Genomic DNA, 72,089 nt, shown 5'->3' with positions numbered 1-72,089 from the left:
GTATCTCGTTTTGCACATAATTCATATGTCTCCGACAAATTGAGAAGATAGGCCTATCCTGATAGTACAGCATTATGTTAAAAACATTCCAAAGTCAAGATCACATAAATATTTCATTATACAGGGTGGTCCATTGATCGTGACCGGGCCAAATATCTTACGAAATAAGCGTCAAACGAAAAAACTACAAAGGACGAAACTTGTCTAGCTTGAAGGGGGAAACCAGATGGCGCTATGGTTGGCCCGTTAGATGGCACTGCCATAGGTCAAACGGATATCAACTATGCTTTTTTTTAAATAGGAACCCCCATTTTTATTGCATATTCGTGTAGTACGTAAAGAAATATGAATGTTTTGTTTTAGTTGGACCACTTTTTTCGCTTTGTGATAGATGGCGCTGTAATAGTCACAAACATATGGCTCACAATTTTAGACGATCAGTTGGTAACAGGTACGTTTTTTAAATTAAAATACACAACGTAGGTACGTTAGAACATTTTTTCAATATGACACATGTACCTTTGTGAACTTATCATTTCTGAGAACGCATGCTGTTTCAGTGTGATTACCTGTAAATACCACATTAATGCAATAACTGGTCAAAATGATGTCCGTCAACCTCAATGCATTTGGCAATACGTGTAACGACATTCCTCTCAACAACGAGTAGTTCGCCTTCCGTAATGTTCGCACATGCATTGACAATACGCTGACGCATGTTGTCAGTGGATCACGATAGCGAATATCCTTCAACTTTCCCCACAGAAAGAAATCCGGGGACGTCAGATCCGGTGAACGTGGGGGCCATGGTATGGTGCTTCGACGACCAATCCACCTGTCATGAAATATGCTATTCAATACCGCTTCAACCGCACGCGAGCTATGTGCCGGACATCCATCATGTTGCAAGTACATCGCCATTCTGTCATGCAGTGAAACATCTTGAAGTAACATCGGAAGAACATTACGTAGAAAATCAGCATACATTGCACCATTTAGATTGCCATCGATAAAATGGGGCCGGCCGGAGCGGCCGAGCGGTTCTAGGCGCTACAGTCGCAGGTTAGAATCCTGCCTCGGGCATGGATATATGTGATGTCCTTAGGTTAGTTAGGTTTACGTAGTTCTAAGTTCTAGGAAACTGATGACCTTAGAAGTTAAGTCTCATAGTGCTCATAGCCATTTGAACCATTTTTGATAAAATGGGGGCCAATTATCCTTCCTCCCATAATGCCGCACCATTCAATAACCCGCCGAGGTCGCTGATGTTCAATTTGCCGCAGCCATCGTGGATTTTCCGTTCCCCAATAGTGCATGTTTTGCCGGTTTACGTTACCGCTGTTGGTGAATGACGCTTCGTCGCTAAACAGACTGCGTGCAAAAAATCTGTCATCGTCCCGTAATTTCTCTTGTGGCCAGTGGCAGAACTGTACACGACGTTCAAAGTCGTCGCCATGCAATTCCTGGTGCATAGAAATATGGTACGGGTGCAATCGATGTCGATGTAGCATTCTCAACACCGACGTTTTTGAGATTCCCGATTCTCGCACAATTTGTCTGCTACTGATGTGCAGATTAGCCGAGACAGCAGCTAAAACACCTACTTGGGCATCATCATTTGTTGCGGGTCGTGGTTGAAGTTTCACATGTGGCTGAACACTTCCTGCTTCCTTAAATGACGTAACTATCCGGCGAATGGTCTGGACACTTGGATGATGTCGTCGAGGATATCAGCAGCATACATAGCACACGCCCGTTGGGCATTTTGATCACAATAGCCATAAAACAACACGATATCGACCTTTTCCGCAATTGGTAAACGGTCCATTTTAACACGGGTAATGTAGCACGAAGCAAATACCGTCCGCACTGGCGGAATGTTACTTGATACCACGCACTTATACGTTTGTGACTATTATAGCGCCATCTGTCACAAAGCGAAAAAAGTGGTCCAACCTAAACATTCATATTTCTTTACGTACTACAACAACATGTGATAAAAATGGGGGTTCCTATTTAAAGAAAACGCAGCTGATATCCGTTTGACCTATGGCAGCGCCACTAGCGGGCCAACCATAGCGCCATCTGGTTTACCCCTTAAAGCTAGACGAGCTTCGTTCTTTGTACTTTTTCGTTTGATGCTTATTTCGTGAGATATTTGGCCCGGTCACTATCAATGGACCACCCTGTATAAAACAGACATACATTGCTATCATTTGCAGTTCAGAAAATATCTTCTTGTTATGAAACGTGTTCATTTTAAGTTGGACCTCACGCCAAGATGTCAAGTGGATATGAAACGGGATATTATAAAAGGTTTGTCATAACTGACATATATGAGAACATAAAACACCATATCCACATACACTGACCAGTCAGAATTTTGTGACCACCTGCCTAATATCCGATATGTCCACCATTGGCACGGATAACAGCGGCGACGAGTCGTGGCATGAAAGCAATGAAGCCTCGGTAGGTCACTGGAGGTAGTTTCACCACTTCTGCGCGTACGGCTGACCTAATTCCGTAAATTGTGGGGATGGGACCGATGAGGTCTGACGCCACGTTCAATCACATCTCAGATATGTTCGAACGGGTCCACACTGTGTTCCTCACTCGTGGCCTCGCTTGTGGCCTTGTCACATATAGCACATCATGTTGTTGAAAAATGCCACTGCCGTTCGGAAATATGAAGGAGTGTACATGGTCTGCAACCAGTGCACGTTTCCCACTGGATCCATGGATGCCCATGTGGGTGTTTCCCAGAGAATAATAGAGCGAGCATCGTCTATTGCCGATGGACACGTGTCCATTTCAGTCGTAGTTGCCGATGTCGTGGCGTTAACGTTGACGGCACTCGTCGGCTGCAGAGGCCCATCTTTAGGAGTGTTCGGAGCACCGTGTCTTCAGACAAACTTGTACTCTGCCCAGGATTAAAGTCTGATGTTAGTTCCGTCACAGTACGCCTCCTGTGGAAGGAGAGTCATATGCCTTTCCATTCTCGAGAAAATACGTGAGATTTATTGGAGATCGCCCGGGACGAGGTTGGTATCCACGTGCCACACTCCCAGCTATTGCCACCTGCAATGCGGAGTGCGGAGCTGCCCCGTGTTCCTCTTCTTCATATGCTGGCGATAAAAACTTCAGATGGAAATAAAGAAAAACTTAATGAAATGAAACGACACAGGGAGTTGTCAGTTCATGATGCTGACTGCATGTTTTACCAGTCTATGCTGCCTGGTTTCAAGAAACAATGTTACCTAATTATTTTGTTTACAACTTTACCTATATTGCTCATTTACGTGTAATCTGTTCACTTTATAACTGCAGTTTCAGATGAGCATGTGGCGAACTGTTGACATCTTCTGCTATCGGTTGTTTCGAATGACGCGCGAGAAATATGACTGCGCTGGATCAAAATGTAACATGGTTCATGAACTGTACTTGATATACGTGCAGCAAATAAAACAAACAAACCTTCTATTAACAATTCTTCTACAGAAAAATAGAAATGATCAGTACCAAAATAACACTTCTTTTGTGGTCGGACAATGCTGCTAGGAGCGTAGAAGACAACTGAACTCTCGCTTTTAATACGTTCTTGTACAGAGAAGCGTAAGAAATGAAAAAAAAAACGTTGGCAGTATTTAATAACATAAGTGAATGTGTAATACATTTTGTACTAATACAGTTTCTACAAAGAAGTGTACGAAATTAAAATAAAACTGTCGTTGTACAATTCAGTAACTGGAATTGGGGTTCAAATCACAGTACGTTATAGCTTTCCTCGCACTTTCTCGTTTTCTCTTTGTTCTAAGACAACGGTCCTTCATCTCAACCAGAAATGCTCTATTTTTATGTTTTTAAAACGAAGCAAACCTTTCCGTTTTTCTTCTCCAGCCAACAGGCCTAAGTTATTATCGACACTTTTGCATGTGAGCGTCCTCTTCGAATACTTATATTTGCGCGATGACTGTCCATTTCAGCGGATGCTAAGAACACGCAAAAGTAGTAATGCACTATGACTACAGCGCGACTGTACAATGCCGAGCCACATGCACCATTCTGTACTGTCGAGTATTGCCGGTCCCCTCTGTGCGTAAACGAAGTTTAGTTCCACCTTCTGCCATCGGCAACTCTAAAATGAACAGGCTGGAATGGAAAACTAACAAATTTAAATAAAACCCAACAGAAAGGTGAGAAGAGGTAGTAAGTAAACAAGCAGACACAGGGAAAACAGCAGGGAGACTGATGCTGCGCCAGACGCGGTAGGCTCCCAAGATGTGGGGGCTCAGAGCACACGGCCTCGCCTCTTCGCCACAGGGAAGGCCCCTCTACTTACTTCTGTGGTTTGTGGTTTCGGCCGCGTGAGCGCGCCCAGAGCGGAACATGCGTACGACGCCAAAAGGCAGAGCGGCGGCGAGATGACCACCCCCGCCACCTCTGCAGCCCACGGTGCCGCCTCCGATGACGTCGCCGTTTCCAACGACGGCTGCGCTGCTTGCGACGCTTCTACCCATGGAGGTAAAAATAAGAGGAGTTGTCTTGACGCCACAAACTTGAAGCCGACCCAAGTGAAGATCCGCCATGTTAGCTATCCCAACACATTCGCATCTGGTGGTTTGATTCCGTGTAGTCTACATCTACATTTACATCTAAATTTGTACTCCGCAAGCTACCCAACGGTGTGTGGCGGAGGCCACTCTACGTGCCACTGTCATTACCTTCCTTTCCTGTTCCAGTCGCGTATGGTTCGTGGGAAGAACGACTGCCGGAAAACCTCCGTGCGCGCTCGAATCTCTCTAATTTTACATTCGTCATCTCCTCGGGAGGTATAAGTAGGGGGAAGCAATATATTCGATACCTCATCCAGAAACGCACCCTCTAGAAACCTGGACAGCAAGCTACACCGCGATGCAGAGCGCCTCTCTTGCAGAGTCTGCCACTTGAGTTTGCTAAACATCTCCGTAATGCTATCACGCTTACCAAATAACCCTGTGACTAAACGCGCCGCTCTTCTTTGGATCTTCTCTATCTCCTCTGTCAACCCGACCTGGTACGGATCCCACACTGATGAGCAATACTCAAGTATAGGTCGAACGAGAGTTTTGTAAGCCACCTCCTTTGTTGATGGACTACATTTTCTAAGGACTCTCCCAATGAATCTCAACCTGGAACCCGCCTTACCAACAATTAATTTTATATGATCATTCCATTTCAAATCGTTCTGTACGTATACTCCCAGATATTTTACAAAAGTAACTGCTACCAGTGTTTATTTCGCTATCATATAATCATACAATAAAGGGTCCTTCTTTCTATGTATTCGCAATACATTACATTTGTCTATGTTAAGGGTCAGTCGCCACTCCCTGCACCAAGTGCCTATCCGCTGCAGATCTTCCTGCATTTCGCTACAATTTTCTAATGCTGCAACTTCTCTGTATACTACAGCATCATCCGCGAAAAGCCGCATGGAACTTCCGACACTAACTACTAGGTCATTTATATATATTGTGAAAAGGAATGGTCCCGTAACACTCCCCTGTGGCACGCCAGAGGTTACTTTAACGTCTGTAGACGTCTCTCCATTGAGAACAACATGCAGTGTTCTGTTTGCTAAAAACTCTTCAATCCAACCCACACAGCTGGTCTGATAATCCGTAGGCTCTTACTTTGTTTATCAGGCGACAGTGCGAAACTGTATGGAACGCCTTCCGGAAGTAAAGGAAAAAGGCATCTACCTGGGAGCCTGTATCTAATATTTTCTGGGTCTCATGAGCAAATAAAGCGAGTTGGGTCTCACAGGATCGCTGTTTCCGGAATCCATGTTGATTTCTACAGAGTAGATTCTGGGTTTCCAGAAATGACATAATACGCGAGCAAAAAACATGTTCTAAAATTCTACAACAGATCGATGTCAGAGATATAGGTCTATAGTTTTGCGCATCTGCTCGACGGCCCTTCTTGAAGATTGGGACTACCTGTGCTCTTTTCCAATCATTTGGAACCTTCCGTTACTCTAGAGACTTGCGGTACTCGGCTGTTAGAAGGGGGGCAAGTTCTTTCGCGTACTTTGTGTACAATTGAATTGGTATCAAGTCAGGTTTAGTGGACTTTCCTCTGTTGAGTGATTTCAGTTGCTTTTCCATTCCTTGGACACTTATTTCGATCTCAGCCACAGTCGTGAGGTGTTTTGATAAAAAATGCAGGCTTGTGTCGCTTACGGGTGTACTAATCGTTCCGATTGTGGTCTAAAGTTTAAACAAATCATATTTCATTCGTAAGTGGACCAATTTAAATCGTTCAAATGGCTCTGAGCACTTTGGGACTTAACATCTGAGGTCATCAGTCCCGTAGAAATTAGAACTACTTAAACCTAATTAACCTAAGGACATCACACACATCCATGTCAGAGGCAGGATTCGAACCTGCGACCGTAGCGGTCGCGCGGTTTCAGACTGAAGCGCCTAGAACCGCTATTTTCTTATATATACTTGAAATTCTGATTCACTGTAAAGTTTTACAGTATGGTTTAATTTCTGTGATTTGACTTTAGATTTCCTATCAATCCAACGCGAAGAGCCCTCTGGAGGTGAACAATACACTTGGTTTTCATTGTTTGGTTATTCCCAAGTAACTGAAAAGTCCTGGCAAGAAATATCCTGGAAATGGGGACTAATGTTTTAAAATGCGTTAATTTTATATAAAAGTAACGTAACTACAAGTAGTTAATTAAGTCTTCAGTAAAATGTGTGGAACACCTGTTGTAGTGGTTAAATTATAAGTACTTAAAGGATCACATATTTGTTAAAGCTAAGTTCCCTATCTAAGTCCAGGTTATTTAGATCATTACATTAATCAATGTGTTGTCGCGTTACCCTGTAAATTGCTGTTATTTGCCACACTGAATGTCACTTGGTAGGTACAATTTAAAAACAAAGCAGTTGTGTAAACTACAATTCAGTTCTTTTTCTTGGTAATTTAACGAATGTTTCACTTTGTTGTCATGACAAAAATGGTTCAAATGGCTCTGAGCACTATGGGACTTAACATCTGTGGTCATCAGTCCCCTAGAACCTAGAACTACTTAAACCTAACTAACCTAAGGATATCACACACATCCATGCCCGAGGCAGGATTCGAACCTGCGACCGTAGCGGTCACGCAGTTCCAGACTGAAGCGTCTAGAGCCGCACGGCCACTGCGGCCGGTTTGACATGACAGCTGGGTTGTTTATATCACCCCTGCATACATCTATGGGACACCAAAGGAAATAAGGTAGGTTTCTTGCAAACTTGAACATTTAAAATTTGCATTTGACTTGAAAATGCAACGAATACAAATCGGTGCCTCTAAACTATCAATCATTGCTTTTGGAGTTCTGGCTTTGTCTGTTATCGACACAAACAAAATGTAAGTGAATAGAAATGGATTACGAAAGCACGCTTTTCGTAGCACATACTTCTCGGTTATTCGAAGTGTATAAACAAAAAGGAATTACAGTACTGAGACCAGAAGCGTCATATTTTAGTGTCGTATTACTGTATCGAATACGCATTTAAGACCAGAAAAAAGTTTGAAGTTACGTTCCTTACGCTACGTTGTTCACTAAAACAGTGTAACATTTACTACATAAAACAAATATCGCGCGCACACGACAGAAATAACGAACAAGAAGCAATTGTAAACACTCGTCTGCTAATGTTTTGGGAGATCCAAAATGGCGGTAGGCCCCACCCACTGGCTTCAAAACAACGTACAGCGGAAGTCTGTAGCTCCATCTCCCCTTATCCTTCCTCCATGCTTCTACCGCTGATACACCGAGCGAGGTGGCGCAGTGGGTAGACACTGGACTCGCAGTCGGGAGGACGACGGTTCAATCCCACGTCCGGTCATCCTGATTTAGGTTTTCCGTGATTTCCCTGAATCGCTCCAGGGAAATGCCGGGATGGTTCCTTTCAAAGGGCACGGCCGACTTCCTTCCCCGTCCTTCCCTAATCCGATGAGACCGATGACCTCGCTGTCTGGTCTCCTTTCCCAAAAACAAAATGTAAGTGAATAGAAATGGATTACGAAAGCACGCTTTTCGTAGCACATACTTCTCGGTTATTCGCAGTGTGATGCAGCCGCCACCTCCACCTTCGTCACGGGCGACGGACCGCTGTATGCTGCCGGTCTGCGGTGCGACACTCGGCCTTCGACACATCTCGACACAGATTTGCGAAAGACGTGTACCGCTCCGCAAGCAGCTGTTGTTGGAAGTGATATAATCTACATCTATATGGATGCTCTGCAAATCACATTTAAGTGCCTGGCAGAGGGTTCATCGAACCATCTTCAATGGGTCTTTGTTGGATCAACTAATAAGGGTAGAATTAACTGAGCGATTCGAGGCACAAAATACAGGGGTTAAACAGCTAAATACACAATCAGAAGAACAGCATCTGCATCTAAATGGCTACTCAGCAAATCACCATTAACTGCCTGGCACTGAGTATATCGAACCACCTTCACGCGGATTCTGTATTGTTCCGCTCTCGGACAGCACTCGGAAAAAACGAACATCTATATCTTTCAGTGCGTCCGCCTTCTTAGCTGGGTGGTAACCTGTTTGCCTCCCGTGTAAGCGTGCTCGGGTTCTATTCCCGGCCGGGTGTGGAGATTTTCTCCGCTCGTGGGCTGGGTGTTGTATTGTCCTCATCATTTCATCGTCACCTGCACTTAAGTCGCCCAGTGTGGCGTCGATTGAAATAAGACTTGCAGTAGGCTGCCGAACTTCCCCAGATGGGGCCTCCCAGCCAACAATGCCATACGCTCCTTTCATTTCCGTGCGGGCTCTGATTCCCCTTATTTAATTATGATGATCGTTTCTCCCTCTGCAGGTCGGCGTCAACAAAAAATTGTCGCAACGGAGGAGAAAGATGGTGACTGAAATATCTTGAGAAGATCCCGCCGCAACGAAAAACGGCTTTGCTTTAATGATTTCTACCCTGAATCCTGTGTCATGTCCGTGATGCCCTCTCTCCTATTTCTCTATAGTATAAACGTGCTGCCTGTCTTTGAACTTTCTGGATGTACCCCGTTAGTCCTATCTGGTAAGGATCCAACACCATGCTACAGTACTCCAAAAGAGGACGGACAAGCATAGTGTAGTAGATCTGTTGCATCTTCTAAGCGTTCTGCCAATAAAATACAGCGTTTTGTTCCCCTTCCACACAATATTTTCTATGTGTTTTTTCTAGTTTAAGTTGTTCGTGATTGTAGTTTCTAGGTCTTTAGTCGAATTTACGGCCTTCAGATTTGATTGAGTCATCGTCTAACTGAAGTTTAACGAATTCCTGTTGCACTCATGCGGATGACCTCACACTGCTTATTATTTTGCGTCAGTTGCCGATTTTCACGCAATACTGATATCTTATCTAAATCTTTTTGCAATTGGTTTTGATCTTCTAATGACTTTACTGGAAGATAAATGACAGTCAACTAAATCTTCCGTCGGTTCGTGGTAGAGCAACATTATAATAAATGAAAAGCGCTAGTTTGCTTTTGTTCTACAGTATTACTTTTATGATGTTAACCGGTTTTCGGCTTACAAGGCCATCTTCAGTGATTTTCTGACTATTGTCGTCAAAGAAGTTACAATGTTTGTAAACGACATTGGAAACGAAATTACACATCAAGAGTGAAGCAGAAACGTACAATAAATACCATCTTTGGCAGTGTGGTGGTAATGCAATGTAAAATGTTGAACAGTAAATAAATATAAAGGGCATAAACAGAAAAAACTTTAACACAAAACTGGAACAGCCAGACTACATAACAGATTATATTAATAAACAAAACCAATAAAATAAAATAAAATTAGTACATGGCAAGACTGCTTCAGGAGGTACAAAAATGGAGAGTGATACATAAACCAATTAAAAGAAAGAATTATCAATGTAACTGCTGAACATCTGAGGAACTTAAGCAATATCAATAAGATAAACAGAAACGTATAAATGTAGGAATGTGAGGAATCGTACAGTAAACGCCATCTTTGAAAATGTGGTGGACCTCAGCTTAAAAAGTGGAGAGTTGAACAATATACAAATATAAAAGCATGTAATGGTACTTGAATTACGTAACCATTGCTGCACCTCACCTCAACCTCTCGATACGAGCAATACTCTACTGTGTTTCTGTAAAATAGTTAACATATTTCTGTGACAACATTCAGATTGGATTTCATTACTGTAGAGGTACTTCGATACATCGATATGTATATATTGCAATGATATTTTTCTTATGAATATTCTTTCTTTTGTCACTATGATCTTTGACGTACTTGTAACTCTGATTTTTGGGCGCGTAAGCGGTTATTAGAGAGTCAAGCTTTGTTCTTCGTGTTAAAAAGACGCAAATTGTAGTCAGTTTATGAAATGTGAACTTTAACAGTGGGGAAGATATTTTCAAGTATGTTTTATATTGTGAAGTGATGTTTTGGAACGAGTTACGTGATATTGCAACAAAAGTAACAAGAAAGAAGTGTAACTTAAATTCGGAAGGCTGATTACTTTTTTACATCACCATTGTCCTAACTTGCAAAAGTTTAATCTTCATGAATGGTTTATGAAACACATCTATAAAACTTTTGAATATCGCAGAATAACACCTAGGCCTCTTTGCATCCGAGCTTGGAATCATCACTACCTAGATTTTCGACGATTGAGCCATGAGTTCACAACGAGACCAGCGTGGGAAAGACGAAAAGATGAGTGCCTAGTTTATCCATTATTTCAAGAAATGACTTTATTAACTGTGCTCTAATGACATCTGCCACGTAATATAACTTTGTTGTTGCCCGAAAATGCAATATTTAGCAGCGTGAACAACACTACAATCGTAATTAATTTTTGACCTTTGTTGTGGTAGGGTTGTTAGACGCAGAAAACAGGAAAAACTTTGGCGCTATACTAACAATTGTGCCTATGTAACAGTTTGCATTAAATGAATGAAACAATTTGAGCAGCGCTTTCATGAGGTAGGCGAACTCGCTGGAATTCACAGCCTAGATAAAAGCACGAGACGGGTTGAATAGGTACCCCAGTTTGAAGACATAATAAATAAACTGATACGCAATACTACTGGCTACTCGCCGGCAGAATAGGTGTTGGGTGAGCCAGTATCAATGCTTATTAGGACAGCAGCAGAACCCCCTCCTCCACTGGACGCTGAATTAGAAGAAAAATTAGCTATTGCACTGAGAAGGATTAGGAGAAAGGAAGTTTTGAGAAAGGAACGGCACGATCACACTGCAAAAACGCCTTCAATAAAGGAAGGAGATTTAGTTCGCTATGACCTACAATCAGATGTGGTAGAGAAAAAGATACCTAAGTCTTATGTGCTATATTACAGACTTTTCAAAGCGAAAAAAAGTCCTAGGAAGCCACTCATATGTGGTAGTGGATCCTGAAACGAACATGGAGACGGAATGCAGAACATATCAAACACACTGCCGTAAATATATATATATATATATACCCCAGGAGAGACGACGTAACTTTTGATCAGATGACACCATATGCCACCTGGGGGATAGTAGATGTAGCGATAATGGTTTCAACGTCGTCCGCCATCAAATAGCCTAGTGGCATAGGTACCAGAGCGCTATTTCTGTCTACCCTTTAATACGGAATGCTCAAAACCAGAAGGCTCAGTGTGGTGCAAACGTGTGAAGCAAGCAGGCAACCATACCACAGAGCTGCACTCATCCTTGCTACAGCTAACTGAGCGAGTTTGAAAGGAGGGCAAACTGTGGCCTTCCGAGAGGCGAGATGGTCCTTTAGGACGAATGCCAGACAAATTGGATGTGCTGCGTCAGTTGCGTAACGACGCTGGTATCAGTGGTCAGTGAACATTCTCACGCCCGCAGATGAGGTTCTGGACTTCCACGCAGCACAGACGCCCAGCACGATCGTAAGGATGGCTGTGGAAGCTCAAGCAGCCCCCAGAGCACAGATAAGACAGCTTGTGAGCCCAGGCGTGTCAACACGAACTGTTGCGAACTGATTATTAGCAATGGGGCCATGGGCACGCACACTATAGCCCATCTTCCACTCACGCCACAGTATCGACGCGCACGGCTCGCTGGTGATCAAAGGATCACTTGGTATATGGAATGGCCCGCCGTAGTCTTCAGCGATGAAAGCAGATTCTGCCTCCACGGAATTGATGGTTGTTTGCGCAGAATGACGTAGATCTGATGAGCGCTTTCTCGTAGGCTGCATTCGTCCAAGACACACTGGAACTGCCCCAGATCTTCTAGTCTGGGGAGTGATAAAGCACAACTCTCGTTCGCCTTCGGTGCTTCTGGAGGGGGCACTAACCAGAGCTCAGTACGTGCAGAATGTTGTTATCTCGTTCTTTTGCCATTATTGCGACAGGAAGGTGAGGTCTTGTTCCAACAGGATAATGCTCGCCCACACACTGCCTGTGAAAGTCAACGTGCTCTGCAAGACGTGCAGCAGGATTTCTGGCCAGCACAATCTCCGTACTTGTCTCCAATCGAGCATGTGTGGGATATGATGGGACGAGAAGTGACTCGTGCGTCTCTTTAACCAACAGCTCTAACAGAAATGCGTGAACATATCGAGCAGGCGTGTCATAACGTATCCCAACACAGTATTCGCAATCTGATGATCAACTGGATGCCAGAGTCAGTGCCTGCTTTGCCACCTGTGCAGGCTACACCACGTACTAATATGGGCGTTTCAGCATCTGTTAATACCTGGTGCCTCAGAACCGCTAGTGCTATTGATCTGTAAGATCAATATAATCACTCAATGTGATCCGTATACAATGTTGAACAATCCAAGATGATACTGCAGGCGAGTGTAAAATAAATGTGCGCAACGGAAAATAATAAACGCTAAAATGAAGATTTGGCCCTGTCTGACTACCCCCTGAAGCAGATCTTAGAATCTCTTAATTCTATAAATTAGAATCTAAACATAAATGAATGATGAAGGCAACTAATCCTACTAAATGATAAACGTTGTTCCTGCTTATATATTTATTGTAGATTTTAAAAAAAACTTTATATTACAAAGTTTACATTTCTGAAGTAAAACTACTGATCAGTTGCCCAACTCTGCCCCTTATTACGACTGCGCAATCTAATATCAATAACGCGAAATGACTGACATCATCTACGTACCAGACACTACTTTCAAAGATGATCTACGGTGGTGTGGAACCTCGGCGGCCGTCCTCCTATTGTGCTCCAGAGCTCAGGTGCCATGACGTCCGTCTAGCTATTTCCTATGTTGAAGCAGGACCAACACCTGTGCGGGCCTTCCACCCAGAGCTTGAGTTATGCCTGCCGTTTCATCTCCACTGGCATTCCAACCTCTACGAGTATAGACAATCATTCATTACGCCGTTTTTATTATAAAGACACTCCGTCACCTTTCACGCAATAAGCGTTTAACAGTTATTTAAAAGACGTACGTGACAATGTCAGCCTCCTTTATATGTTCGTATATACGGTGTATAACCTATCACATGATACCTAATTGTGTTTGTAGCTCACGGCAAAGTATGTGGATGAGTTCTTGTAAGTCGCGAAATTATAGCCACCCTACATTGGATATGAAGAGAAACAGAATGTCTTGTGTGGAAGTAAACGTCCATTTTATACTCATAACCCTTTATTACCACATGGCGCATTCTAAATACTTTACTTCTCGTAACTCCTCCTGCTGATCCTCTGACAAACAAGCAGATTCACTTACCCTCGTTTGGACAGTCTGGATTCAAGTCTCCTTCAGACAGCTGCTCCCCCATTTGCATGTCAAGAATAAGCAGTTTTGGATATGACAATTGCTCTCTGATATCAGTCCTCGCTTTGGATGTATTTTCAGCTGTGCTGATATTAATTAAATTTAGTGATAACCGCTGTTCGTTGATTGTAAAGAAATCCCTATGTCGATCTGTACTTCGTATTGTCTACAGTTTACTACAAAATTGTTGATGGTAATGGGTATTAATTGTAGATTTTAAAAAACTTTATATTACAAAGTTTACATTTCTGAAGTAAAATTACTAATCAATTGCTCAGCTCTGCCCCTTACTATGACTCCGCGATCTAATATCAATAACGCGAAATGACTGACATCAGCTACATACCAAACACTAGAAGATACTACTTTCAAAGATGATCTACGGTGGTGTGGAACCTCAGTGGAAATAAACTAACGTGATCACAGCTGTTTAGCTTTTATAGCCCTAATAAGCCGAAGCAATCTGCGATATCACCGTATGTATTACGCCGGTGCGCCGAAGTGATGGTTCTCGTACTCGTCTGCGACGATGGAAGAACTCCAGGCACAAACAAACTCTTTCAAACACTAGGACGGAGGAAGGCGGTCCTCTGATTAATATACTCTAATACTGTCTTCTCCTCCCTGTGTTCTACAGACGAGAAACGCAAACTCCCAGCCACAAGAATGGAGTTCAGATAACGTCTCAACTTAGGTATAGGCAGACGAAGTGCTCTCAATTACTGAACGCTGTGTACTCAACGGCGACTTCCAACCCGGAGGTGAAGTCCAGAATCATATAGGTTCGCAACAGTACAGTGCCTAACTGTTCTAACTATAAACTCTTCTGAGAGCAAAGACAACAAGTCCGTCGGTACCAACAAAGCTGATAAAGCTGATATCGAGCGACCGTCACACACGGGCGCTCACAATGGAAGACCTCTTCTCTCCACTGCTGGCCTCCCAGCAGGCTCGGCTCCCCACCATCGTAGTTCAGAAAACGAATCATATTCCCCAAAACCACGAAATATTCTCCCTGTCTACAGATTCTTCCGAACGCCCACCAACCATATTTTAGTCTTTTGTCGTCCAGCGCGGAAAGTTTGCGAGGAAAAACCTATACTCGCACAATGGTACGCTTCTGAGTTAAAATCCTTGGAAATAACACAGCCTGCGTGGTTTCCGAGGTGTCACTTCTTCGCTTATCTCACCTGCGTCCAAGATTTGCAAAGTTCGGAAGTATTATCCGGTTATCCTTCCGGCCCTACTACAATAGCGTCACCCTATTGTGCTCCAGAGCTCAGGTCCTACGACGTCTGTGTAGCTACTTGCCGGCCTGTGTGACCGAGCGGTTCTAGGCGCTTCAGTCTGGAACCGAGCGACCGCTACGGTCGCAGGTTCGAATCCTGCCTCGGGCATGGATGTGTGTGTTGTCCTTGGCTTAGTTAGGTTTAAGTAGTTCTAAGTTCTAGGGGACCGATGACCACTGCAGTTGAGTCCCATAGTGCTCAGAGCCATTTGAACCATTTTTTCTAGCTACTTCCTGTGTTAAAGCTGGACCAACACCTGTGCAGGCCTTCCACCCAGAGCTTGATTTCTGCCTGCCGTTTCATCTCCACTGTCGTTTCAACCTTTACTGGTATGATAATAAAGACACTCCGTCACCTTTCATGCAATAATCGTTGACAATTATTTACAAGGTGTACGTGACAATGTCAGTCTCCGTTATATATTCATATATACGATGTACAATCTATCACATGATACCTAATTGTGTTTGTAGATAACAGCAAAGTATGTGGATGGGATCTTTTAAGGTGCGAAATTATAGCCACCTTACAAATTATGGGTGAATTGGGAATCTCTGAAAGGGTGTACTAATTTTTTTCCAGTAGTGTTTAAAGTCTTTTATCCATTACACCCTCCCCAAATTTCTTCGTTCTTCGTGTTCTAGTGTAGTCATTAAGAGTTTATGTGGTATTGACTGGTACATGGTTCGATGTTTTTTAACCATTGAGAAGGAGAGAATTATTTGTTTAGCTGTATAGTCTAAGAGTAAAAAGGCTTTCTTTGTTATTTTGTCTTGTGTAATTGTGCATCTGTTTACTTTTGTTAAGAGTGGTAGTAATTAACTTAGGTCCCATCTGGGTAGCTAAGTAGAAATGATAGTAAGGAACAAGCCCCAAACAATTGGCAATATGAACGGAAGTTGAAAGGCTGACAATGAGGAAAGATGTGGCCGGCAATATGGGCATCTGGTCCCACGGGGGGAAGGGATACTGACAAGAGCGGAGACAAAGTATGAAATTTCACTGTTCCGTTAGGGGGTACGCTGTGAGTGACAGCCGAGTTACTGGACGCAAACTGCGCATCAGCAAACCCCTCCCCAAAAGTATTTACCGATGAAGGGTTGGATCGATGTATCGAACGATGAGTCTAAATCTCACTCCGCCAGACAGACGAGTTACAAGTCGACTCCCGGGTTGAATTGACGACCCAAACACATACACAGGCCGTCCGCTGTGACCGAGCGGTTCTAGGCGGTTCAGTCCGGGACCGCGCTGCTGCTACGGTCACAGGTTCGAATCCTGCCTCGGGCATGGATGTGTGTGATGTCTTTAGGTTACTTAAGTTTAAGTAGTTCTAAGTCTACGGGACTGATGACCTCAGATGTTAAGTCCCATAGTGCTTAGAGTCATTTGAACCACATACACACACACGCACTTCAACACTGTACTCGCCTCTCTAAGTACAACCACTTGCGTCGTAACTGCAACAAATATCTCGGAACATGGGCTGAAAACGGGTAGAGGAAGGCAATGCAATGAAGGCAAATTGATGTAAAGTCGGTTCAAAATGGTTCAAATGACTCTGAGCACTATGGGACTTAGCATCTGAGATCATCAGTCCCCTAGACTTAGAACTACTTAAACCTAACTAACCTAAGGACATCACACACATCCGTGCCAGAGGCAGGATTCGAACCTGTGACCGTAGCGGTCGCTCGGTTCCAGACTGTAGCGGCCAGAACCGCACGGCCACTCCGGCCGGCGGTACATCTAAAGGAATGTGCAACTGAAATACTGGGTAGTTGAGCCAACATAAATGTTTGTCACCAGCATATCACACCGAGAGGGTGACCGAATTGTATCACCTCGAGGTAGTTAAATAATAGCCTTGCTAATCCAATGTTCGAGCGACAGCAGCCGGCTGCTAAGCAGTAACTCCTCAAGATCCTCTATCAATACGGAACTGTACGTTCAGACTCTTGGGACCTGTTTCAGCGCACACAGCTGAGGTCGGGCCTCCCCCGCAGGTACGCAGATGCCAAGGACGCCGCTGGCACCAAGGCGCTTGACCCACCGCGCTGCTCGAGGGTCAACGGCCTCGGTAGCTGACTCATCTCACGGCCTCTCCGACCGTGCCGCATCCTACGCAAGCGTCAGAAGCGATTGACAGCGAGGAACGCCTGGATACGCGACACTCCACCAGCAAGAGGCAGCATCGGGCGACACGCTCGTGTGTCCTGCGTGCGAGCGACAATCTCCCGCTACTAGATGGCTATTAGATCCGGCCGTTTGTTTCTATAAAATGGCGCCCCTAAACTGTACAATATTGCAGCTCGAGAGTAAGGCAACAAAATTAGCTTTTCCTTAGGAAAAAGAAGGCGACAACGGAGTGCTGTGCATGCAATTTACGAAGGGACGAATCTTAATGGTGAATTTCTTAATTATATCACGAACTACGAAGATCACCAGACAAATTCTTAGAATATACTCGTACATTGATAACCAGAGAGACGTTCGACTATCTCGTCAATGCATTGAAGACGAATGTTTCTTATATGATCAGGTACTTTCAGCAGCCAATAAGCGTGGAAGAGTGACTGACTACCGTAAGTATGAACGAATGAATACCGTCACACAGGAGGCATCCGTGGCGTGATGGTTGCTTCTTAGGCCAAGTAATAGGGGTCCTGACTATTGCTTATATTATAACTTGCTCGGGTACAGTCCCACAACCTGCATCTCAAAGTATATTTTTAAGGCTTTGCAAAATTAGTTGAACTTTAAGTGTGTACACATCTATTCCAGTATATCGCACACACTAAATTCCTAATAAAACACAATGAACAACCATGAAATTTTACTAATATATGATTGTTGGAAACGTGATTCATCAGCAGTTAATATTAAAGCCGAGTGTTTCAATTAATCTAAATAGTCTGCGTAGGTAACGCATACAAAATCTTTGAAAAGAAAATCAAAAATTTTGTGAAATGATTTGTGTAAAAGTAAGAAATAAAACATAGTAGAGAAACATGTGATGCAGCACATTTTCTGAGAGTGATTGAAAGGTGGCTACACTGAGCCACAGCGCCAGAGATTGCGCCAAAGAGTATTATTCAGCCGCCTCCACTGGCAGTTCTTGTCGAGAAGTCGTGATAGAGAGTGCTTGTTGAGATGTAGCAGTGGTGAGTCGTTGTTGAGAAGTTCCCATGGAGAGTGCTTGTTCAGAACTTGTAGTATTGTTTTGATGGGCTAGACACCAGATGTTGTTGGATTAGGGATGCTGTAATGTGCTTTTCGTCAATATATATGAAGGTAAAAAAATTCCTTTTTTTTATTTATTTCAATGTCTTAAACAATAATGCCTCTTGGTCACAGGTTCAGTCAACAAAGCATCTGGCTCGTGTTCTTGTATTAGACTGTATTTCTGGTTTCTATGTGCAATTATAGTATTTCTGTTTTTTTTAATTACTTCAGTATAAATGGTGTTTAAAATATCTGGTCTTATTGAGGAAGAACCGTGCCAGATGTGTACGTTGAATCACACTTCCACACACAGAACAGCTACACTCGTGTTTTGTTGTTTTCTAGGTTTTATAGTTGCTGGGGACTTAATGAATTAATTGTGTTAACGGAAATTTCCTTTCATTCTTTGTTGTTATGCTATGCAGTCAGATTGCGTACTAATACTAATCAGGGCCAACCGTTTATGAGACTTCGTAATCGGACATACAGCTACTAAAAAAAATAAAAAGTATTTGCATTCATATTATTAATTAAGCCCCCATGCACGTGGCGACCGCTGCTTCGGATCGTCCCTTAGATATCTTCCGATTGTAAAAATAGCAGAGAGTAGTATTGTTGAAGTAATTTGTAGTTTAGTAATCGTAGTCTATATTGCATGTGTAGATTTGGTAATTGTCATTCTTCTAATGGTATTTTTTGCAGAATTTAATTTTTGATGTCTTGTATACGCGTTTGACAATTTTGTGCAATTATGAAGATTTCAATTGTTCGTTAGGCGTGTTTGTCGGGAAGCATTTCGTGTGAATGGTATTGTTGGAGATAAAGTGTCATATTGTGTTTATTTTTCATATAGTGACGAGTTTTGTATGTTTTGTAAATGATTACACAATCGATGAAAAAGGCAAAAATGATGGATAGTGAGAATGACGAAATTGTTAACATGGCGAACTCGCCAACAGAGGAAAACAGTATCATGAATAATGAAGTAGAAAACAATTTAATAAGCAGGGAAAATAGTCCAGAACCAGTTCCAAATTTTTCACAATCAAAACATTTTCAGAATACGAGATTAACGACAGAAGACTCTGGAATAGTATCGAACACAGATAGCTTTACAGCTTTGACGGAAGAAGTTGGTTTTGCGGGAAATGTTAGGGGCGAAAAGAATTTCGAACCAGTTAATATGGAGCAGTTGATGAGTGCAATATTTAATTTGGGATCTGAATTAAAAACAGTGGGATCACAGTTACGATCTGAATTTAAAACAGTGATGGGAACTTTGGCAACACGGTTAAAAACTGATATGGGAACAATGGAAACACGGTTAGATTCACAAATAGGAACAATTAAAACCAAGATGAAAGCAATGACAACGCGGTTAGACTCACGAATAGGGACATGTTTCAAAAACATGAAAGATGAATTAAAGAAAGAAATTAGAGAAGAAGTACAACCGATTTTGAATGCTCACAATAATAGATTAATTTCAATAGAAATCAGACAAAAGGAACAGGATAGAGAACAGGAAGAAAGAGATCGCGTGATAGTACAAAAATTTTCAGAGTTAAATTTACAACGTCCACACGATAAGGAAGAAATATTTGAAAGAATTGAGGAATCCGTACCAAATGACAGAATAAATAACTTAACGCAACAGTATGAACAGTTAACTACTAAATGTGACAATACCAAAATCCGAATCGCGACACTTACGGAAGACATAAATAAACAGAAAGAAAAAATAGGTGACTCATCGGAAAGAGTTGAGGAGATCTCAGATAAACTGACAAGTCTTAGTTTAAATGGGGACAGAGATTCGGATGATACAGCTCCATTGCCATTTGCAGAAACCGAAGAGTACCAGAGCATAAATAAACATGTTGAAAATCAGGGAAAATTTAATGAACGCATTAAAAGGGAATTTGAGGCATTAGGAAAGCAAGTCAAACAAATTGAAAGCGAAAGTGTAGGTAAAGACAGCAGAAAAAATTTAGAATCACAGATAGCAGAGGGGTTTGAAGAAAATAATTTGTTTCATTTACGGGATGCAACAAGAGAGCGCCAGGTGCGCGAACTTGATAATAATTGACATTCGGACTGGGACAGACGCGGTAGGTCTTTGTCGCCACCAGGCGAAAACTTTGACTATAAACACTTCTTAACTGTTCGGAAATTTAAGATCTTCCGCAATTCTAAGAATGACATACATCCATGTTCATGGTTGGATCAATTTACGCACGCACTTCCGCCAAGTTTTCCACTAAGTCACAAACTGGAATTTATGTGCGGCTATTAAGTCCTCAGGGGATTCACTACACTAAGTGAATATGTGCCGTAGTGTGCACAGGGCCCCGAGCTGTAGTAGTGCTATTTCCCTTTTAGTTTTCTGCACTGCTGCCTACTCTTTTACTATTCTTTGTATCTATCAAAACAACTCTTCGACTATCAATCTATCTAGAGAATCGGTAAAGAATAACCGGATATGACTATTTTACCCAAAAGTGATTTCGGAAATTACCGTTTGGACTTACTGTATCTTCTGCAGCATTCATTCGTAGTTTAAATGAAATTTTACCTGTTTATCTTCGTGACAATATTACTTCATATGTTGACGATATTCTTATTGCTAAACGTTCTTGGAGTGAGCATAACAAAATTTTGGATTCATTATTACGTATTTTTGCAAGAGTTGGCATTACAGTGAACTTGGAAAAATCTGAATTTGGTCGTTCTCAGGTGAAATTTCTTGGTCACATTATTTCTACAGAAGGTATTCTTCCTGATCCAGAGAAACTAGACGCTATTCGTAATTATACTGTTCCTACCACAAAACGCGATGTTCGTAGTTTCCTTGGTGTCTGTAATTTTCTTAGACACTTTGTTAAATTGGACGATTTGACCACACCTCGTTTATGTGAACTATCTGGGAAGAAATCTAATTGGTGTTGGGATGAGGAAGCTCAATCAGAATTTGAACAACTTCGTGATGCTTTAGTTGCTGCTCCACTTCTTTCACATCCGGATTTATCTAAAGATTTTTGTTTGGCGACGGACTCATCATACAAAGGCCTAGGTGCACACTTATTTCAAGAGATAGAAGAAAACGGCGTTATAGTACAGGAAACTATTGCATTTGGAAGTCGTGTTCTCTCTAAATCAGAAAAGAATTATTCGATTACGGAACTTGAAGCTTTGGCTGTTGTATGGGCTTTCACAAAATTTCGCACATTTTTTGTTTGGTAGACATACTAAGGTTTACACCGATCATCGAGCTCTGGAATTTCTTATGTCAACAAAATTAACTCATGGAAGATTGTCACGATGGGCGCTGTACCTACAGGAATTTGATTTTAGTATTGTTTACATACAGGGTTCTTCAAATATTATTGCTGATGCTTTATCACGTGCACCTATAGGTTTGAAACAAAGTGCTGAGGAGGACTGCAAAGAAAACAATTATTGTTTGATGTATATTCAAGGTGTTGCGTTTGAGAATTTTATTTCGTCTTCGCTCCAGGACATCGCTAAGGAGCAAAATAAGGATCCAATCTGGAAGGACATTAAGGAGAAGTGGAGGAGAAAGGAAAGCGTAGCGATTAGACAGTATTATTTAGTTCGCAATGATATTCTTTTTAAACGAAAATCGGTCAACAACTCTGTTTGATTAGTTTGTATTCCTGATGAGTGGGTAAATAAATTGATTTGGTACACACATTTCAGTTATGCACACTTTGGTCCCAGAAAATGCTTTCATAAATTACGAGAAAATTGCTACTTCAGTAATATGGAAAAACGTATTCGATCTGTTCTTGCCAAATGCAAATTATGTCAAAAGGCTAAGCCGCCAACTATTTCTCACAGAGCACCGTTGTTTCCTATCATTCCAGCGAAATTAAAGGAGATGGCTGCAGTCGATTTGTTCGGTCCAGTGGTTCGTTCTACTAATGGTTTTGCGTACAATTTGGTAGCAGTGGAATTGACATCAAAATATGTGTGTTTTACACCTTTACGCAAAGCAACAGCTCGTTCAGTATCTAATGCTTTCATCAAACATTTTCTTAAAGAAGTGGGTCATGTTGATAAAGTTATATCAGATAATGGATCACAGTTTCGCTCTAAAATTTGGCTTCGTACTCTAAGGCGTCGTAAGATTAAACCAATTTTCATTTCACTTTTTCACCCTCAATCTAACGCTTCAGAGAGATGGATGAAGGAAATCAATAAATTGTGTCGACTTTATTGTCATCAGAATCACAGAACTTGGGATCAGTATCTTCATATTTTTCAAAACATTCTGAATGAACTCCCTAATGATTCAACTTCTTTACCGCCTATATTGATATTAAAAAATAAAGCACCGACAAATCGCATTTCTGAAATCGTTCCTTTTCCGCCCACACGGAAACTGCGGCATTCTGAAGTTGTGAACCTGGCTCTACAAAATATTGCGTCTGCGGCTGCTAGAAGAGAGAAATCAGCTAAACGTCCTGGTCGTTTAAAAACCTTGTCAGTTGGTCAAAAGGTGTTAATTAAGTCCCAAAGTTTGTCTCACAAAGGAAAAGGCTTGTGTCGCAAATTTTTTCTGCTTTATAACGGTCCATATAGAGTTCGCAAAATTATTCATGATAACACTGTCGAAGGAGAAACTCTTAAATCTCGACGCTCTAAGGGAGTACATCATATATCTAATGTTAAAATTTTTGTGGAATGACATACTTTCGAGAAACCAACAGTTATACGTAAACATGCAGAGAGTACAAGGATACCGCGCCGTGTTCTGGCGGCGGCACATACTCAAAGCAACAGTGAAGTCTGCGCGCCGCACAAGGCAGTCGTTGACCGCAAACAATTACTTCCTACGTCACGCGTACCTACAGCTGATCGAGCGCTCAGTGCGAATGCACTGACAGCCGTGAACAAATACACGGTCTAATTTCTTTGATTAAATACAGTATAAAGCTATAGTGACTTGATAAATTATGTTATTAACGTTCAGTATTTTTCAGGATACGGTTGTATAAAATATTTAAGAACTTCAGGTAAATTCTGTGTGTGTCCGACGTTAAGAGGACTTGCTATCGAGAAATTTTCAGGAAGAATGTAATTTCGAAGAATAAACTAAAAAGGTAATATTAATTGAGTTTATTTTTTCAGGTAACATATTTCCACTTAGGTACGTACTTTAGACGTAATTCGCTGCTCGCGATTACGTGATTTATACTTTGTGCTAAATTTCATGTTCTATGAATTTACTTGTGAAGCGACGTGCTTGCGTACATTTGCTGATTTTGACAATGTTTTATTAATGAACAGGGTTGTTACTTGTGTGCATTATGCATCGCTTGGCTGCTATGCTTTTTCACTGACGTCATTTTTTTTTAAATTATGTGCCTGCTGTGCTTATTTATTTAAATTATAATTGTCACCTGATTAATTGTGCTGATGTGGTTAGGTATGTAAGTTATACTTTGTGATTTATCTGCTTGCACTTTCATGTTTACTTATTAAGATTACATATGAACATTTATTTGCTTATGCTGATATGATGCTAATGACCTGTTTATTATGTAAGATACATACTTGCTGCTTTGCGTATGGATTGCATATTTACACATTTCTGTTTTGTTGTCATAACTACTCTTTAATTTCGTATATAGAAATGCTGATATACGGTGTACAAACATGGAGCTTAGGTCACACTATGGTATTAATTATAGATTGTTCGCTTGGCAGAGCCTCGTTGTAGGGATTGTGCTTGACATTCTGTTCTCTACTGGTATATTTACTCGCTGTTGCATGTTTTGCGTACGCTCAGTGCCTTATATTTTAAGATAAGAAAATGAACTGCTATAATTCTACGAACGACATTGGTACAAGAAACTTCATTGAAGTCACATGAGCTGGAGGTTTTATGGAAGCTGTATAAATTTATGCTAATAGGAAGGAAGCTAACGACATGACATACGAACACTAGGTTTAGACCATTGACAGTTATTACACTGCATTCTTCGTGAGCAATTGAAATAGCAAGTGACACTTGACACAAGAAATACTCCACATGTTTGCTTCTGTTTTGCCGTGATTCTTGAAGTGGTGTACACACTGTGAAAAATTATGATCATACACACTCCGTACTCGTACTTACTTACTGAAAGTTATTCGAACTAAAGGCTGTTAGAGGTCATGTATGCATTTCTTTTATTTAATGATGGACAAGGAAACCAAATTGTATTTTATGATTCATAATGAGTAGAAGATATGGGTCAGATGGATTACACAGAGGTTGTGTGTGGACATTGTGTCTTCGGATTGTATGGGATAATGAATTGAAGTTTGCACTAGAATTTCATCTGTACTTGTTCGAGGAGACTGGCTAGAGGAAAAAGTTGTTATGGAAGTGAAATGATATTGACGATAAGGTTTATATGTGTCGACGTATTGAAGAGGTATTATTGAGGTATTGAGATTGTGTGAAGTTGATGATTATTGGAGTTTTGGTGGACAAGAGGTAAGGTAAATGATATTGATGATAAGGTTTATATGTATCGACGTAAGAGGTATTATTGAAGTATTAAGTTTATATGATGCTGATGATAATTGGAGTTTTGGTGGATAAGAGGTAAAGTAAGTGAGGAGCATATATATATATATATATATATATATATATTTTTTTTTGTTTGTTTATATGGAACAAGGAGGATGAAGATGGCAGACTAGAACACTCAACTGGAAGGAAGATTGTCTACACACACACTTTGTTAAATCACTAAGCAGTATATACTTTTTTTTTGAGAAAGGAAGTAATTGCATATCTTGGCACACTGACAGTTGTTCAGCAACCGTACATTTTGATTTGGCTTGGCAAACATTGGTCTTGACATGATGACTATGACGTTGACTAACTATTATTGACTGTTATACACTGTTGCCACTACTACTTGATACACATGTTGAACATCGAATTTTGACAGAATTGCATTTACACAGTTAACACTATTCAATTACACAGTAGTACTTAATGTGGATGAAAGATGAGTGAGTGTGTTTTGTGTGTTTTCCTTTCCTAATCCCAGATAATTGGTACCGACCTATCTCCTAAATATTATTTTACTTGTTTGTTGTAGCTTGCACTGACGCCCATAAATATTATATATTTACTGTTATTTGTGTATTGTAATAGTTAATATGACAATTATCTGATATCATTTGTGTGTTTGTTATAATTTGTATGTTTAGTGTAAGAGCATTGATAATAATTTTGTAAAAGCAATTGTGTGTGCCTTCAAACTGTTGTTCATGCTTGCACCTATTCAACATTGCTGGGCCGGCCGAAGTGGCCGTGCGGTTAAAGGCGCTGCAGTCTGGAGCCGCAGGACCGCTACGGTCGCAGGTTCGAATCCTGCCTCGGGCATGGATGTTTGTGATGTCCTTAGGTTAGTTAGGTTTAACTAGTTCTAAGTTCTAGGGGACTAATGACCTCAGCAGTTGAGTCCCATAGTGCTCAGAGCCATTTGAACCATTTTTGAACATTGCTGGGTGCCACTTGGAAATGTTTAATTTCTGCTGATAAACTCTGATGAACAGTGTGATTAGTGATAGTGAATATTATGGACTGCGATCTGCACCTGTTCAACATTACTGGGTGCCACTGATGGAACTGCTTCTACTGACATAATGTCACTTGTTGGTGTCTGCACCTGCTCAACATTGCTGGGTGCCACTAATGGAACGAACTGCTTCTACTGAAATGAAGTCACTTGTTGGTGTCTGCACCTGCTCAACATTTCTGGGTGCCACTGATGGAATTGCTTCTACTGAAATAATGTCACTTGTTGGTGTCTGCACCTGCTCAACATTGCTGGGTGCCACTGTTGGAACTGCTCAACCAGTGATGAGATGTCACTTGTTGCTGTCTGCACCTGTCAACATTACTGGGTGTCACTAATGGAACTGCTTCCACTGAAATGATGTCACTTCTTGGTGTCTGCACCTGCTCAACATTACTGGGTGCCACTGATGGACTGCTTCTGCTGAAATGATGTCACTTGTTGGTGTCTGCACCTGCTCAACATTACTGGGTGCCACTGATGGACTGCTTCTGCTGAAATGATGTCACTTGTTGGTGTCTGCACCTGTTCAACATTACTGGGTGCCACTGATGGACTGCTTCTACTGAAATGATGTCACTTGTTGGTGGCTGCACCTGTTCAACATTGCTGGGTGCCACTGATGGACTGCATCTATTGAAATAATGTCACTTGTTGGTGTCTGCACCTGCTCAACATTACTGGGTGCCACTGATGGACTGCTTCTACTGAAATGATGTCACTTGTTGGTGTCTACACCTGCTCAACATTACTGGGTGCCACTGATGGACTGCTTCTACTGAAATGATGTCACTTGTTGGTGTCTGCACCTGTTCAACATTACTGGGTGCCACTGATGGACTGCTCCTACTGAAATGATGTCACTTGTTGGTGTCTGCACCTGTTCAACATTGCTGGGTGCCACTGATGGACTGTTTCTACTGACATAATGTCACTTGTTGGTGTCTGCACCTGGTCAACATTGCTGGGTGCCACTGATGGAACTGCTTCTACTGAAATGATGTCACTTGTTGGTGTCTGCACCTGTTCAACATTGCTGGGTGCCACTGTTAGAACTGTTTCTACTGAAATGATGTTACTTCTTGCTGTCTGCACCTGTTTAACATTGCTGGGTGCCACTGATGGAACTGTTTCTACTGAAATAATGTCACTCATTGGTGTCTGCACCTGTTGACCATTGCTGGGTGCTACTGCTGGAACCGTCAACTACTTGTTTATTGAACTACGGAAAGCATTTTATGTGAATATTTGTATAAACTGATTTTTTTGTGTATTTACTGTTTGTGAAATGTTATGAGGCTCTTACCTACACCTATTTGACATTGCTGGTGCCATTGATAGAATGGTACTTGTGTAAACTATTATGTAAAATCACATGTATGAAAGCATTTGTATTCCTTACTGTATTTTATATATTATGTTATGGAATGGTCAGTGCAAAGCCAAAATTTATTTAGTGAAGTGATATTTACTTATTATATTATCTTTTATTTTTGTCTGTATTTTTTTGGACGAATTTGGTGGTATTTTCACCACCAATGCTGGCAAAAATACCATCAAATTCTGGCCCGTGGAGGAGGGGCGTATGAAAGGTGGCTACACTGAGCCACAGCGCCAGAGATTGCGCCAAAGAGTATTATTCAGCCGCCTCCACTGGCAGTTCTTGTCGAGAAGTCGTGGTAGAGAGTGCTTGTTGAGATGTAGCAGTGGTGAGTCGTTATTGAGAAGTTCCCATGGAGAGTGCTTGTTCAGAACTTGTAGTATTGTTTTGATGGGCTAGACACCAGATGTTGTTGGATTAGGGATGCTGTAATGTGCTTTTCGTCAATATATATAAAGGTAAAAAAATTCCTTTTTTTTATTTATTTCAATGTCTTAAACAATAATGCCTCTTGGTCACAGGTTCAGTCAACAAAACATCTGGCTCGTGTTCTTGTATTAGACTGTATTTCTGGTTTCTATGTGCAATTATAGTATTTCTGTTTTTTTTAATTACTTCAGTATAAATGGTGTTTAAAACATCTGGTCTTATTGAGGAAGAACCGTGCCAGATGTGTACGTTGAATCACACGTCCACACACAGAACAGCTACACTCGTGTTTTGTTGTTTTCTAGGTTTTATAGTTGCTGGGGACTTAATGAATTAATTGTGTTAACGGAATTTCCTTTCATTCTTTGTTGTTATGCTATGCAGTCAGATTGCGTACAAATACTGGTCAGGGCCAACCGGTTACGAGACTCGTAATCGGATAGACAGCGACTAAAAATTAAAATTATTTGCATATTAAAAATTAATTAAGCCCCCATGCATGATTTCTAAAGTCATTCAAAGGCACATCGCCGGCCGTGGTGGCCGAGCGGTTCTAGGCACTTCGGTCCGGAACCGCGCGACTTCTGCAGTCGCAGGTTCGAATCCCGCCTCCAGCATGGATGTGTGTGATGTCTTAGGTTAGTTAGGTTTAAGTAGTTCTAAAAACTAGGGGACTGATGACCTCAGATGCTAAGTCCCATAGTGCCCAGAGCCATTTGAACCATTTTTCAAAGGCACATCAGATGTTTCTGTGATCTATTTTATATCTTTTAAACAAATCATTTCACAAAATATTTGACTGATTATTTCATTTTTTTCAACTTTTATCTTATTAATTTGGCTTCCTAGCATCTTATGTTCAGAAAATTCCTGAATTCAGTACTTGATAAGAAGAAAGCCTTTTTGACAGTTAAATATCACACCAATGTATCTTTTTGTGTGTAAGATAGCTAGGCATTGAAGAAATGAACTTCTTGACACATCATTGACATAACTAGCAGCAATTGTTCGTGAGATACTCCAATTTTCCCTCAAATCAGAAATTAAGTTTTTCTTAATTACCTTCATTACTTTCAAGCAATTAAATATTTTCTTTAAAAACTAGATCTCACGCTGGTCACTTTGACACCACATTTGCCCATTTCTCACTCACTATTTTCACTATGAAAATTCGGACAAAAACTCATTATGTAATTTGTGCTCCACTCAAACATTTGACCACAACGTTTCGACTGTTAATGGTACGACAATATACGGCCTTTTGTGTGCTTCGTTTTCCAAAGTCATAGTTTTGATATTATGAACCGTTCATGAAATACGATTTTTACGACCACTTGATTCCTGATGCGCAGGAAAGGATTCGGGCGCGCCGTGCGCGACCCGTCCACAGATATAACAACCAATATTTCGAGAATGAAAAGAAATATCATTCCTCTCTCAACTTTAAATACAATTTAGATATATTGGCTGCATTTAATACACAGTAATGTATGGCTTAAAACGAGCCATACGCAAAATCTAAGCAATGAGATTTTACTTCTGCAAACTCTTAAAAATTTCTTGCAGTCATTTACTTAGTTTCGTGCAGCACAGTAACTATGACGAATAACGAAAATACATACAAGCTTTCATCGAGCGAAGACATCAAGCTGTAAGATGTAGAAGAATCAAATTTCTTCACCAAAAATTTTTCTTAATATCGGATGATAAGTGTTTGATGGCTGCCGGCGCGTCCGCTCCACTGCCTTGCCGAGAAGATTCGTAGTTGTCGCTCTCACTGTCGCGCGTGCTGCTGCGACGACATTCAAACACGTTTCAATTCAAACGTCGGAAGTTGTAGCTGTGGACAGGCTGTGCCAAGGACGTCGCTCATTTATGATACTTCCGTAAACATACCTGTGATTTTGTTTTGTCGCCCGAAGCTGTCGCGCGCTGTCTGTCGCTTACGTAACACACAGCATAAGCAAAAGCGCAAGAGTGGGGACACGAAATGACAGAAATGCCGGATAGGACCAGTGTCGGAGTAGTGCACCGCTATCAATGACAGCCAAAAAAGGCTTAGTGAATCAAAGGGTAGTAAAGTGAGAGGAGAGAAGTCTCCAGTTCAAGTGTAGGATGTTGCAAACAACTGCATTGAATTACTTAAATTTTTTTAAGGTATCTTCGCGTCACAAGAATCGAAATTACAATAAAATGTCTACTCAAGAGGAACTCAGTTCCAGTTTTGTAAATACGTTAGTTAGCTTAAAACTGATATTCTTATCGTATCGAGGTAGTCTCGTAGGATACAATTTTCTTACGATATTGTTTGTTTAACTGTAAATAGTTGCACTATAAATTTATTTTAGCAAAGGCGTCTACAATTTTTTATGTTTGTGTTTTTTTAATACTGTTGTTGCCAATATTGTGTGTGCGTCGATGGATACTGTACCCTTAATAACACGTCTGTCCTGTCCGATCGTGTCGTGGGGCTTCCTAAGGAAAGATTTTTCTCTAGTCTACCAAAAAGTGTGCAGCAGAAATGACTGCCACTTTGTCCAGACTTCCTGCCAAAGAGAGCGTGTCATGACAAAATACATTTTACTTTCCTGACGATAGATTTAAAATACCTGCAAATTTACGAATATTTGATATATCACAAAGGACGACACGATTAAAGAGTCAGAAAGTAGATGAAATTAATTGTCAAATTAACCACATCAATCTAGTTTTCCACAGCAGTCAGATATCATCACAGGCTTGCTAACCAGAGGACAGTTCTCTGTGGGGATGGTGTAATTTGCAGAGCCCTGGATTAAATATTAAAAGTTATTTGCAATAATGGCGAACTGTGATAAAGGCTGTTCGAGCCGTTATTTTGAGTTCGAGAGCACCAGTCTGTCCTCTTTCCGCCGGATTGCCAACACTCCAGTGAACCCAACCTCGTGACCCGAGACGAGGTCTTGAATAGGTAGCTCAGATGCGATTTGTGCACAGTTGCTTGCACGGATTAAAATTAAGAAAAATTTAAACTTGTGCTGAAGCGCAGTAGACCTAATGTGAGTTTTTATGCGTAAGAACGTCTTAAGCATTGTATTCCAAATCAGTTTACAAAGTACTGGTGTTAGCTAGGTTTAGCTTACTGATGACTAGACACCGCATTTTATGTAATTACATATTCTGTTCCTTTATATGTAGTGATAAGAAAAACTAAAATGTTTATGAATTACCCTGAAAGGGTCTTTATTTCAAAGTTTTACACTACTGGCCATTAAAATTGCTACACCAGTTCACCGTCGTTGCCTGGTGAAACGATGTTGTGATGCCTCGTGTAAGGAGGAGAAATGCGTACCATCACGTTTCCGACTTTGATAAAAGTCGGATTGTAGCCTATCGCAATTGCGGTTTATCGTATCGCGACATTGCTGCTCGCGTTGGGCGAGATCCAATGACTGTTAGTAGAATACGGAATCGGTGGGTTCAGGGGGGTAATACGGAACGCCGTGCTGGATCCCAACGGCCTCGTATCACTAGCAGTCGAGATGACAGGCATCTCATCCGCATGGCTGTAACGGATCGTGCAGCCGTGTCTCGATCCCTGGGTCAGCAGATGGGGACGTTTGCAAGACAACAACCATCTGCACGAACAGTTCGACGACGTTTGCAGCAGCATGGACTATCAGCTCGGAGACCATTGCTGCGGTTTCCCTTGACGCTGCATCACAGACAGGAGCGCCTGCGATGGTGTACTCAACGACGAACCTGGGTGCACAAATGGCAAAACGTCATTTTTTCGGATGAATCCAGGTTCCGTTTACAGCATCATGATGGTCGCATCCGTGTTTGGCGACATCGCGGTGAACGCACATTGGAAGCGGGCATTCGTCATCGCCATACTGACGTATAACCTGGTGTGATGGTATAGGGTGCCATTGGTTACACGTCCCGGTCACCTCCTGGTCGCATTGACGGCACTTTGAACAGTGGACGTTACATTTCAGATGTGTTACGACCCGTGGCGCTACCCTTCATTCGATCCCTGCGAAACCGTACATTTCAGCAGGATAATGCACGACCGCAAGTTGCAGATCCTGTACGGGCCTTTCTGGATACAGAAAATGTTCGACTGCTGCCCTGGTCAGCACATTCTCCAGATCTCTCACCAATTGAAACCGTTTGGTCAATGGTGGCCGAGCGATTGGCTCGTCACAATACGCCAGTCACTACTCTTGATGAACTGTGATATCGTGTTGAAGCTGCATGGGCAGCTGTACCTGTACACGCCATCCAAGCTCAGTTTGACTCAATGCCCAGGCGTATCAAGGCCGTTATTACGCCCAGAGGTGGTTGTTCTGGGTGCTGATTTCTCAGGATCTATGCACCCAAATTGCGTGAAAATGTAATCACATGTCAGTTCTAGTATAATATATTTGTCCAATGAATACCCGTTTATCATCTGCATTTCTTCTTGGTGTAGCAATTTTAATGGCCACTAGTGTACTTCATTACATATTCATTTACATATTTCACCAGTTTTGGTTACATATTTACGTATTAGGTAAGTGCAAAAGTACGTAGCATTTTTCCATAAGTTCAATAAACACAACAGATACACATAAGAGACACTTTAGTCACCAGTAACATGTTCTTCTTTATAATGTATAACAGTCTGCCAACCCTGGGGCAACTTTTCTTTTCTGCGACCGTAGAAATCACGTGCTTTTGAGGTGAAGAACTGGTTGTGCTGTGTTTGGAGCGCATTTTCATCCGGAATGGAAGTTCCTTGGAGGTTGTGCGATAGAGAGCGGAAAAGATGAAAATCTGAAGGCGCAAGATCAGGTGAATAAGATGGGTGCGGAATGACTTCCCAACATAACTCCTGTATGCTATTTTCTGTCAGTCTAGTAGAAAGTGGGCGGGTGTTATCGTGCACTAGCATCACTTCACGCAGTCTTACTGGTCGTTGTTCTTGGACTGAGTCTGCAAGACGCCTCACTTGTTGACAATAAATGTCAACACTGACGGTTATGTCTCGGGGAAGCAATTCTTAGCACACCACACTGTCGCTGCTCCAACAGATGCATAACATTATCTTTTGTGGAAGCGCGCAGGTCTTTGTACCGGGAGCTGCTGCTTTGTTTGGGCTCAACCATTCCTTTCTTTTCCTCATGTTAGCATAAATACACTTTTTGTCATCACCAGTAACGATACATGATAGGAATAGTCGGTGTTGTTCCCGAGCTAATTGTTGATGAGCAAGCTGAGATGCACACACGGCCATCTGCAGATTTTTGTGATTTTGGCTCAGAGCATTTTTTAACCTTCCCATTGCTTGTAAATGTCGCACGATGGAGGAACGATCACCGTTCATCGCATTTGCCAGTTCTCGAGTACACTGACATGGGTCATTATGGATTAGTGCATTTAAATGATCTTTATGAAACTCCGGAGGTCTTCCTGAAGGTGGAGAGTCTCTACTGTCAACACGATCTTCCTTAAAACGAGAAAATCATTTTCTTGCCGTGCTCTGTCCAATGGCATTATCCCCATACAAGGCACAAATGTTTCCGGCTACCTCCTCTGCTGTCACCCCTCTTTTGAACTCAGAAGAATATGTGGAAAATCTTCCGATTTGTCCACGTGACACTCCATTTTCTAGCTTCCACGGATCCACTATTTACAAATGACAATATCTAAACTCAAATCGCAACAGTGAACTACAAATAAAAAATGACAATCGATAAATACACCCGTAGCAGCCGGAATACCAACATCTAAAACAAAGAGGCTACAAACTTATGCACTACGTAATACGTATTCCTTATACGTAGTTACCTAGGTATTGTTCCGACACTTTGCATCATTAACTTTGACTGATAATGTTCTATCAAATGTAGTGTAAATTGTCGGCACTTAAGACACTATCTTTCTACATACATGTGTATCAGGATGCCTTGATAAGTTTCGCAGTTGCTTTCACTAGTATATTGAGGAGATACATTTCAACAAAGATAATTCACACCTTTAATAGGAGCCGCTCATTTTTGTGCCTGTGAGTTGGATTACCTTGTTTCTAGCGACTAATCGCTAAACGTCAACAGTAAACAAGTCGAAAGAAAATAACGCCGAAAGTAGTGGCATGCTCACGTGACGATAGAGCAGGAAGACATTAACTGCACTAAGAGATGGTAACAGGAAGAAAATTACGTGGATAGCTCAAAGCGGTTTAATTGAGCTTGTCGTTAGGAGGATTAGGACAGGCGTGCGGAAAATCCTTATTTGGGTACTGTTAAGTTCTTTCAGGCAGAGATGATAACAGGCCATGTTTGTCACTTCATTTAACAATAAAAGTGCATTAAAAGAGATTAAACAGTCCATCTGACGTCCTTAAACGTGTAAGAGCGAATGACACAGTGCCATTGCTATGCATAATGAATTATGGTCTTAATACTCGACATTAACGTGTTTATAGGCTTGTATTGTGGATGAGGTCTAACATTCTGCTTGGTGTCTGTTTGTTCTAAGTCGTGGCTCCCTGCCACTTTCGCGCAACGACGCTCTGAGCGTGTTTTTTAGGGAATTGACTAGTTTGAACCTGGGACCTGTTACTGGTAAGGAGACGCCAGGCCACACATGACATGTAGGGTTCAGAAGAGTTCAGTGAGACTAGCGATGATATAATCAAATACTTAATGATTTCAGCGTCAGCTCCACTGCATTCCCTGTAAAAGAATCTTAATACTAACTAAATTTAGTGGAAGGGGTTCAAGGCTTTCCTATTTTTAGTTAGCTGGTAAAATAACGTCGATAAAGCAGCTAAGTTTACCACTGGAAATTTTATTCTACTCACAAAACATTGTTTATAAATTGCACTATTGATAAAAGGAAATATTTTAATACAGGATGATAAAAACCAACTGCGTTCAACAAAAATGTGGTCGAATATTCCCTGAATGGGTTTCCAAGTTCTACAATGGATCGAAGGATGACCTATGCCATATCACATCTATAATCTAGATTTAAGTTAAGTTTCATAAAAGATAAAACTATCAAAATGGTCTACAGTGACCCTCAATTATCTTCAATTACTTATCTAACTTGTCGTAAATTAACAGTGGCTGATGTGGCTTCTCAATAATTATATAACAGAAAAATCATTGCGTTTCAGATTTTTACTTCAAGTAGCAAATGTGAACACCATGAGATTTAATTGACAATCGACACTAGTATTACGTAAAAAGGGGATGTAACAGATGAGACTTCTGCAGTTCTGCATGAAGCCTTATGCGCTCAAAAATGCGGCATCGCGTGCGTTCATTACCTTGTTGGTGTTTAGGCAGCGTCAGGGGGTGGCGGGCGGCACAGCTCCACGCACCTTGCCGTCTCGGAAGCAACTCCCTCCTACCTTCTCCTTACTACAATTTACCGAAGTTGGTTTAAAAAAAGCTATCTGGCTGTGTTTTCAGCTGACCAATCAGGGTCTCAATGTTAATCTTAAGCTCCGCCTACAAAAATTCTGTCTATCCAATGAGAAACGATATACTTTTCGTGGTGGGGCAATGTTTTTAACGTTTGCAACGTAACAGAGACACGAAAAAGTCTCACGCTAAAACTTGCAGCTGGTGTGGCCCTTTTAGTGTTATTGTAAGATCTATACTGTTCTTCTGGAGGGCTCTATCTTTTAACATGGGCTGGGGGGTGGTCCTGGCGGTCAGCCGGTATTGTGGGTGTCCGTCCCTTATCGTAGGGCCTTCTAGCTTAACACGGTTCTGCTCTCGGCTTCTGTTCTCGTTTCTTCCCTCGGAACTGCGTCTGTTTCACGGTGGGAAGGTATGACATGCATTTAGGCGTTCTTGTGTTAGTCTGTGGTATTCCATTTCCTCACTCGTTGATCGTATTACTTTGGTTAATTTAATGTCAGGATTTATTCTGAGCTATGTGACATACTGCCGGATTTGCAGATCATGTCAGGGTTTTCATGGAAGGTGTTGGATTTGCCCTACACCTTACAGAGGTAGGCCAGTATAAGTGGTATAACACCCCCAGCTCGTGGGCAATTTGTTATACTGTCGATTTATTATTTATTCTTTTGCTTTGAGTCTCATATTAAAGTTTGTGGCTACGTACTGCAGAGATATGTGGATGGCCGAGAGTCGACAGTTGTCCAGAGACGGTACTGTGGCGGCCAAAGAGTGCAGCGCTTGTGTTTATTCTTTATATATTTTACTGGTTGTCAAGTCTCCGATGTTTTTCAAGAGAAAATAAATGTACAGTTTTAGAGGCAAGAGTCTTCGCTATTTATACAGACCACTGTCCACTCGTCAATGCCTTTGAGAGGGATCAATCAAGAGAAAGCAGTGCAAAAGCTTCATCCACAAGTCCTTTTTCATTGCGGTACAAAACCTGTATTTATTCATCAGGACCTTCATCAGTGTTCACATGTGCGCTTGCGAGCATATGCAGTCAAACCACCGTTGTCCCCCCCATGTGGGACCTTGCCGAGTGTAGGAGCGTAAAACTCGCAATTTTATAATGAAGCAACAAGGCAAGGCCACAACAATAATTCTACAGAGACTAAAGAATAGGCCGCAGTGCCGCCTACAGCACATGTAGCTGCGGACAATCAACGTGGTGGAAAGGCGTTAACATCCGATAGTGCGATAGCTCTTGAAAGCGACGAGATAGGTAATTCACACACGCATCAAGAGGAGGAGGACGAGCAGCCAATTGTCGCGTAGTTCAGGCGTCAACAGAGGTTAGGACGATGATGTTTGGTTTGTGGGTCCGTTATTAGCTTCCGTACAAATTCCCAATCTTTACTGAGTTCAGTCTTGCCACTTACATGAATGATGATGATGATGATGAAATCATGAGGACAGCACAAACACCCAGTCCCCGGGCGGAGAAAAATCCTCAATCCGGCTGGGAATCGAACTCGAGACCCCGTAATCCAGAGGCAGCAACGCTAGCCACTAGACCACGAGCTGCGGACGCAGACAAGGAGGAAAGTCGTGCCTCGGCGCCCCTACACACCAGTCAACCGCAACCGCGTGGAAAGCAACCAAGATCACGAGCAGCGATTATGGGAGTGGCGATGCATGACGTGAGACCTCGATCAACGACCAGATTTCACAGAGGAGTGGTTTCCCGAGCTGAACGCCGAATTTATGCTACGTTTTCAATGGTTCCAGGTGCACCAATATTCCAGAAGAAGGTTTGTATGGTCGGGGAGAGGAAACAGCAGCAAGGTTCTGCAGAGAGTGGCCACATAATGGTAGCGTCATGTCCCACATTCAGAAAAAGGGGGATGGGGTGGTGGGGAGGGGGTGGCGGAGCGAACTACTATGACAAGTTATTACAGTGATATGTGGATGGTCGAGAGTCGACAGTAGTCCAGAGACGGCACGGAGGCGGTCACAGAGTTCAGCGCTTCATTTATTCTTCGTATATTTTACTGGTTGTCAAATCTCTTACGTTATTTTACAGTGGGATATACATGTATAGTTTTTGTTCGATACGAACTAATAATCTAGTTATTATACAAGTTTTTTAACAATTTTTTTATGGGCGAGGGAAAATGTTTCTTTTACTTTGGTCCTCTGTAGGCAGGAGTCAAGGAACTTAAAAATAACCCAGGAGGCACAAAATTCGAACTTCATTTACCTTTTTCGTATTTATTTATGTTCAAGTATCACAGTTTGATTCAAGTATGTGCTCTTTACACACTTCTTCATGGAATTATTCCAGGTAATTAAGCAACAGTACTTAATACTGATTATGACCCATGTAATGGAGGATATTATTTAATGGTGGAGCTCGCTACAAAAACGTCTGTTTCTTTCTGCTAACGATCGCAACTTCTCCGATGTCGTCTCCGTCTTTGTAAAAGAGGAGACAAAGAAAAACGCAGAGTAATATAAATCTTTGTTCCACTTCATTGCAGATGATAGCATCTATTTAATATTATGTATCGATATGAATCATGCTACGTTGCAACCACACAACAAAACTGAGATACTAAAAATTGCCGCCAACAGAGGTGTAAATGATTCAGTTTGGAATCATTTCTGCCTGTGTTTACTTCTTAGATTTATTGGTTAACATTATTTTGTATTACTGTGGCAGAGAGATGAAGCATGTCAGTTGAATTGAGAAAGTTTGTCGGTAAGAGTCTGTAAATTCGTTACACTAAATGACGTTAGCTACGTTTTTCTTTCTTGACACATACTGGTAAGTTTTTAAAGTTCTTTATTATCGATATGACTCATACTTGTCAATGAAAATTGTGAGATTTTGACTTATTATTTGCCGTACACACAAAGAGAATACATTAATACCTAAGAGAAAGGATAGACACCATGAGACAAATCTTTACACCTATAACATAGCACTGCTACTTCATCTTTGACTTACAGCACATGTAAGTTTCAAATTTTTCATAGGTTTGCTGAAAAAAGTGCCAGACATGAATAGAAATGTTTCTCTATGACTGTAACTGAAGTCACTGTTACAAGAATACTTTTGTGTAGCGTATAGTTCGTTTACACTTGTTTTCTTTTTCAGAAGTGACACATAAAACAATGAAAATAATTACGTAAGTGCATAGGAAGGTGCATTTAATACATACTGGTCCTAGAGTGCATACTAGATTTTCAACTACATTCAGATACATCTGTTTCGAGTACAGTGGCTACAAGCTTTAGTAAGAATTTTGTTTGAGTTACATTGAAGAGTATTGCCGTCTCTTGCTTTGTACAATATTTTTTGACAATATACAAATTTCTTTTATCACTGTCAGGAGTTATTATATTCAATTACCTTATGGCTAGATGTCTTCATCTTCGCCCTAGCATTCGCCTGGTACCTGTTGGGAAACCATCCAAAACAAGCAAATAACTTACGGGTTTGCTGCCGGGTGACGTCGTCGGACACCGGCGATATTTCGACAGGAGCACACCCTGCCATTCCCAGGGTGTGCTCCTGTCGAAATATCGCCGGTGTCCGACGACGTCACCTGGCAGCAAACCCGTAAGTTATTTGAACATTCGATTCGCTGGGAAAAGTTAAGGACTCACAATAGTAGCATGGAATCCGACATCATTGTTTCATAGGGATACATGGTTTGTGGTACAGCTTTGACATCAGACTGCAGCAATATGGGATTGGAGGATGCGGGTCTCTAAGTTTATGAGGTACCACATTATGGTGTACATGTCACAAATCGAACAACAAATATTAGTTTAAATTGCAACATTACAATATTTTTGTCTCAGCGACCTCTTTGGTTGTCTATCGTAGTTTACGCAGAAAGACACACAAGAGGAGGTAAAACAAAGTAAAACAACAAATATAGAGAATATGACTAACCTAAATGTGTAATTATACTGCTAAACATTGGAAGGGTATGGAAACGTTTCAACAGGCCTATACAGTTTCTTTATCAAGCAGATTAGTCTGTATACTACTTTTTAGGCATTGATTTTATACAGTAGCTTGACTGCTGTCAGAATCACATACATTTCAGCAAATTTCCACATCACTTCATCCTTCACAATTACGATCTGGATTAACCGTTTGCCTGTCACAGCGATTTTTCTGCTTGACATTTGATGGTGGCTGGATAAAGTGTGATTAGTGTGTCTAAAGGCCCAACACACACAGTGTTTATAGACACATTGTTGGAATATAGCCACCTCCACAGTATGGTGGAAACGTCTTACAAGTTTTATGACCAGTGATTCAGTACATCACATCGAAGAATGTGTGTGTGATTCATCACCAGTTGTGTACTTCCAGTGAATCTTCAATCCACAAACATCACATGGTGAAGTAGATCGTCCAACATAAGGTAAACTTCAAGCACTTCATCCTGGCAGTCAAATTAGCACCTGTATGGCTGTACAACATGGGGCACAATGTATGCTTATAAAGCAAACATCGAGTCCCCCAACACGTAATTGTCAGTAGAAACGATCCAGGTGTAGTTAAAAGCATAATGAACTTCATGATTACCTGATTGAACTCTGTCATAGTAAATTCAGACTGAAGTGGGATGATGAACCAAATGAAACCAAACTAGCTATAAACCTGTGTCCACACCTTTTGACATATATAATGTTTATTTATAAATAGAAAGACCTAAGTTAAATGTTTTCTTACATGGTTGCAAGGTGGACCTGGACTGTCATGACTTTTATACTGACAAGTCCATTGGCAAATAGACCATAACTTCAGTTGGGCAGCACTGCATGTACACAACTATAAAAAATGTAACTGTTTTGCCGCCATATAGTAACACATTGTACAGATTATTTATGAAAATGTATTGTGTAACTAAACGCCATTTGGATTCTATAACTGCTACCATAAGTTCTTCTGATACTAGTACATAGAAAACGCCTTATTTCCTAATGCAGTCATGAAAAGCAAAGCTATGCTAACCAATAAATCACATCAATTCATCTCAGTAAAAAAATACTTGTTTGCAATGCCAGGCACAACTCGCGTCTTGTGTATTAGTCTGCTTATAATAAAGTTTCATACCTTGTATGGATACAACGTTCTTATTCTACCAGAACTGGGAAAGCTGAGTAAATATTCCAACCTTTTTTTTCTTGGCTAGTAGGGAAGATTTTGGATGATTATGAACCAGGAGTAAATCATCGACTTTGTAGTCGCAGATTTGAGTAAAATTTCTATAAAAGTAGAATTTATTTTGGTTCACTTTCATAGGTAAGTTTATTAGTGTTTGTCTGACTTTATGCATATGATATTGCTTATCTAATGCTAGTTTTGAAAAGAGTTTAGACCATTCATCATGTTCCAGGTTATCAAACAGCAGTTCACACTGTGCACAAGGTATTGTGTTTGGCAAATCATATTCTTTTATGTCGAAGGGTTCCAAATATTGTAGTCAGTCTGTGTATGTTCTCCTGGTATGTACATGTGCATAAACTGAGACTGTTTGTGAAAACGTTGCCTAAGTTCTTCAGGAAGTTACTCCACCTGTCACTCATAACCTGTGTGCCACTGTCTGAGAGCAACACCTCAGGCTTGCCAACTCTCGCAGCAGCTACTGTGCGTTTAATGAGAGATGCACTCGTCACTTTCCTGACTGCATACAGACATAAGTACTTGCTGAGTACGTCATACAATGTTATCAGATTGTGGACTTTCATCTCTGAATATAGAATAGACAATAAATATCTATGGCAACAAGTTTCAGTAGTTTGTTTAGAAAGATAGGGCAGTTAGGTGATTATTTATTCTGCAGTGTAATATCAGGTCTATTTCTTTAGAAATGGCAGGTCTTTTCGCCCATGAGGTGGAATGTGGCAGCACACTGTATGGTTTGTGAGGTACAACTTCTAGTTTACACAAGTAATAGTTAATTACTCTATGCCCTATCTCAAAAATGTCGCTGGATTTTGTCAAGACACCTTGCAGAAGGACTGGCTGACGACCAATGATATGAACCCAATGGCCATTATTGTGACACTGAAATTACAATTCTGTCGTAGAAATGGAACAGAATATGAGTGGGTTTAGTTATATCTATAGAACAGGAAGCAAAAAGTTTCTTTATGTGGCTTAAATGATTTAAGGAATTTCCCACTTCATCTAGCTGGGGTGAAATTAGACTAGGTGTTCCACAGGATTCGATCGTGGGTCCCCTTCTGTTCTTGATATATGTGAATGACCTCCCTTCTTATCTGAAACAAAAAGCTAAACTGGCACTTCTTGTTGATGATACAAGCATCATTACTAATCCAGTAAAAGAATCTCCAATAGAAAATAATACAAATAATGTCTTTGGAAAAATTATTAATTGGTTTTCTGAAAATGTGCTTGCTCTGTACTTTGAAAAAGCACAGTTCACCCAATTTTCTGCTGCGAGAAGTACAGTTCCTTCAATAAATGTAACACATCAATAGACGTCAGTAGCCACAGCAGAGTATACTAAGTTTTTGGGTGTATAGATGAGAATCTTAATTGGAATATTCATATTCTGGATCTCCAAAAGCGACTAGGTTCAGTAGCTTTTGCCATCAGAATAATTGCCAATTTCGAGGATACAGAAATTAGTAAGCTAACACACTTTGCATACTTCCACTTTCTGATGTCATACGGAATAATATTTTGGAGTAACTCGACTCAAAAGAAAGTGGCTAGAATAATGTGTGGGGCTCATAGTCGCACATCTTGTAGGCATCTGTTTAAAAGCTTTGGAATTCTCACAACAGGTTCACAGTACATTTACTCAGTAATGAAATTTGTTCTCAACAACATGGACCAGTTTAAAAACAACAGTAACATTCATGATTATAATACCAGAAGAAAGAAGGACATACACTATCCTCTACATAATCTATGTTTGGCACAGAAACGGATAAAATACGTTGATAAATTACCAGATGAAATAAAATGTCTGACAGACAACAGTAATAGTTTCAGAAATCAATAGAAATCATGTCTTCTTTATAACTCCTTCTGTACCATAGATGAATTTTTGAATAGGAATCAATAAATCTATAGGTATAATATAAGCTTTTTGTGCCATTTAAGGGAATGGTGTAGGTAATACAAATTTAAAGGTTAAAGAAAAGAATCTTGATTCATGTATGCATTGACACGTTCCACATCATAACGGTGATCGTGAAATTGATCAATGGAAGAATTAGCTAACTAACTAACGCCACAAGTATTTAAGGTGCAAAGATGCTTGCGTCTGGGTTTGGTCCCCACCATCTGCACTCATACCTATGGACAGAACTGGCCACGGCCTTCAGCTGATGCAAATAAATTTACTTACAAGGTACGGCACTATAATCATAAAGTGAATGTTACTGCACAAATAACGCTTATTGCATTCTCCTCTGCAAAGAAATAGACACCTAGGATGCACTCTCATTGTCCCAGGGAAAATGTCGTAAATTTTCATTGTCGGAGCGTTTTCCTTCGCGAAATATGCAGGAAAGCATAGTATTGCACCCACAGCACATAATACGTGGGTTGTACCTAGTTAGTCTTCTTTGTTGGTGGTGCACGTATTACTATTGTTATTTCTGCTGGCACTGCCAACAATGCTAGATGTGCTATCTTCGTCGAAAATAGATATACTAATGTCGAACCAAATCAAATCGTGCACGGATTTCATTTCTTCGCTTAGACTGTTTACACGAACTTCGTGGCTGACATCAAGTTTTTCTAATCTTTTTCCACGACCATGAAACTGCATGCTTACAATTCTTTTAGATGATTTTGGAGCGCCGATCCGACTTCGCAATGAATTTGCTTTCTCTTCTCCCAGTACCAGTAGGCAATACTTCCGTTTTGAGTTTGCTCCATAGTGGAAATCGTGTCATCAATAAATTGTCTCAATTATTTGTTTATTTTGCCGTTCGGTCCTGTTGGAGAGTTCTTCTTGAATTGAGGAAACTTGCTCATCAAGCTTCCCTTCAAGATGTTTTTCCATCTTGCCCATAATCCCATACAGATGGTGAGATGGATTTTCCATGTTTTTATTAATTCTAGTTTGCTCTCTAGCTAAGCGGGTTTGCTCAACTACGAGTATGTCAATGTTTTCCGTTTTTGAATATATAACACTGACTTTTTCTCAGTTGAATTTATTGTGTTGAATTTTTCCTTAATTCGATTTTGTTCTTTGCGCACAGGGCGTTTTCTTCGTTCATTCAGGTTGGTTCTTTCATAATGTGGTAATAACACCTAGAACTGATTCTAATTTCGCCAATATTTCTGTAATGTTCTCCTGGGTAATCAGCTTAGTAGTGTTGTCTCGTGTAACTTCAATTTAGTTAGCTGTCAAGTCTTCATCATCCAACCTGGACACAGTACAACTATATAAATCTGTTAAATGCGGTATATGCTTTAGATCACAAAAATTGAAAACAATCATTTTTCTCTAAATCACACACTTCTATAACTTGGACGCAGCTAAGCTTTTCTCAAATGCTAATTGCGTACAACAATGGCTGACCAACTTACTGAAACAATCTTATAGTGAAGTGTCCGAAAACAGAACGTATATGTTACATACACTATGAAATCTATTTAAATTTACTAAAAGCTCCAAATTACTGGCATTAACTAAATTGTACATTTTAAACCTATTGCTGATTGTCACTTTAACTAGAATCAAACTTCTCCAATTATGTCACAGTGCGGAATCTGCTACTGCAAAGTTCGAGATAAAAACAAAGGGTTTTACAATTTGCGCTTTGTATCCAGCAGAGGTTATTTTGTTTTTTAGTTTACCCATTGAAGCGTACCCTATAGCAGTAGAACCTGCCCTCATCTGTATCCGTATGTTCGTGTAACTAAATGTACAAATTGTATTAGTTATTGGACTAATATTTAATATGTAAAATTCAAATAATCGAAAATTATTATTGTAAATCACTGACGAGTGTAGATCCAGTCGCTGTGATCTTCATTTTGTAGCATCCCCTCCCCATTGGAAATTTATTTTACCTTTTATTTATAATTTATTCTGTAACTTGAGTCTCATAACGGAGTTTTTAACAGCTAACTGAATCGCCTGTTTCATGGACGTGGGAATTTTACAAAATGTTCCTTTTACTTTGGTCCTCTGAGCACTGGATTCTGGGAACATCAAAATCTCTTTCGACTAATAAAAAAACCAAACAGACACAAAAGTAGTATTTCATTTACCTTTTTCAAATTTATTTAGGTTTGGGCATTCAAATGGTTCAAATGGCTCTAAGCACTATGGGACCAAACTTCGGAGGTCATCAGTCCCCTAGAACTTAGAACTACTTAAACCTAACTAACCTAAGGACATCACACACATCCATGCCAGAGGCAGAATTCGAACCTGCGATCGTAGCGGCCACGCGGTTCCAAACTGAAGCGCTTAGAACCGCAGGCCACACCGGCCGACCGGTTCGGGCATTATGGTTTCATTCAAGTATTTAGTCTTTACATACTCTTCATGAAATTATTCCGTGTAACTGCTTCACTTTATTTAAAACCAATTGTCCCACATACAATGGAGCATATCATTTAATGGAGGAGTTCATTACAAAAGGATCTGTTTCTTTCTGCTGTGAGCATGGACGTAACTTCTCTGCTGTTGTCTCTGTCTTCGTAAAGAGAGGGACAAAAGAACGCACAGAGAGTAATATAAATCTTTGTATTTTAAACATAGCTGCACAACAGCAACGGTTCCACGTAATAACGACGATGGTACATTAGTCCTTACTAATGTAAAATTGCCACCTTCTGAAAAAGACAAATTTATATTTGTCGAAACCTAGGTAAAGAATTCTTTATCCATTGCAACTGGTCGGCTGTTTATATAATTTTATAAATCTTTGTCCTGCTTCATCGGAGGTGGCAGGAACTATTTCTTATAACATATCACTATGAAATGAAATGATTATATGACAGTGTTTGGCGGGTGATCCTGTCTGCGATCCTTCGGACATCTAGCGCATACCTTTATATTTGACACCACTTCGGTGATCTGTGCGCCGATGAATATGCGATGAAATGAGGGGATCGATATGAGTCTTGATTACTTACATTAGATAAGGATACACCATCCTCGTAAGCTGTATGAAAGAAAAGTCACATGCCATGTACAATTATGCATGGTATTGTTGTTGACGTACACGACTGAAAATGTAATATACATGGAGTAATGGTAGGTACACGAAGAACAGTAACGATAGACAGTAAAGAACATACAGAACCACAACCAAAAGAAAGACAATTCTGGTGTAAGTGTTCACATATTACACGTATACACAGCTGCTTACAGTTCTGCAACGTGTGCACTGGTTTGTGTTTGGAACTGTCTAAGAATGTAAAGTCAGAAAATATTACGGTATTGTTGGTATAAAATTCAAAGCACATCCTTCTTTGTACACTTATAGTTATATGCACGACGAGGAAATGTATCACATTAATGTTATAAAACAATGTCATAGATAAGCCTTGGTACAAACTTATTTACCTATGTCAGAGTAGAAGCCATAAGCAAAGCATGAAAACTTCTGATTAATACATTGGTTGCAATCACAATTTTGACAGTGTACGTAGTACCACATCTTGAAAGCAGCAACAAAGCAATTAGTACGAGGAACAACTCTGCACATATATTTTTCTCTGCTGGCTGCATCCACCTTGTAAATCACCCCTCTTTTCCTTTCCACCCTGCACTGTACAATACATCAATTACATTTCATCGTTCAACATAGAGTGTTAAAAGTCTCACAGTCGTCCCTATCCCGGCCATATTTCCTCACAAAGAATACAACTCCGCTATTTCCCATACCTCTGCAACATTAGAAAATATTAACTTTGCGATGTCCCTTCCTTCAGCTCCCGTCAGTCATAGTTACTAGGGGGCGCAAAATCTAGGCCACCCGTAAGGAATGCCGCCTCCCGGAAATGTAGACCACTGCTCCTCGTGCGGGCCAGTGTGAACAAAGAGCCAAATCTATCAAACACCCTCCTCCAGGCCGCTCTGCAGAATGCGTCAGAGCTGTTAGAAGCACACTCCCACCCAAACGTTAACTGCCCATTACGAGGAACTAATACAAACAGTATTGTCCGGGATGTAATTCTGACGGATGAGAAATGACGTATGTTGTTCTCCAAGACACAGAACCACTATTGTTCCTTAAATATGTATGTAAATGCTCTTCGTGTATTACACAATAAGCAGAATTAGGTTTCTTTTTTTCTACAGATATACTACTACTGTAATCAGTCCAAGCATACTTACGAAAACAGAATAAATGGTAAAAAACGTTCTTAAAAGTACCACTGAATCGTTTTCTGCAAATAAAGGTCTAACTCTCAATTTGAGAAAGACACTACATATTCAGTTCTTCACATCTATGGGCACTACACCAATGATAAGTGTAACTCCTGGTGAAGAACTAATAAAGGGGGTGGATCCAGAATGAATTTTTCACTCTATAGTGGAGAGTGCGCTGATACGAAACTTTCTGGCAGCTTAAAACAGTGTGCTGTACCAAGATTCGAACTCGGGACCTTTGCTTTTTGCAGACAAGTGGTCTACCGACTTTTTTTATTTTTATTATTATTTTTTTTTTTTTTATCTGACGGACCGCTGCGTTAGCAGGACTATGTGTAGCGCTGGCATCGACAAACGAGGCCTGGCCATTTCTTCGCCACGCCAACGCAATGTGCTCTAGGATCAGGGATAAGAGGATTGAGCAGTTTTATTTACTTATTTACCTATTTATTAACAAATGAGTCTACAACTGTCGCAGCGAGCGTCCGAGCCGTCTTCTTGTCTGTTGGTATGGTTTCCCTTCTAGTCCGCCCAAATGGGTTCAGTATGCTCCAGGATTCTACTTCAGTAACAGCGTCTCATACCCGAAATGCCTCAACGAGGAGGAGGGTCCTCAAATAATAATCCTAAATAATTATCGAAGTGGGTCCTGTAGTTCGGATGGCCGCTGAAAGCCGCATGTGTCCTTAGCATTAGGGACCAAAAGTAGAGTGTGCGTTTGTAAGCATCACGCAATACGTAGTAAATGGCCATGTCTTTTAGCCAATTAACGGCCTTCATCCTGGTTGGTGGAAAATAAACTCTCTCGGGGCGCAATATGTCGTGAGGGAAGACAGACTCTGGCAGTTGGCACGAGAGTAATGCCAATATGCGCTGCATGAGCAGCTAGCAGTCGCCGGTTGCGCCACAGGTCAGGCGGTGCGCATCCGAATCAACGTTTGAACACCTCGGACACAAGATGAAAGGAATGTAGCCGCCGACGCACAGTGAATTTCCTGTTCATAGCCACGTACCACAACGAACGCACCGCCGTAGGTAGAAAAGGAGTGTATAATGCTCGCCACACTGTGTTCCAGCCAATTTCGGGATGTCTGTATGTGACCGTATTGATGATTGCTGCTATTGGTAAAGGCGATAAAAGTATTTCGTGCTGGGCATCCGTGTCGACTGAAGGTCCTCCTGTAAGCAGCTGACGTCAATCAATCAAGAACTCACTGATGTGGGCGACTGCCGGTGAAACGTGTCCCACAGAATCCGGTGGTTAGGTTCACGGAAGCTCTCCTGCAAGCCTAGCAAGGTTCGCAGAATAGCTTCTGTGACGTTGTGAAGGTAGAAAAGGAGGTGCTGGTGGAAGTAAAGCTTTGAGGACGGGTCGTGAGTTGTGGTTTGGCAGAGCACAAAGGTTCCGGGTTCGGGTCTCGGTCAAACACACAGTTTTAATCTGCCAGAAAGTTTCGAAGAGGGTGGACTCAAAAATTCTTAGGCGTCCATGACGACGAGACTTTACAATAAAATAAGCAGATTTCGTAGCTCTTAAAACAACTTAGTTCACCCACATTTGCGCTTAGGATCATTGCAAAACCTGAGGAGAGTTTTCATTCAATAATTTCATATGGAATGATATACTGTGGTAACTCATCTTTAAGAAAGAAAGTGTTCATTGCTCAAAAATGCGTTATAAGAATAATATGTAGTGCTCACCCACGGTTATCTTGTAGACATCTATTTAAGGGGTTGGGCACTCTGATTGCTGCTTCACAGTATTTATATTTGTTCATGAATTTGGTTGTAAATAATCAACTACAGTTCAAAAGGAACAATTATGTACACAATTACAATACCAAAAGGAAAAATGACAATCATTACTCCACTTGAAGGTTATCTTTAGCACAAAAAGGGGTGCACAATGCTGCAATTAAAATGTTAATCATTTACTCAGTGATATAAGATGCCTGACAGACAGGAAAGTAAAATTTGAAAACAAATTGAAAAAGTTTCTGCTTTACAACTCCTTCTATTCCGTAGAAGAATTTATATTGTTGTAATGTGTAAAAGGTAGTGGATATATATACAGTGTGACTGTAACATTTGTTCCGCATCGTTACGATTTATCGTGCAAAATGATTTATCGAATATGAAACTAGCTAAGCTTCGTCATCCAGCAACTTAACTACCACTTAATCCTCTTGCAATAAAAGCGACTAAAACCAGTTACAGGTAACTATATCCTCTGCATCTGCTCATCTTCCAGGACACACATTCCTTAGAGCAGACCGGCCAAACAGGCCCAGTGGGTGTGTCGGAGGGTATATGCGAACTGATCTCAAACCAAAAGTCTTAAGTGCAAACCCTACTGAAGAAAGACAAGCTGAATTCATGTCAATGAAATAAGTGTACAGAGCCGTAAGTGCTCAACTGGTGTCGTCTACAAGTAACCAACAATCATCTCAGTGACTTCCTTTCAGTCGGAATGACATTCAGTTCAATGTCAATACCAATATCTCATAGTAATGGGAGACATGAACATGGACTTGTTGAAAGACAATCCCTCCGCAGTAAACCAAAGAAGATTATTTAGTTGTAATAACACGAACATCTTCCATTACAACCTACAAACCGTAAGGGGCATAGTCACACTTTTATAGACGTAAAGGCAATGAAAAAGATTGACAAAGTAAGAGATATAGGTCAAACTTCGGCTAAAGGCCCCTCAACGAACGACGTGATATTCCTGGGCTACTCTGAGCGGACCCCCAAGCTCAAATCGTCTTACATAACTTGTAGAAACATTAAACATATTGATCGTCACGCTCTACAGCTGGTTGTACGGAAACCTCATTGCATCAGAGAAGCAGAGAGAATACAGTAGATAGCAAAATCGATGTACTTGCCAATAAAGTTTCTGCTGTCTACGAGAAACACGTGCAATATGTGCAAGGAAACCTCCTGCTCCATGGTTGACAGCAAAATTACGTCAAATGATGAACTATAGGGATGCCGCCCACAGACGTCTCAAGGCAGGTTGGAAATTCGAGCGTTACACAGAATACAGGAAGCTACGAATGAGGGTAAAGCAATGCGTTCGCAGTGCCGAAATCAGGCACATTCGTGCTCTTGTACGCAGCGATTCGACACCCGCGACTCTGCGGCGTAGCTTGAGTGTCGGAAAGGCAAAATCAGAAACTGCTTTTCAGGTCTCAGGTTACGAAATGAATGAATTCTTCTCCATACCTCTCAACGCCGTTGCGGTAAAGAACGACAGCCCACAAAAATCCGCAAATTATACGGGTGTTCAAAAAGTCTCTCCGCAGTGCCGTATGATTGTTAGCCTCGCATGCCGTATGCCGCAGTGAATATACCGAAATGAAACTCAGTGAAATACAAGTTATTAATTTATTGAATATTCATTTTTACTCAGAAAGTTTCACATTAAATACTGGAAGTGTCCCCCTGTTGTTGAATACACGATTCAATTCGTCTAATCATGTTTCTAAACACAAGCTGTAACATTTATTCTGTAACAGAAGCAGTGTATGTGGATATTGCAGTTCTCAATTCATCGATACATTTTGGACGGTTTTTATAGACAGTTGCTTTCGCTGCACCCCAGAGGAACAAGTAAGGTGCTGTTAGGTCAGGCGATTGTGGAGGCCAAAGTCCCTGTGAAAATATGCGATCACCAAAAACATCAGCAAGCAGTGACATTGAAACGCGAGTTGTATGCGCGGTTGCACCATCTTGTTGAAAATAATCGATCAGTATTTCACTTAACACAAGTTCTCCTATGATTGGGTACAGAATATCACTGCAGTATCGTTGTGCGTTTATTGTTTCGTTGAAAAATATGGGACCCGCAATCCGACGTCTAGAAATTGCAAACCAAACTCCTGTTTTCACAGAATGAAGTGGTATCTCATGAATACACAATGGATTTGATGTACTCCATATACGAGAATTTTGCGAGTTCATGTACCCGGATAAATGAAACCACGTCTCATCAGTGAAAAACGTTTCATTAAGAATATCCCTTCCATTTTGTTGAACAAATTTTTGATTCATTTACAGTAATGCAGTCTCTTGTCATGATAAGTATTTGTCAGTTCTTGCACGACTGTCACTTTGTATAGGAAAAGTTCTAATTTTTTCCTTCCAGCTGTGCGGGCCGTTCCGACACTATTTCCTGGGCGAGTTTTCTTACTGACTTGTTATTAGGACTCATGGACATTTTATCGGAAATATCCGAGTAGTTTATCCTCAGACAAAAAGCTTGGACGACCACTTCTAAGTGCATCTATCACTGAACCCGTACTTCAAAATATGTTAATCAAATCTCGCACAGTATCGCGATGTGGGAGTGTTGTCTCCGGGAAAACTGAATTAAATGTTTGACGAACTGAAACTGCGTATTTACCGCCAGCTTTGAAGACTTGTTCGACTAAAAACACACGTTCTTCAATGGTTAGCATTTTAACAGTGACAAAAATGAAACAAACGAACAAAGGAACTAAACTTAAACGTTCACGTCAACACGTAACGACACACACCAACGATACTACTGACGCTGGCTGAGACAAACGAAACAGTGGAATGTTGGGAGAGTCCACTTGAAGGGAAGTAACCCAGGCAGGCGAACAATCATACGGTACACGCGTCTAACAATCATATGGCACTGCGGAGGGACTTTTTGAGCACCCCGTATAACTAACCACGACTCTTTCCATATAAAACGCAAGGCTATCGGCGAGAGCTTTCTACCACGTTAACTGACTGCATTACGAAGGGGGTTGTAGAAGAGGGCATGAAATAAGCAGAAAGAATCACTCGTGATACCGAAAGTGTTGTATCACCTGTCCAGCTGGTACAGTGACTGTGCTTAGGGAGTTAAAAGAAATGAGGTACGATGGTCGCGTAAGCAACACATTTCTGTAATCAGTGATAAGCGACGCTTGACGCTGCGCAAAGAGCGATTCCACTGGACACTGGATGGCTGCAAATGAGTGATGAATCACACTATACCGTGTGCAAAAATTTGGGTTTGGTGAATGTGTGGAGAACGTTACCTGGTCTACTGGTAAATTAATAATTTTAAGAATAATATTTACTATGGAAATTTGCTGGCACCGCACAAGAGACGCAACAGTAGTGAGTTCGCTTGAGGCCGTGTGTCTCAGCTAATTTATGCACAGTAATGCACACTCTAGTCAGGCTTGTGACTTTCTGTATACACGAAAAATCTATAAAATGTAATATTGGATTATTAGTTGTTAGTTCTTCAAGCCTTAAAGTTATTTACCTCTTCTTCTTCTTTGATGACAATGTTATAGCTGCCAGTTTGCTCTGCTTAAATTCCTTGCTTCTCCGAAGTATTACAGCCAACGGTAACACAGATAGATGGACCAGGTGAAATAGGAAACTAGTAAATGAAGTTGACTTCGTACTGTAAGAATTAATGTATTTCACATTATTAGTGAACCAAACAGAAATCTACGTCCTCTCGCTAACATCGACGGGAAAGGGAAATCAGTACAAGATCGATGAAACATCTGATAGTATTTTTTTACAAACATAAGAAAATTGATGTTGTTCATCTTTTCTCGCAAGTCCACAGGATTGATTGCTGTGAGCATACCGCGTTTTAATCTTTGCCGCAAACAACTTGGACGAATTAATGGATAAAAATAGAAAAAGTAAAATGTATACCCATATAGGTAAATCAACATAAGTTCCAATACAACTGCCCCCTACTTTATACTGGCGAGGTACACGATTACTGGACGACAGTATACAGTAGCAGTGCTCTTTCTACATACGATCATAACACATCAAAATTTATTTCCAGTATCTTTGGCCTGACTGGGGTTTAAAATACCTTTATTGATGGCCAATCTTATTTTAATGTGTACTCTAGACGTGCAAGCTCGCTCTTTTACAGTTTTATTTACATATTCTGAAAGTTTTATTTTCCAGGTCCACACAGCGACAAAGGGCACGTTCAAAGTTAAGAGTCTGCGACTCTATTATTGCGGAGTAACCGCAACAAGCCCCTTGCAGGGTCACGCTCACACACTTTAAGCAATGTTTGTTGCGCGCGCATCTCGTAAGTAAGTTGGTGCAACATGGCAGGACGGTACGATTTGTTTTCACAGGTCACATAACGACGAATTTCATGTCGTCAAAATATCCACATACCTGTTCCGTAGGATTGTGTGTGTAGGCGACTGCGTGATTGAGAGTTTCCGATGCTGCAACGGAAAGGCCCGTCATTTCCGACCTGTGGATCTGGAACCACGTCGTGCGTCACATGCCTCAGGGTCCAAGGCCAGCCCGTACATTCAGCATCACGTCGAGATCTCACCAAATTTCACGTAAGTCCGTAAACGTTCTCAGTTTATATGGTCCTTTGTAGCGAAGTCTAGCGTCCCTCGCCGCTACAAGCAAATCGAAAACGTGGCTCATTGTAAGCACCCGTACTTTCGCTCACTATAACACACGCAAGTATAACTTTTTTACAGCACACGCCAAGCGTTTGATAATTGAATAACTCCTCTTGACGTCTGATTTGTCAATACATATATGGTTTCACGTAACATACACAAAATAAGCATAACAGTTCAATACCATTTGATTTAACCTAAAGATACAAAATCCTACATCTACATTTCGCTGACACGCAAGGTACACATATGATACAATTTATACGTATTCATATCTAGAATCATTATAAAATTTATAACTTGTGCAGAAAAAAAAACATTTCGTACCACTGTATGCCCTTTAAGATTTCATTTTCTCTCTTAGGATGCACATAACAGCATCTTATGACATTTTAAATACGCAGTACTTGACATGAGCATTCAAAGGCTGCTTGTGGCCTACAGATTTCTCATGAGATCATGTCATAGTATTACCGTACATAGTATAACAATTAAAATCTTGTTTTCTTCAATTTCACGGTTGAAAGGTCAATATACATACATACAGTGTGATGCTATGAATAAACCACTGTCCTCACATTTCGTCTGACTCACACATCTGTAAATCCAGATTGATAGTGAAAGAGAAGAAATTTTCATTGCCCGTTAACCAACACAAGCAAACGTAGCTACGTTTGACCCAGCCTCTCTTCATTCTACCAGAAATGTGTCTACTGGTCGACGAGGAATGATGACAGGGAATGGAAAGAAGCATTTTTATGTGCTGCTGAAATTCATCGTCTACACACCATAAAATAATTGAGTAAACTCTTTGCGTACACTTTATATCTTCGTGAAACTACTTACTTAGTGTTTGCTGACCTAATTACAGAATTCTGACAGTGCAGTGTCTTATAAGTTATCAATCACACTTTTTTGAAAGTACCTGTAGTGAATGTAATTCAGTGTACCTAACTTATATCCATATCTTCAGGATAACACTCTTGTGTATATAATATACTTCAATATGTCACTACGAAGGTTGTGCCGAGAAAATATTGTAGAAGAATGTTCAGAAATGTCGTGCTTCCGTGTAAATGCATCGTGAATACTCGTATCAAGCGCTCTATCAGTGGCTTCCTCTTTTCAATGTGTGGTCTAACCCCTTTTTCGCTTTGTAGTGTCCGCGGCTCGTGGTCTTCTCGCTACCCGCGCACGAGGTCCCGGGTTCGATTCCCGGCGGGGTCAGGGCTTTTCTCTGCCTCGAGATGACTGGGTGTTGTGTGCCTTTCCTCATCATTTCGTCCTCATTCACTCGCAAGTCGCCGTAGTGGCATTAAAGAACTTGTGGAGCGGCGGCCACCAATGCCATACGCTCATTTGGTAGTACTAAACGTAAACTTCATTTAACAATATTTCATGTACTGTAATCTCTTCATATACACATACTCACACTGTCACATTCATACACATGCTTATATACATATAATTACTCATATTGCGGTGTGGCCCGTTTTCTTTGTACCAGCTACCTAAATTCTCCTCCCTGCCCTTACCAGGTCGTGTCCTCGCATCGTTCCCTGGAAAAGAAACTTAATAATAACTTATAAACTAGAACGTAGTCGCTCCGTGGATAACTAACGTATCATTTTTCTCCTCACACACAAATCTTTTTACTTTAAGAACGTGGATGTGTAAATTCATCAACTCCTTTTTAATTCTTAAAACCAATCCTTTGTTGTAAGAGAGCAGACATTCAGAGCATGTCCGTCGTTTCGACTTACCTTTTTCAGTCCTTCCATATTCATACTGCGGTTTCACCAGCAATTAATAAGTGTTGTTGTAGATGGGCACAACCTCATTATCTTCCGTAGTTTGTTCTGAATGTGACCAAACTCCTACATTAATTCTTTGTTCAGTTGCGTATAGATCCTTTCCTTGTAGTGTTTTATTCATTTTGTGTATAACTACCGTGTAAACCTGTATATGCTGTAAATAGTAGTCTAGTGTGTAGATATTTCTGTAGTTCAAATGGCTCTGAGCACTATGGGACTTAACATCTTAAGTCATCAGTCCCCTAGAACTTAGAACTACTTAAACCTAACTAACCTAAGGACATCACACACATCCATGCCCGAGGCAGGATTCGAACCTGCGACCGTAGCAGTCCCACGGTTCCGGACTATAGCGCCTAGAACCGCACGGCCACCGCGGCCGGCATTTCTGTAGTTAGTCATTCTGTCTTGCTCTGCAAATTTTATTTTAAACCTTCTTACTGTACTAGTTTTATCCTTATAGTGTAGATTCCTTCATTTTAATAGTAATTAACTTATATTAAGACCTCCAGAATATAGCTTATTTGGCTTCTAGATGCCATGTTTACGTTGCAGCCGGCGTGCTGAACGACGTGCCAGACTGAACTGTTTCTGCATATGCGCTGATGTTGCTGAGCCATTTGTTTAGCTTCTACTGCGCCTGCGCGTCCACTTCCTGTCGTAATGCTACTTCATGTGTTTACATCTGAAGTGCATTACCACATTGCATTTGGGAGATGTACGTGCCCTTTCCACCATTAAGGAAGGCTAATTTATACGCACCTGGATGTGGGATTTTAGTTACTACAAATGGCCCAGTGCACAAAAGCTGCCATTTACGATTGTTCTTCCTATATTTAGTAGATTTACAGCGCATTCGTAGTAATACCTCATGTCCTACTGGAAATTGTACAGTGCACCCTAATCTTTTGTCGCACGACTTTTTCCAGTGTTGTCTTTTCCTCCAGATTAATCAAAGCCTGGTGTACTTTTTCTTCAAATGACATCTCTCCCTTGGGTATCTTAAGCAATGGCTTTACCCGCTCGTCGACTTCTCTCGTTTTAAACATCAATTCGATAGGTGTAAAGCCAGTTGAAGTGTGTGGTAAGTTGATAACGATTTGTTGTAGTGGCGAGACAAGCTCAAGCCATTTCGTGTGCGTCTGGTGTGTATAGGTGCATATAAACCTATTAAATTCTTTGAATATCCTTCCTATTGGGCATGCCTCGATGTGAAATCTGGTTACTAATACACATTTTATCTTGTTTATGTGAGTAAATTCCTTCCATCTATTTCCCAAAAAGTACGACGTATTGCCAATTAACAATATCTGCGGCTTCCACACTCCTGGGAGATAATCTTCCGTAGTCCTTCTAATAATAGATCCTGCGGTCACAGACTGCACTGCATACGACTTAACATATTTAGTGAAAACATCATAAAGGCAATAACATATTTGACACTCCTTGCGGATAGTGTCCAGAAACATCCAAGGACACTAATTCTGCCGGCCGGTGTGGCCGTGCGGTCTAGGCGCTTCAGTCTGGAACCGCGTGACCGCCCCGGTCGCAGTTTCGAATCCTGCCTCGGGCATGGATGTGTGTGATGTCCTTAGGTTAGTTAGGTTTAAGTAGTTCTAAGTTCTAGGGGACTGATGACCACAGCTGTTAAGTCCCATAGTGCTCAGAGCCATTTGAACCATTCTAAAGATCTTGTGGGCACTGTAGGATGTAGTTCAATCAACTTGAGCTTGTTTGAGTTCTTTGTCTTTTGGCTAGTAACACACTTCCGAATTACGTGAAGAAATCTTCTCTGCAAGTTGGGAAAATATCAGTACGTATTTATCTCGTTGAAGCATTTGGAAACTTCATAGTGACCCCGCACATTGTGGGTGAACAAAATGAAATCATCTACGCAACTTTCCGGTAAACATACGCACACCACTCTTCTTGATTCGGTGTACTCCGATGAGACAGGGCTTCCTTGTATATAGAACAAAATTTCTTCAAATTCTAAAATTTGTTTTCTGACGGTTTCGGCGTTACTTTTCTCCGTCGCGGGTCTTCCTCTTGCAGTTGCTACAAATCTTACACATCTTTACATAATATGGTTCTTCTCCGTAAGTAGAACCCTAATTTCAAAATTATGTTCCGTGAATTCTCAGAATTCATCGAGCCCTTGAGGTACCTTCGCAAGACGCCTGTGTTTATGTCTTGTTTAACCTAGATGTATACGATTTCAAAATTGAATTCCTGCGACTACATGCAACTGGCTAACCTTCGATGTAATAATTTGCATGTCAACAGAAAAGAAAGTGCTTGATGGCCGCAGTGGACTATGGTGTGCTTGCCCCATAAGTAGCAATCAAATTTCTTAAATGCCCCGAGAGCCTCGAGCTCTGTCACGGAATATAACCGCTCAGATTCTGAAAGTGTTCGACTAGCAAAACTGATAATCTTAGCTGTTAGTTCCCTGTCATCTTCAGTGATCTGAAATAAGCACGCTCCTAGTCTCTGTGAAGATGCATCAGAACTCAAGCAAAAATCCTGTGACGTGTCAGGGTGTTGTAGTATGTCTGCACGTAGTAAAGCTTCCTTTATTTTGTCGAAGTCTGCGTGAAATTGATCGGTCCATATCAATCGATTGTTTTTTCTCAACAGATTCAGCAATGCATCACTCTTCAGTAACTGATCCAGAATGACTTTCCTAAAAAATGAAACCAAACCCAAGTACGCCATCAGTTGTTTTTTAGTCTTTGGCGGTGGGAAATGTTAAATCACATGAAATTTTCCTGGATCGGGTTGTATACCCTGTGGCAAGATAATGTTACCCAGGAATTTGACCTTTTCTTTTACAAACTCCGACTTCGTTAAATTAGCTATGATCTCATATCCTGCAGATCGGTGTAACACCTGTGCCAAAAGCCTCACATGTTCTTCCCATGTGGGAGTGACTATTGAGAAGTTCTGGTCCCAAAACTTTGCCCAAAGCAGAAATAAAAACACCTGCACTCACGTTCGAATCAAACGGCAAAACACAAAATTCATGGTTCCTGCCCCCACACACTTCCTAGTACCTTCATGTAATGCTATTTGGCAATATGGCGCTTTTAAATCAATTATAGTGAGTGTTTAACGTTGTGATCAGTAACTGTGCTTTAAGGTTGTCAGGGCGTGCCCTGACAGGAACAACGGTTTTGTTTACACTTCGGGCGTCTAGCACAAGCCTGACATTGGCGCCGGGCTTGGCGAAAGCTAAAATAGGGCTACATTGTGGGTAATAGGAGAGTTGTACGATCATCCACTTTATCATCCTTTCAGTTTCTTTCCTCACAGTTTCCCTTTTGCCTATGGAATTGGTCCAAGATGCTCCTCCAGCCAGGTTTAAAATGAACGTGCGCAACAGGGAATAATAAACGCTAAAATGAAGATTTGGCCCTGTCTGACTACCCCCTGAAGCAGATCTTAGGATCTCTTAATTCTTTAAATTCCAATCTAAGCATAAATGCACGACGAAGATAACTAATTCTACTAAAGGATAAACGTTGTTCCTGCTTATATATTTATTGTAGATTAAAAACAAAACCTTGGTATTACAAAGTTTACGTTTCCTAAGTAAAATTACTAATCAATTGCCCAGCTCTGCCCCTTATTATGACTGCGCTATCTAATATCAATAACGCAAAATGACTGTCATCAGCTACTTACCAAACACTAGAAGATACTACTTTCAAAGATGATCTACGGTGGTGTGGAACCTCAGTGGAAATAAACTAACGTGATCACAGCTGTTTAGCTTTTATAACGCTAATAGGCCGAAGCAATTTGCGATATCACCGTATGCACTGCGTCCGGTGTGTCGAAGTAATGGTTCTTGTACAAGTCTGCGTCGATGGAAGAACTCTAGCCACAAAAATAAAAACCCTTTCAAACACTAGGACGGCAGAAGGCGGTCCTCTGACTAATAAACTCTAATACTGTCTACTCCCCTCTGTGTTCTATAGACGAGAAACGCGAACTCCCAGCTACATGGACGGAGTTCAGATAACGTCTCAACGTTTAACCCTAGCATTACCAACGGGGGGGGCCTCGTAGGCCCACTGACTCAGTTTTTCTATGTTGTATCCACACCTTTTGATATATGAACTTGAAAGCAAAGGTAATTGTTCGTTATTGAATGTACTATTGAGTCATTACAGAATTTCGGAATAAAAATGTAATTAAAATTCATTTACTTGATTTAATTCTCTGTGGGCCTTAGAAGCCCACCCGTTGGTAATAGCAAGGAAAGATATACGAGGTTGAGTCTCTCGTTTCAAATTCTTACCATGAAACGAATTTTGGCATTGTTGCCTTCAGACATATTATTATGAAGCGGACCATTGTTATTTTCAGTGTTTCTGCTGCTGTTGAACCAGCAACATGAGTAGACATCGTTTACGTGATAGTTCCATTGAAAGAGTGCTAGAAGAAGTTTTGAACGAATCAGATTTAGAGGAAAGTGAAGTGGATGATGATGTGGAAGAAATTAGAACTGATTCATCGTCTGAGAATGAAGATGAGGTTGAAGCCAATCCACCAGATGATAATGATACGGAATGTGATAAATTCATTGCAAAAAGTGGACGAGAGTATATTACGAAGCCATCTCGACAATATCGGCGTTCTGTACAAAATATAGTGCGAGAAAGAATGGGGCTAGGACAACAAGGAAGAATTGCGTCTCCGAAAGAGGCTATAGAGCTCTTTTTTACACCTCAAATTATGAATCTAATAAAACTACACTCAAATGAAGAGGCTTCTCGACTAGGTATTCAGCACACAGATGAAAATGAGTTATTTTGTTATATAGGACTCTTGCTAATCATGGGTTCAAATCATGACAATAAGATACCTGTCCAAGATTTATGGTCTTTGCTTCAGGGCCGACAAGTGTACTTTGGATCAATGAGTCGGACCCGATTTTTCGAATTGACTAAAATATTGAGGTTTGATGATAAGAACACAAGAGAAATTCGTCGCCAGACTGACAAGTTTGCTCCAATGAGGGAAATTTTTGAAAGCTTCAATTCTTCACTTCCATTGTATTTCATTCCTGGTCTACATACAACAGTGGATGAGATGTTGTCTTTGTTCCGTGGTCACTGTCCATTCAAGGTGTTTCTAAAAGAAAAACCTGGAAAATACGGCATTCTAATTCGAATGCTGTCTGATTCTGAGACTAGATATGTGATCAGCATGGACATCTATACAGGCAAGTCAGGAAATACACAGCATTCAAATGGACCGATGGAAATTGTAAAGAGACTAATAAAACCTATTGAAAAATCAGGCTGTAATGTTACCACAGATCGGTACTATACTTCAGTGGAGCTTGCTGAGACTCTATGGAATGATTTTCACCTCACACTTGTTGGCACCCTACAGTCTAACAGACGACACATACCTGAAGAGCTGAAGACTACAACTGGCCGCAGTTTACACTCTTCCATCTTTGCTTATACTGACCCTCAGACACAGAGGCCACCAGTTACTCTTGCATCAACGCTAGTCCGCGAGAAGCCAAAACGACTGCTGTTGATGCTTTCAACTTATCACTCAGAAGGGGTGTTGAATAAAGACTCAAAAAAGACTAACATAAATCTTTTTTTATAATTCTACAAAGGGAGGCGTGGACACCATAGACCAGATGGCAAGACACTACAGCACAAAGAGAGGAACAAGAAGATGGCCTTTGTCCCTCTTCTACACACTCATTGACATAGCAGCAATAAATGCATATTCACTCTTCCTCCTCAACTTTCCGAATTGGAAAAAGAATTTGCTAAACCGCAGAAGAGTTTTTATCACTAACTTAGGTCTCGAACTAATAAGATCTCAAGTAGATAAACGGGCACAAAATTTGTATGGACTTCAGAAGCCAGTAATAATGGCAATGGAAAGCATCACACAACGGAAGCTCAGCTGCTCTGTAGAACCATCATCCTCAACAGCAGAACCAGGAACACGTGGACGGTGCCACCTATGCTGCCAAGAAGCTGCATCTAAAAAGATCAAGTACAACAAGCTGGGAAAGTCAACTGTTACCTGCTCTCAGTGCCACAAACACGTCTGTGGGAAACACTGCAGGAAGACAGTGTTGTGTGGAAAATGCGTTGCAGAATGAGACAGTAAATTTTGTTTGCTTCATGTAGTGTATCGAATTAAAAAAGTCGTTTTTATAAGAAAACACTATTTTGAAACATTATTCCAAAAAATATATAAACTGAATCTCGTGATTTGTTCATTTTATTCCTATTATAATAACATCTTTTATTATCCAGTATACAAAAACAATGTCTAAGCATTTTGAATTGTTATTAGAAGTATCAGAAGTAAATAAACTTGATTTATGATAAAATAAATTGTTGTATTCTTTATGGGCCTTTGAGGCCCCCCCGTTGGTATTACATGTAACAAAAAATACGTTGGTAATGCTAAGGTTAAGTATAGGCAGAAAAAGTGCTCTCAGTTACTGAACGCTGCGTACTCAACGACGACTTCCAGCCCGGAGGTGAAGTCCAGAATCGTGTAGGTTCGCAACAGTACAGTGCCTAACTGTTCTAACTATAAACTGTCTTGAGAGCAAAGACTGCAAGTCCATCTGTACCAAAAAAGCTGATATCGAGCGACCGTCACACGCAGGCGTTCACAACGGAAGACCTCGTCTCTCCACCCCCGGCTTCCCAGCAAGGCTCGACTCCCCACCAACGTAATTCCGAAAATGAATCATATTCCAGGAACCAAAGAATATTCTCCCTCTCTACAGATTCTTCCGAATGCCGACCAACCATATTTTAGTCTTTTGTCGTCCAACGCGGAAAGTTTGCGACTCGTACAATGGTAATCTTCTGAGTAAAAATCCTTGGAAATAACCCAGCCTGCGTGGTTTTCGAGGTGCCGCTTCTTCGTTCCTCTCACCTGCGTCCAAGATTTTCCGCCTTCGGAAGTATTATCCGCTTATCCTTCCGGCCCCTACTACAATAGCCGGCGGCCGTCATCCTATTGTGCTCCAGAGCTCAGGTGCCATGACGTCCGTCTAGCTACTTCCTATGTTTAAGCAGGACCAACGCCTTTTGCGGGCCTTCCACCCAGAGCTTGAGTTATGCCTGCCGTTTCATCCCCACTGGCATTCCAACCTCTACGAGTATAGTCAATCATTCATTATGCCGTTTTTATAATAAAGACACTCCGTCACCTTTCACGCAATAAGCATTAACAGTTATTTACAAGACGTACGTGACAATGTCAGTCTCCTTTATATATTCATATATACGATGTACAACCTATCACATGATACCTTATTGTGTTTGTAGCTCACGGCAAAGTATGTGGATGAGTTCTTGTAAGTCGCGAAATTATAGCCACCCTACATTGGATATGAAGAAAAACAGAATGTCTTGTGTGAAGTAAACGTCCATTTTACACTCATAACCCTTTATTACCCCATGGCGCTTTCTAAATACTTTACTTCTTGTAACTCCTCCTATTGATCTTCTGACAAACAAGCAGATGCACTTACCCTCGTTGGGACAGCCTGGATTCATGTCTCCTCCAGACAGCTGCTCCCCCATTTGCATGTCAAGAATAAGCAGTTTTGGATATGACAATTGCTCTCTTATATCAGTCCTCGCTTTGGATGTACTTTCAGCTGTGCCTATTTTAATTAAATTTAGAGATAACCTCTGTTCGTTGATTGTAAAGAAATCCCTATGTCGATCTGTACTTCGTATTGTCTAAAGGTATCCATTCTAATAAGACAGTTTACTACAAGTTTTTCCACTACCAGAAAAATACACTTTAGAGAAAAATTGTTGATGGTAATGGGTATTAATGCCTAAAGTTTAACTCCTTTCGACTTGCTTCCCACTGCCATCAGAATACGACAATTCTGCCCCGGAAAAATTGGTATGTAACATCGTCTTTGCAGCTCGTTAAACAGACCTTGTGATATTACATTTGTCGACGCGCTCGCTTCAGGTACCATAGGTACTTATAGATCATATATCTGTGGATTAATTACTGATTTCACTGACTCCTCGTTATCGTTGTTAAGTTGTTTATACTTCTCCGACACGGTTCTTATTCCATATCTACCCCTTAGTCATGACTAAGAAAGTAATTTGGAATAAATTGCATGCCTCCACCCCTTTTATTGGTCTGCGAATGGGGGCTTATGGCGCGCGACCTATTCTAGTTTTCCTGATTGGCCGGGGAGTTAGCTTCTTCATTGTGAGTAACTTCAGCTATCCACACTTTGTGGATTTGACCTCGCCAATTCGTGTCCTGTATTGCCCTGGAATTAAATTCTCCTTGAGCTTGACTCCCACTCGATACTTTTTTGTTATTCTGTTGAGTGTAATTGCTGAGTGGAGGACTGCCGGATGGTGTATTTGCCAACTACTATATTGGTTATTGCCACCTGCTGAAGGTACGCTGTGAACTTGGTGGCCAAAGCCCCACAGTTCGCTATAAGCCGGTCAATTGTAATTCTGTTTGTGATTTCCTTTGAAATCTAGTTTGTATTTTGGTTTCCCCCCGTTACCACGATTATTTCTTGTATCATTGTTGCTGCAAGGGGCATACGGATGCCAACCGTGTTGGTTATTGCCACCGTTGCCATTCTGCTATTGACTATTTGGCGGAGGTGCACACTGTGTATTAACGTTCTGTGGTTGCGATGGCCCCTCTTCATATGTTAGGTCAATCGAGTCGAGTTCGGCTGAGAAATACTCTATATTATTTTCATGTGTAGTGATCAGCTTTTCCCTGATATGGGCGGGAAGGCGACTTTTCAGTAATTTAAATCCTTCCACCTGGGAAACTGTGTTTGCCTAATACCTGTTTTTGTTTAAGTAATTTTCGAAACACTCTCTCAGTCATCCATATTTACTGCTGGATGATGATGGGTTACCTCTCGGCGTAGTCTGTCGTGGACGCCTGTGGACCAATATTTGTCCATGAAAGCCCGTTCAAGTTGCTCACATGGCATCTCAGCTGCACCTGTTGCCCACAATAAAACATCGATGTGTGTGTACCCCACAAAGAATCGGATCTTCTGTGCTTCTGTTCAGATGCAGGGTAACACGATGCGAAAAGCTCTGATGAACACTGTGGGATCAGTTCTCTTACCCTCTGTTGAAAAAATCGGAAATTGCCTATAACCGAGCAGTCCCTCGTCCGCTAATAAAGTAGACAAACATACAGTATTGTCTGTTACCGCCGTGGCATTGTTCGGATGCACACGATTATACTCTGGATATATCTGCGCAACTGGTATTGACATTAGCAGTGCCTGTTGCATTTTGTAATTCCTTTCTTCTCCGTCTGCAGGACTGGTGGCAAATGGTCGATAACTATTACCGCTATCTGTCGTGCCCGACTGAACCTGATTACTACCTACTGTGTTATCCGCAACATTAATTAGACTTTCCTGCAGCTTCTCTGCCGCTGCCTAAAGCGTAGCTCAGTCATAACAATCAATTCGTTTTCCCTTTCCTTTACTACTTCTTAAGCTGCTTCGACATACAGTATATATAGAGATGGGGCCCCTCCACGCCCGCACCAACGTGATCACCAAACCAGAAGTTCTACTGTTACCTCCGTAAACATTTTAATTATCTAGTAAGTGGATCACAGGACGCTGGGCTGTGATGTTATCCGTGCGTCTGGGTAAGACTACGCATTAACACGGTCCATCAGGTGATAGATAGTGGACGAAACGCGAGTGAGGGTAGCGATTTGAAGAGCAGAGGGAAAAAAGAGCCATGGCTCGTGCCGTGGGAAAAAAACCTCTGCGACAGTGGGATGGGTAGTAAGAGCAGTAGTGGCTTACTAGCTGCGACAGTTCATGCAAGGTTGGATTTGTTAGTATGGGTATCATGCATCGTTACCGTGGCAAGCGATGGCGATGTATCCCAGTTGCTGGAGCCGCTACATTCCTGGAACAATCAAGATCGTTATACAGTAGTGGGAGATCGGCCATAGATCATCTCACTGTGTGGGGGATATGTGGAGCTTGTCTGCGGGATATGTGGAGCTTGTCCGCATGCAGTGTACGGTATGGCTTCCCTGCGTGGTGCCAGTTATTCGGCAGTGTATTCCACCTGGATATCCAGTAATGGCGTCTGATTAACAGGGGCTCACCTATACCGTTATGTTTGCGTATGCTTGGCCATAGATGTTAGGTCCTTACAAGTATGTCTTTTGGTCTTTTATGTTTCCATCTATGGTTGTGGTCGTAGTTCCCCAGATTCAGAATAAACGGGTTCTGCGAATGTCTGGAGTTTCTGTATAGTCTTGTGGTGAGTTTGTGGATTACCTCCGTGAGAATCTCAAGTCGGTATTCCCGGTGAAAGTCCGCGATGCGTGTGTATCGTGGAGCATCGCTTATGATTTTGAGTACTTTTGTTTTGTATGAGCTGCAGACGGCGCAGGCGTGTAGGCGCAGCGTATCCCCAGACAGGAGCTGTGTACGTCATCAGGGGTCGGATAAGTGTCATGTACATGGACCTCGACACCATTCTGTTCAGTGTGCTACGCCTGTTGAGCATAGGGTAGAGCTGTTTGAGCCTCGCGCTAGCTCGGTTGGTCATGTGTTGTATGTGGTTCCCCCAGAGTAATTTCCGGTCCAGCCAGACACCGAGGTATTTGACTTTCTCACGAAAACGTATTGGGCGTGCATGTAGAGTTATTGGTCTGCAGTATCGGTGTTTGCGCAGTTGCTTCGGTCTTCTAGTGAACAGAACGGCTTCGCACTTGTCGACGTTTACTCTAACACGCCATTTTTTCCAACCAAGGCTCAGCCACTCTGAGTGCAGTCTGTAGGCGTGACGTAATGTTTGATAGTTTCCAATCTTGCGCGAGGATGGCTGTGTCATGCGCGTAGATTGCCATCGTTGTGTTGTGTGTGGTTTGGAGATCGTTTATGTAGAGGTTAAACAGTAGGGGCCCTAGGATGCTTCCCTGGGGTACTCCCGCGTGTATACCGTGTCGTGTTGATTGTTTTCCCTGCACGTCAGTGTTGAAACTCCTGTCTGTGAGGTATGAGTGTATTAGACGCACCAGCCCGTCAGGGAATCCCGCGTCACTGAGTTTGCGAATTAGGCCGTTGTGCCGTAGACGGTCGAAAGCCTTTTCGATGTCCAGGAACACCGCCCCTGTAGCTTTGTTTATGTTGAAGCCATATGTTATATGTTCAACGACCCGTAAGAGTTGTTGTGTTGTGGAGTGGTGATTCCTGATGCCGAATTGCTCCGGTCTCAGGATGTCATTTGTTATGCAGTGCCTAGTGATGCGTTTGAGAATCACCTTCTCAACAATCTTACTGAGCGAGCTCAGAAGGCTGATGGGTAGGTAATTTTTTGGGAGGCTGTGGTCTTTCCCCGGCTTCCTGAACATCAGGACCTTGGCCGTCTTCCAAAAGGCGGGGAAGTGTTGGTGTTTTAGTATGGCATTCGTTATGTGTGTTAGGTACTCAGTTGCTTTATCCGTGAACTCCTGGAGGACACGGTTTTGAATGCCATCATGACCGGGGGCTTTCCTAGCAGCGGAATGCATTATAGCCCAGGAGACTTCGGCTGTGCTAGCATGTCGAACGTAATCGCGCGATGGTTGGACTGGAATGCGTGTAACCTCTTGGTCAGTAGCAAGTGTGAACACTGGATCTGATGGTACCAGGTTCGGTGTGAATGACGCTGCGAGTGTGCGGGCCATTAGTTCTGCTTTCTCTTCCGCTGTGTATGCAGATCCGTCAGGCCCTTGTAGCGTTGGGGTGTATATTTTGTCCCTGGTGAAGTGTCGGGCTAGTTGCCACACGCCAGGTCATGCGGTGTCCAGCCCTTCGAGTTTTTGGTTTCACTGTTGTGTTTATTGTGTTTGTATTTTATCGTGTATGATGCCCTGTAGCCTGTTAATGTGCCGTTTGAAGTACTGACGCCTGGTGCGCTGCCATTGTCTCCTGAGGCGGTTCCTCATTGATATTAGGCCCAGGATTTGCTGGGGCAGGGCCGCACTGTGTTGTTGTGAGGTGCGTTAGTGAGGGTTTCTACTGCCTCGTCAATTTGTGCTGTTTCATTAATTTCGTGTATGGGTGGGATGTGGCTATCGAGCGTTTCCTTGAACAATGTCCAATTCGCACGCCCGTAGTCCAACATCTTGCGTTGTTCCACGTGCTGCAGTGTTTCCTCAATGTATAGTATTACAGATTGGTGGTTTGAGGGCAGATCGTTTTCAACGGCAACGCTGAGTGTCGATGTAATGCCCTTGATGAGGGCCATGTCTATCACGTCTGGCCTGTGTCCCCTCTGATAGGGAATATGCGTCGGTTCAGTCGGCGCTAGTATAATGTAGTTTCTGCCTAGTGACTGTTCGTACAGTTTTTTGCCGTTGGGATTTCGTATGCGTGAATTCCCATTCTGGGTGTTTTGCGTTCAGATCTCCAGCGACTATTACTCGCGGTGAAATGTTGAGTAGAGTGCTGATATCGCGTGTTGAAATGCCTACAGGGCTGTTGTATACCGATATCAGTGTGGTGTAGGCTCCGTTGAACTTGACTCTGACGGCCGTAGCCTCGATTTTTTCCAGTTCAGGGAGCTCTATGTTTGTGTGCTCAATGTCTTTGTGTATGACGATTGCAGTTCCACCTGCCACGGCGTCGCCCGGTCGGTCGGTACGATAGACGCAGTAGCCAGGAAAGTTTAACTGTTTGTGCGGTTTAAGCTTAGTCTCGCTCAGTAGCGCGACAAGGATTCCCTTGCGCTCCATGAACGCGGCAGATTCTGCCCTTTTGTTGTGGATCGAGTCTGCATTCCAGAATAGGACCTGTGATAGTGTGTGCGGGTTTGCGTTATGGGCCGGGTGTGGTATATTATTCATGTAAGTGTGTGAAAGAGTGTTGTGATGGCAGTGTGTATGACAGCCCAGTATTGCCCGGGTTCGGCGCTCATGAGCTGGGTGATGAGTGTAGTGACGGCCGTCAGCACCTTGGTAAGGATTTGAACGGTCGTGTGTCGAGGGAATAGTGTTTCCAGTATTCCCCCAGGTGATGTGTTGGTGTTGGGTGTGGCAGCCTGAGGTGCTGTTGTGGAGTTAGCGGCCGCTTGTGCGGGTATTGGTGTGTTGTTAGGAGCGGCATTTGTGCTTTGTGACAGAGGTTGCGGCGCCTGTGTTACTTCTGTGGTGAGGGGGATGGTAGTGTGAGTTACAGTCCCGGTGTCTTGCTGACTGTTTTCCTGTGTGTTGTTGATCTGTTGCTGCTGGGTGGCCTGTTGTGGTGATTTAGTGTTCCCCGCCCTGTGTTTACGTGTACGTCTATTCCTCCTCTGGGCTTGGGGTTCTGGGGTTCTTGTGTGGATGTGTTTTCCTGTATAGCATGCGTTTCTTCGCAGCACGTGATTTCCGGGAGTGGGGTCGTGTTCAAATGGCTCTGAGCACTATGGGACTCAACTGCTGTGGTCATAAGTCCCCTAGAACTTAGAACTACTTAAACCTAACTAACCTAAGGACATCACACACATCCATGCCCGAGGCAGGATTCGAACCTGCGACCGTAGCGGTCGTGCGGTTCCAGACTGTAGCGCCTTTAACCGCTCGGCCACTCCGGCCGGCTTGGGGTCGTGTTGTTTGGGGGCATAGATGTTGGTACCGATGCTTGTTGGTTTTCAGGTGTTGTCTGTGGCTGTTGTGTGGCTGTTGCAGCGGTTGTTTCATGTGTGTGTGAAGGGCGCTGAGGTTCCGCGGCCTGTGCCGCTCCGCCAGGGCGTGCAACCGTGGTAATGCTCTTGTAGGACCTTCTGCGCGAGGGATCGCATCCTTATCTAGCATTCCCACTTCGGCCCCGTCCTTTAAATTCTTTATCTCCTTTTCGATTTTTTTCTTGTGCTTTCTTTGTGAACTTAGTGCCTAAATCTAAATTACTCAGTTATACCGACAGCTCCCGTACTGTTTCCAGCAAATCTTTACCAAAGATTGCAACTCATTAACAATACCTGTCATAGTTTTTAAATTTTTGGATATTTCCCACTGAGTCCCGTTGCATCTGAATTTACATGTCCCTCGCGATCTTTAGCTTACTTGCCATTTCCTCTTGAACCTCGTCTTTTGATCTAGGTTGTTTATGTCCTGACACTTATCAGTGAATAATTCCACATTTATTTTCTTCCCCTATCTGTAAGTTTGCATGTTAAATCATTAGAAAGGTCAGTGCGAATATTTTGATTTAAATTTTCTAACCTCTGTGATAGGTCATTCTTAAAACCATCAAATATTTGCTTTTGTTCATTTTTAAAATCACGAAATTTTTCATCACGTTTTTCGATTTGCTGTGTAGAAAAATTACTAAATAATTACTTCATTATGTCAGTGAGGTCTTTACACTTGTCCTATATTGAATGCAATGAAAATGAAATGAGCGTTTGGCGTCATTGGCCAGGAGGCCCCTTATGGGCCAGGTCCGGCCGCCTTGGTGCAGGTCTTATTACATTCGACGCCACATTGGGCGACCTGCTCGCCGGATGGATAAGAAATGATGATGAAGACAACACAATACCCAGACCCTGAGCGGAGAAAATACCCGACCCATCCGGGAATCGAACCAGGGTCCCTTAGGACGGCAGTCCGTCACGCTGACCCTTTTTTTCCACATGACTTCCACTAAAGTTCGTTTGTTGATCCTTCCACCCAGTTTGTTTTATTACAGAGGCCAACCAGCTCTCTGACCGAACACGCTGAGCTATCGTGCTGGCGCTATTCAGCTATCGGGGCGGACATTGAATGCAATGATGACGCATTAGCCTCTTGTGTACCTACCGTATCTTGTTCCGTCACATTTGAAACAAGTTCTCGTAACAAGGAGGAACTGAAGTTTACTGATTTCGCTGTAGCGCGTTTCCACTGGCTTCAAGCAAGATAATGCTTCTCGGTGAGATTTGGGAATTAGTCTCTTCTACCGAGAGCGTGGTAGTGTCATTAGGAAAGACGTTATTGTCATCAGCATAAATTGAATTTGTGTAATATTCCCGTCTGTCGCCGATGAGATAGACATTTTCGGTGTCACTATCATTTGTCGTCGCACCCATTGCGGCGACATTTTGTATCTACACTATTTTCATTAGTCGGCACAACCTTCATAACTGATTCCATTTTATAAATCGTTTTTAAACTTATAAATGTGAAATAAAATTGGATTTTAATCTCACAATTAATTGCGAGAACTTTTCCCTATCAGTACACGATGTATTCTACGCTAGCATTACAACTTATTGTGCCGTTTACAATTTTCGTATCCACATTTCAAATATCTAAACATTGTAAATCCAAATCTCTATTGCTTAAAAAAATGTTTCAAGTTTGTGACTGGGTATGGTAAGGTACGGATGCTACTTCCGATCGAGGCGTTACCTAGCGCAGTCATGCGTCTACATCCACATCTATACTCTGCAAACCGCTATGAGGTGCATGACAGAGTGTACGTCCCATTATACAAGTTATTATGGCTTCTTCCCCGCTCCATTCACGTATGGAGCGCGAGAAGAACGATTGTCCAGTAATTAAATCTTATCCTCACGATCCCTATGTGAGCGATAGGTAGGGGTTTGTAGTATATTCCTAGAGTAATCATTTAACTTTGTTAACAGACTTTCTCAACTATCTTCGAGAGTCTTTCAGTTCAGTTTCTTCAGCATCTCTCTGACACTCTCCCTAGTATCAAACAAACCCGTACCATTCGTGCTGCCCTTCTCTGCAAACGTTCATTGTCCCCTGTTAATCCTATCTGGTACGTCCGCAGCTCGTCGCCTAGTGGCTAGCGTTGCTGCCTCTGGATCCCGGGGTCCCGGGTTGATTCCCGGCCGGGTCGGGGATTTTCTCCGTCCGGGGAGTGGGTGTTTGTGTTGTCGTCATCATTGGGGAAGTGACGAGACTGGAAATGGAAAGATTTGGACACCCTTTGTAGATTGATTGCACTTCCCCTTTATTCTACCAATAAACGCAAGTTTGCCGCCTGCTTCACCCACGATTGAACGAACCTATGTGATCATTCTATTTCATATCACTACGAAGTGTTACACCCAGGTATTCAAGTGAGTTGGCCGATTCCAAAAGCGATTCATTTGTATTATAATGACAGGATACTAGGTTTTTTATTATGTTTGTGCTCACAATATGTTCTAAGATTCTACGACAAATCGATGTCAAGGGTATTGGACGGTACTTAAAATTGTTCATCACTTCTATTACCCTTCTTCTAGACAGGTGTGACCTGTACCTTCTTCTAAGAACTGGGCACGTTTTCTTGGTCGAGGGATTTACTATAGATTACATTTAGTTACAAGAGGGGCTGACTCAGCTGCAAATTCATTATAGTATCTGACAGGGATTCCATCGGATCCTGGACCTTTGTTTAATTTTAACGATTTCAGCTGCTTCTCAACAGCACTGACCCTTATACTTATTTCATTCATCTTTTCAGTGGTACGAGAATTAAATTGGGGCAATTCTTCAGGGTTTTCCTTTGTAAAGAAACATTTGAAAACAGAGTTAAGCATTTCAGCTTTTGCTTTGCCGCCCTCAATTTCAGTTCCTGTCACATTCACTTGGGACTAGACACTAACTTTGATGCCACTAACAGCCTTTTTATACGACCAGAGTTTCTTAAGGTTCTGTTAAGTAGTTTTCTCATTTAACTGTTGGATGATTAAAGTCTCCACCGATTATTACAATGTGATTGGGGAAATAACGTACAAGTGAACTGAGGTTTCTCTAAAGTTTTCGGTTACATCAGGAGATTAGTCTGGTGGGCGACCGAAAGATCGAATTATTTTATGCCCACCCCTGATACTGAGTCTTGCCCAAACCGTCTCACATGCAGCTTCAACTCCTATCTCGGTGGATTTGAGTTTCTTGTCTACTGCGAAAAATGCTCAACCTTCATTTCCCATTTGCCCATGCTTTGGATATACACATGCGAGCTATAAGTTGGAGTTCTTTTCTACCTTATAGACGATATTCTTAAATGTTGCTGGTACAATTCCTCCGGTTAACTATTTGTAATTTATACATACCTTGGTTTTTCTCTCTGCAATGTTATTCCTATCATGAAACAAAATAAGTAAAAAAAAATAGTACAGTAGAGTTATATTTAATTATTGCACCTGTTTAATCTATCTGGTACCGTCCAGGGAACGGTCGGTAGTTCTACTGGTTAATTAATATTTTTAAGAATAATAATTACGATGGAAATTTACTGGCGTCGCACAAGAGGCACAACAGTAGTGAGTTCG

This window comes from Schistocerca piceifrons, chromosome 5 (assembly GCF_021461385.2).
Source record: "Schistocerca piceifrons isolate TAMUIC-IGC-003096 chromosome 5, iqSchPice1.1, whole genome shotgun sequence".
Taxonomy (NCBI): Eukaryota; Metazoa; Arthropoda; class Insecta; order Orthoptera; family Acrididae; genus Schistocerca; species Schistocerca piceifrons.
The sequence above is the reverse complement of the archived record's forward strand: the minus strand, read 5'-3'. Positions refer to the sequence as shown.